Source organism: Amblyomma maculatum, chromosome 1 (genome assembly GCF_055883805.1).
Source record: "Amblyomma maculatum isolate TAMU_Amacu chromosome 1, ASM5588380v1, whole genome shotgun sequence".
Classification (NCBI taxonomy): Eukaryota; Metazoa; Arthropoda; class Arachnida; order Ixodida; family Ixodidae; genus Amblyomma; species Amblyomma maculatum.
Window position 1 is genome coordinate 468,269,821 of NC_139344.1, and position 54,049 is coordinate 468,323,869.

At 47.7% G+C, this 54,049-nt stretch overlaps 1 protein-coding gene, 2 non-coding genes and 3 pseudogenes across 3 annotated transcripts; all 6 read left to right on the plus strand.

The window, feature by feature from the left end:
• The first annotated feature begins 6,493 nt into the window (after nucleotides 1–6,493).
• On the plus strand, nucleotides 6,494–8,041 carry LOC146209911 (uncharacterized; annotated as a pseudogene).
• A 3,280-nt stretch (nucleotides 8,042–11,321) lies between these two features.
• Nucleotides 11,322–11,393, plus strand: TRNAM-CAU (transfer RNA methionine (anticodon CAU)). The gene has a single exon. It is a non-coding gene; the product is annotated as a tRNA-Met (tRNA).
• A 1,017-nt stretch (nucleotides 11,394–12,410) lies between these two features.
• LOC146209913 (uncharacterized) lies at nucleotides 12,411–20,061 on the plus strand. Its single transcript, XM_084581451.1, has 2 exons — nucleotides 12,411–12,891; nucleotides 17,756–20,061. Exons 1-2 carry the CDS (start codon nucleotides 12,411–12,413, stop codon nucleotides 18,898–18,900), a joined length of 1,626 nt encoding a protein of 541 aa, XP_084437577.1. The 3' UTR covers nucleotides 18,901–20,061.
• A 15,225-nt stretch (nucleotides 20,062–35,286) lies between these two features.
• TRNAM-CAU (transfer RNA methionine (anticodon CAU)) lies at nucleotides 35,287–35,358 on the plus strand. The gene has a single exon. It is a non-coding gene; the product is annotated as a tRNA-Met (tRNA).
• Nucleotides 35,359–39,463: 4,105 nt separating this feature from the next.
• On the plus strand, nucleotides 39,464–40,510 carry LOC146209915 (uncharacterized; annotated as a pseudogene).
• A 4,277-nt stretch (nucleotides 40,511–44,787) lies between these two features.
• LOC146209916 (uncharacterized) lies at nucleotides 44,788–45,823 on the plus strand (annotated as a pseudogene).
• The last annotated feature ends 8,226 nt before the right edge of the window (nucleotides 45,824–54,049 follow it).

Below are 54,049 nucleotides of genomic sequence, written 5' to 3' on the forward strand. Positions count from 1 at the left end.
AACCGTTTGTGCGCCGCGGTACATCGGTTAATTAGGAGCGGCCAGGCTGGCCGCTTCCGACCACCCGGGCAAATTGTGCAGATTGTGTGAGCCTTCTGTGGACCTTCTTTCATTTGTACATGCCATGGTCTTCTTTCATTTGTACATAAGATCATCATCGTCCCGCGGCGCCGGCTCCGGCGCGCGCCTGGGTTCGTGTTCGGATTAAAACGCTAGACAAGGCTTCGCTGTCCTTGTCGTCACGACCTCGCCGTCTCGATCAAGCCTTCCTTTACAGTGTCTGTGCAATTTCACAAGAAGAAACTCTTTAGAAACCTCACTGACATCATGCTTCCCCAGCCATTGTACCGTTTGCCATACCGTGGAAGCCCCGGACAAGACGTCCTAAAAAGAGTGAAAAGAATGCCGGTAATATCTTCAGTCAAAACTTTTTGCTTTAAATTGCACACTAACACTCTACCCGTTAAGACATGGCTTCATAGCAAAGGCATTTTCATACCCTGGACTACCAATTGTTTTTTATGCAAAAAAAAAAACCTGAAACAATAGAGCATGTTTTTCTTGACTGCTGGGACCCAATATTTCACTGGGATGTTTATACAGCGCATGCTTAAGAAACAGTTACCACTCGATCCATATGGAATAAGGTTCTTGTTGATAGAAACATCACAGGATATACCATATGATATGATTATGCTTCTGGGCCTGCACTCAATATGGGAAACGAGGATGCAATTTGAACATGCTGATCTTGTCGTGCGTCTTGTTCGTGAGCATTTTGTTGAAAGTGTCGTTTCACTAAGAGAGTGTTACCGAGCACTCCTTGATCCGCCAGAATGGATTACCTTGCTTGATGTTTTGGTGTCGCTGAGAGAATTTTAATCCGTGTTTGTCGAAGCCTGGCTTACGCGTTTTATGCACTGTATTTCTGATTTCACTTTCAAATGTCAAATTCGGCAATAAAGAAGAAAATAGCAGTGGAAGCGTGCTGGGCTCATAACCCAGAGGTCCGTGGATCGAAACCACGCTCTCCTATGTTTTATTTTTTCTTTATTAAGAGCAGTTACGAGTACGTCAACCTGTAGCAGCAGTAATCGCTTTATTTTCTGCACTCAAATATATTTCACTTTAAACGAGATGCTTGTCATGCAGAGTGGCGCAGTGAAAGCGTGCTGGGCCCATAACCCAGAGGTGCGTGGATCGAAACCACGCTCTGTTAAATCTTTTTTTTTCCTTTTGAGGGAATCAGCCAATTGATCCTCAGGCAACTGTAATCGCTTTGTTGTCTGCACTGAAATGCATTTCACTTTAACTGCATGCTTTTCCAGCAGCCCAAGCGGGCGTCGTTTTTACCCATGTCTCTTCGTTGCGTAATTTTCTTTGTGTATAAAATCTAGGTTTAAAAATGGACATAAGATAAAAGCAGAGTGGCGCAATCTCCAAGAATTCGCCACTCTGCTTTTATCTTATGTCCATTTTTAAACCTAGATTTTATACACACAGAAAATTACGCAACAAAGAGACATGGGTAAAAAGGACGCCAGCTCGGGCTGCTGGAAATGCGAAGAGGAACCGGACATTTTCTGTGGTGTAAGATGGGCTACAAAGCCAGAAGTTTATTTGGGAGTCCCATTGGACAAATACGGGGAAAATACGAATTACTGGAATGAAAAAGCGGAAGAAATACGGGAAAGGACGAAAGGATGGATGGGACGTAACCTCTCTATTTTCGCCCGTGCGACTGTATGCTATACCTTTTTGGTGGCAAGAATAATATATTTACGTCAAGTATTGTATTGTGCTCGAAGCAATATACAAAGGTTCCATCGTGTATTTGCGGTCTTCATTTGGTCGTCCAACTGGGAACGAATTAGCAGAGATAATCTCTTTCGGCGAGTTAAAGACGGAGGGTTGTCTCTAATGCATCTATATGTGCGGCAAATGGTTTTAAGGTTTTGTTTCCTACGTGACCAAAAAGATGCATTCCTGAGAACCTTTATGCAAATCATGCTACCCAGTGCAATTCCAGAGTTTATAGTCTCTTCATGCTCTGCTCGGGGATACACTGTGTTACGCTTCCTGCGAGAAGTGGTGTGGTCGTTCAAGTTTTTGCGCGTGAGGTACTCTGTAGAGTGATTAGGGACGGTAGCACCTAAGCGACTGTTCAAGAATCTTATTTCACAATTGTTCCCAGCTCCATTGTACAGAACCTTATACTGTGAAGGCCAAGGGAAAGATGTGCTCAAACGAGTTAAAAGCATGACTGTTGCACCAGGCGTAAAAACATTCTTTTTTAAATTGCATACAGCAGCCCTCCCATTCAAAACATGGATGGAAGAAAAGGGCCTTTTTGTACCTTGGGGCTCATACTGCCTACTATGTAGGAAACGTGAAACAGTTGGGCACGTGTTCCTGGATTGTTGGGATGCAGTGTTTTACTGGGATGTGTTACTAAGGACACCTAAAAAAGACCTGCCATTGACGCCACGTGGAACTCGGCACTTGACAACTATTAATGATGATTTTCAGTATGACCTCATCATGCTATTGGGCCTTCACAGTATTTGGAGGAGTAGGATGGCTTATAGATACTGTGATGTCGATGCACTATCTGTATGTGATTATTTTGTTGAACAAGTTTATAAACTAAAAGAAATTTTGAAGCAGCAAGACGCTGCGGTCGAGGTCTTGAGATTGATGGGCGAACTTGTGGTAATGAAAGTCCATTAGACATGGTTGTCAGCCAAGGGGCATGGCAACCACAACCTTTTACTGATGTATTTGTACCAATTCATGCAATAAAGAAAAAAAAGAATGCAGAGTGGCGCAGTGGATTCTGCTTCCGGCCACGCCGGTGAACGGACGCAGGATGCAGGGCTCCTCAGGAGCGGCTTCAGCGGCCATGTCAGGCCGGGGTAATAACAGGACTGCTGAACAGGAGAATATTTACCAGGTCGTTTTGCCAGCACTGCCAACAGGTCGGTTTGTTTTGAATATCGTTTTTTTTTGCACGCCGATAACAGGGCCCGCCCGTACCGGGCGGAAGATTTCCGGGATGCTTTAGCACAACACTCGCTAATCCCCGATGCTATCGCTACGGGGCGTATCGGATGAGCCACGTCTAGGCCGTCACTCTCAAGGATACTGAAGCCGTCAACAAGATTGTAAGTGTAGGTGAGCTGTCTGTGAAAAACGGTCGCTGCTTGGTGATTGACCCGGCAAACCAGGACGTGCGACTCAAACTTCACTGGCTACTACACAACGTGCCAGACGAAGATGTTCGTTCTGCATTTGCGCCGTACGGAAAGGCGTCGGAAGTTTCCCGGGAGCGCTGGCGTGCTAAAGGTATGCTAGAAAAGGGTTCTACAACTAGACTCGTCAGGCTGAAGCTGAAAGCTGGCATGAAGCTCGACGACCTGCCGCATCAGTTGAATGTTAGCGGAGAGCTCGCGCTCGTCATTGTGCCAGGCAGACCCCCGTTGTGCCTAACTTGCCGCAGTACAGGTCACATCCGCAAATAGTGCCGGGGTTCTCGCTGCGGAACCTGTCGACGGTTCGGGCATGAAGACAGCCAGTGTGCTCGTACCTACGCTAGCATTGCCGGACCTGGGACCAGCGAAGACTCCTCCGAGTTGATAATGGATGAGGTGGATGCGGAGAAGGCTGCTGACATTAGAGGTCAGTCAACGAAACAGGACGCGCCTTCCATGACGGTTTTAACAAAGAATTAGGTGACGGTCTCAAATGAAAATAATGAAACTCGGCATGTCTTGAGCGTTCTATCCCAGGACCATGAAAGCGCGTCAAAGGAAGCGTCAGAAGACGTAATCAAATTTTCTGACGCTGAGGACCATCTCAGTACTGAGCCTTCCTGTACTGATGCCATGGAGGTTGGGCCGGAGACAGCAGCCTTAATTGTCGCGAAACGTCCGCTTGAGGAAAGCATCGAGGAGACTCAGCTGCCAGGCGGTGTTTGTGGTGAGCCGCCGCCGAAAACGTCTGGCGTCCGAGGAACCACGTTAAGACCGAAGCCGAACTTCTCGGCCGACACGCGGCAGACGGCGAAACCGCCTCCGTAGTTTTTGTGGTGTCCTGAACGATTTGTGGGTCGGCTGCCTACCGACCAGCGTCAGGAACCTTCTGCAACCAGGCGGGGCGTGTGTGAAAAAAAAAAAATGAAAGGCGGTGCTTGGACTTCGTTCGAATGCAGCCCGACGTTCTGCTGGGAGGACATTACACGCACACATACGCCGCTGTTCTTCAGAAGCGGAGGCCGCGCAACCATGAAGGTAGGCACCATGCGGGTACGGGCGTCTCTTTCTAATACATGACTCTCAAGCTTAATTCGCCGTTACACGTAGCTACTTTGAATGTCAGAGGGCTGGGAGCGAGAAGGCGACAATGCCAGCTCAGTCGCCTCCTTTTGGATAATGATATTGATATAGCAGCTGTGCAAGAGTCGAAGCTTGAGAGCCAAGAAAGCACTTGACCGTATAGTGCCTTCTTTTCAAGCAAGCTTTTATGTGTATGTATGCCATTCTGTTGGTGTGTCGGGTGGATGCCTTTTATTTATACGTAACACGCTGGGAGTAAGCGTAGAGTCCGTTTTTGCCTGTCCAAGTGGTCGGCTTTTGGTTACTGATTTTACATACTGTAATTTATGCTGGCGTGTTCTGTGTGTTTATGCTCCCAATTCAAAATGCGAACGGGAATTGTTCTTTGAGTCTATTGAATCGTGGTTGAAGGTCGACAAAATCTTGCTTGTACTTGGTGACTACAACTGTGTTTGCGAAGCTGTGGACAGAGGGGCGAAGTGTAAACCTCGAACAGACAGAAGCTCTGAGCTGTTGAATGCACTTGTGCATGAGTATGGCCTTGAGGATGGTGGTAGTGTGTTCTTCACTGGAAACCAGCCAGAATTCACGCACTTTCAGCGAGATAGCCATGCTAGATTGGAGAGGGTGTATGCCTCGGGTGATCTTGTTTCCCTATGTACTGCATATGAGGCGGTGTCTTTCAGTGATCATTGTTTCGTGAGTGCAGTGTTTGGTAGGAAAGGAAAGATATCGCGCTTTAACTGGCATCTATGGAAACTGAATGCCAAACTTCTCGCAAATGAAGAGTTCCTTACGGAAGTTAAGACCGAGTTTGAAAATCGTCTTGCTATGCGACCAGTAAGTTTTGCAGCGGAATGGGACAGCTTAATTTTGGGCATCCACATGGGAAAAAACCGCCCGGACGAATTTGTTTATTTCTGTTAAAACGGGCGGGCTTGGCCTTGCACATCTGTTCTTGCGTCAGGTGGTTTCGCGATTTATATTCCTCCGTGATCAAAAAGATACCTTTCTAAGAACTGTGATGCAAGTGCGGTTGCAGAGGCTGCTCCCTGAATGGATTGTGTCATGTGAAAACATGCCTGGTACTGTGACTGGTTACCTGCGCGAGGCTGTTTTTTCGTGCAAGTTGCTGGAAGTGCGGTTTTCTTTTGATTACCTTTACAACGTTCCCAGAAAAAAAAAGTGTATAAAGATCTCATTGACGTGATGCTGCCGGTGACTTTTTACCGGGCATTACACTATGGAGGTCCAGTGCAGGACGTTTTGAACAGAGTTAAGAAGATGCCCGTGAGGCCATCTGCTAAAACGTTCCTTTTCAAACTTCATTCTAATACGCTCCCTGTAAAAACTTGGCTGAATGATAAAGGTATCTTCGTCCCGTGGACAACAAATTGCCTGTTGTGCAAAACAATGAAAACAATAGAACGCGTTTTCTTACAGTGTTGGGATGCTGTCTTTCTATGGGACGTCCTCCAAAGGACAATTAAAAAGGAACATCCATTATCTCCTTACGGTATAAGATTCCTACCAGTGCAGAACGATGATGCACCTTATGATTTAATTATGCTTCTTGGCCTCCATAGTTTGTGGAAAACACGAATGCAGGTGCGTCATGCATATATAGATACACGATCTGCGCGTGAAAACTTTATTGCAAGTGCTGGATATATACGCGAAACTTTCAGGAGGCAGCAGGATCCGCCACAATGGCATTGTCTCTTTGATGAGTTTTTGCTATTGAAAATATTGTAGCCGCGTACACGTTAGCTCAAGTGTAGTTGACGTATTTTATCATGGGTATTTTTGTTTTTTGTTTCACGGCAATAAAGAAAAAAAAGCAGAGTGGCGCAGGGGAAGCGTGCTGGGCCCATAACCCAGAGGTCCGCGGATCGAAACCACGTTCTGCTATATCTTGAGGAAATCAGCCAATTGATCCTCAGGCAACTGTAATCGCTTTGTTGTCTGCACTGAAATGCATTTCACTTTAACTGCATGCTTTTCCAGCAGCCCGAGCTGGCGTCGTTTTTACCCATGTCTCTTTGTTACGTAATTTTCTGTGTGTATAAAATCTAGGTTTAAAGATGGAAATAAGATAAAAGCAGAGTGGCGCAGAGGGATTCGACTTCCGGCCGCGCTAGCGAGCGGACGTGCTTATCATGTGCTCCAACGGAGCGGTGTCAGCGGCCGTTTCTTGCCGCGGTAACAGGGTTTCTGCTTCATCGAATGATGAGTACCGTTAGTTCTACCTAGTCTGCCTTCAGGGCGTTTGGTTTTGAATACCGTGTTTATGCATGCTGATATGAGAGCCCGGCCCTACCGTGTGGAAGACTTCAGGGATACGCTGGCCCGTTTGAAACTGCACCCCGAGGTTTCGGCCTTGGGGGCGTATCAAATGAATCACGTTTGGGCAGTCACGTTCAAGTGTGCTGAAGGTGCAAAGAGGTTGCTCGAAAATGCCGAAGTACAAGTGAAGAGTCATCGCTGCGTACTCATCGACCCGCCGAATCAAGGCATCCGGTTGAAGTTGCACTGGTTGCTCCCCACCGTACCTGGTGACGACGTACGGGCAGCTTTGCTCGCATACGGAAGACCGACTTAAGTGGTCAAGGAACGCTGGAGGGTCAACGGTGTTTCGAACAAGGGTTCGAAGACACGAACCGTGACGCTGAAACTCAAGGCGGGGGTGACGCCGGAGGACATACCATCAGCTGATAATTGCCGGTGAGCTGGCCCTTGTGATGGTGCCGGGTAGGGCACCACTCTGCCTGCGCTGTCGGAGCACCGGTCATATTCGTCGAGACTGCAAGGTACCGCGCTGCGTGCTGTGTCGTCGTTTCGGCCACGACGAGACGGAGTGCGTGCGCACCTACGCCAGCGTCGCAGGGCCCATTGGGAGTGACGATAACTCGGACCTCCTAATGGACGAGGCTGATGCTGAAGCAACAGCAATGGTAGAGGCTAGTAGCGCTAAGAACGAAAAGGCGTCTGCCGAGCATATATCAGGGAACCCAGTCGCGGAAGAAACTCGAAACCTTGAAGAAGACTCACTTGCGTCCACAGAGGAGCCGAGTACGCCAGCCGTGGTGCAAGAAAAAGACAACACCGTGCTGTCGGGGGAAAGCGTGAGCGAGGTGCAGGAGGCCATGGACACTTCCAAGGAAGGCGCCGCCGTCTCGGCAACTAAGCGCTCGCACGAAGTCGCCGAGCCAGAGGGAGCCTCTCCTGGACTGACCGTCACCGGAGAACCACCTTCAAAGGCAGGTCCCATGCGTCGGCCGACGCTACGCCTACGGCCGAACATCGCTTCCGAGCGGAGGTTGACGGCAACAGTGCCGCCGGCTCCACCTCCGCCGCCGCCTGCTTCGTAGTTGTAAGCGCAGGCACATGCCGTGCGCTGGATCCTGCACCTCGGGACCTGTCGTCCAAGGTAAGCACCGTACTCTCGGTCTATTTTCATGCTATAATGGCACTACCAGATAGGTCCTTGCGACTCGCCACAATCAATGTTCGAGGGCTTACAGCGAGGAGAAGACAACGGCAGTTATATAGGTTGGCAGTGGAACAAGATATAGATATCCTGGTTGTACAGGAAACTAAAATAGAAGGCGACGATGAGACCGAGAGTATGGTGCTTCCTTTCACGTCAGTGTACTACGCGTGTGTTAGTCATGCTGTCGGGAGATCCGCGGGGTGTGCACTCTTTGTTCGGCAACATTTGGGGCTTGATCTCCAGGCAGTGAGGACGGACATGTCGGGAGCACGGTTGTATGCGATTTTGCTTTTGGCTCAGTAGAGTGGCGGGTGATTTGCTTGTATGCTCCTAATGTGCTCGAGGAAAGACGACAGTTTTTTGAGTGTCTCAAAAATTTTATGGGTGTTGACCGAAAACTTGTACTGATGGGCGACTTTAATTGCGTGCTATCGGCGCGTGATAAAGCGAGTGTTACACCGCACAGAGACGCCAGCACGGCAGTATTGAGCAACATAACTGGCGAATTTGGGCTCGAAGACGTGGCGGAATCCCTGGGAAACTAGCTGTGCGTTCGCTTCACGCATTTTCAAGCAGCAAGTCATGCCAGACTAGATAGGGTGTACGCGTCGGCCGAACTGATTACGCTTTGTCGTGAGTACCACGTGAAGTCTGTTTCATTCAGTGATCATTGCCTGGTCAGGTTTGACATTAGACATAAGGCAAAAAAGGAAATCTTCTCATGGGATCTGTGGAAATTGAACGCGAAAATTTTGACTGACGATGCTTTCAAAGAACAGGTGTCAGTTATGCTTGAAAAAATTGAGAACGACACAGCGATAAGCGAGCAGTGGGAAACTTTCAAACAAATAACAAAAATGAAGGCATTGGAACGAGCCAGTGCCATAAAGCATGCGAAGAATAAGTATGAGGCAGATTTGCGGAAAACCTTGCAAATGCTAATAAATGAAGAAAATATAGCCCCCGGCACATTCAAGGCCGACATATGTGAACTCAAGCAAAAGCTGGAGCAGATAGATATCGAACGTTATCACGGGGCGCTTGTTCGAGCAAGAGCAGATAAAGTGATAACCGGTGAGGCGCCAACTAAAATGTCCCTGGCAAGGGAACCCAATGGGCCAGCAAGAACATGATTTCTAAAATTGAGCAGGACGGAGTTATCGTAAAAGGAAAAAACGACATCGAGCATGCTTTCACACTTTTCTATACAGCCTTATTCATGCGTAGCGGGGTCGACTCAAACAGCTTCAAGGCAGAATTCCTGAATTTGATGCCCAGAATTGATGACAACTCAAAAGAGAGGTTAGAGCGCCCGATTACAACCGATGAAATAGAGTTGGCAATTGACGACTTAACACGAGGGAAATCCCCGGGGCCAGATGGATTAAGCGCCGATTTTTACAAAGCTTTTAAGCAGGAAATAGCGCCTATATTGGTTCGAGTTTTAGATGATGCTTACGAACGAAAGCATCCACCGCCTTTTTTCCTGTTCACTCATACAGTTCTGATCCCCAAAACAGATGATCGAGCCGCATTAAGGCAAGTAACTGCCTATCGTCCTATTAGCTTAACCAATGTTGATTATAAGATATACATGAAAGTACTCGCTAAAAGACTTCAAACGGTTATGAAGGATATAGTTGGACCACATCAGACGTGCGGTATCAGAGACCGATCAATATTCACAAACATCCACACGGCGAGATGCATGCTGAATTGCTGCGATGCTCTACACATGGGCGTCGCAATGCTCCAGCTCGATTTGGAGAAAGCGTTCGATCGAGTGCCACACGAAATTCTGTTTACCATTTTCAACTTGTAAACGTTGGAACAGTCATCACAGAGGGTGTCAAAATGGCGTACAGTGGTTGCACGACGCGGCTAATAACAAGTCGGTGGGAGCGCGCATCGAGGTGCAACAATCTGTGCGCCAGGGTTGCCCCCTCTCGCCTCTACTCTTTGATATGTACATAGAACCCCTTTGCCTCAGTGTCATCGGGACTTGTTATATCAAAGGCTTCAAACTACAGCAAGCCGAGGTCAAACTCCTTGCATATGCCGACGACGTTGCGGTTTTCTGCGTTGACTATGAGAGCATTTTGAAAACTGTGGATATTTTGAAGCGTTTCTGTGCTGCCAGTGGTAGTGCTGTCAATTGGGCTAAGTGCCTTGGATTTTTGGCATGTTACTTGGCCAGAGACCCCTTGTACTTTCGCCAACATGCAATGGCTTAGTACACCCGCAAAGTACCTAGGCGCTCCGTTAGAGTTTTACCGCGACAGTGAGCCCTACTGGCGGAATCAAGTTGGGGAAATGCGTGATAGGACGGAAAGGGAGAAAAGTTGGGACTTGTCCATGTTCGCACGCAGCACTGTGTGCAATGTGTTTTTTGTTAGTAAATTGTTGTATGTGCTAAGCTTTCTGCTCTGCTCGCGCGCTAATGTGCAAAAGTTTCACCGCATATTCGCTGTCTTTGTGTGGGGGTCGGTATGGGGGAGGACAAGCCGTACAAACCTCTTCCGTAGTGTTGGTAATGGAGGCCTTGGCTTGTCGCATTTATACCTGCGGCAGGTAGTTAATCGTTTCTGCTTCCTTCGAGACGGGACGGACCCTTTTTTACGCACGGTGTTACAGATGAGATTAAGCAAACTTCTACCCGATTTTGTTGTTTCTACCGAATACGTAACAGCACGCGTTGTTGGTTTTCTCAAGGAGGTCGTGGCGGCCTGTAATTCTTAAGTGCGCGATTCTCACGCGATTATATAGCTGTAGTAAAGCGCAAAAAGTTGTACAAGGACCTTGCAGACGTAGTTTTCCCTGTACTACTGTATCGCACCATGTACAGTGCCAATCCCGGTAGCGACGTTTTAAAGCTCGTAAAGAGAATGCATGTGGCTCCAGGCGCAAAGCCCTTTTTCTTTAGGGTGCACACCGGAACCTTAGAGGTAAAAACCTGGATGGAGGAAAAGGGACTGTACGTTCCCTGGGGTGTGCATTGTTTTTATTGCAGAAAGCCGGAAACTGTTGAGCACGTCTTCTTGGAGTGTTTATGTGGCGTGTTCTTTTGGGACATACTGCAAAGAACACTGAAAAAAGACCTGCCACTAGACCCCCGAGGAATTCGTTTCCTAGCTGTGGAAAAGGATGAAGGCGTCCCTTTCGACGCAGTAATGCTGATGGGATTGCACTGTATATGGAAAGCCTGCATGGCAGCGCGACACGCCGACATTGATGCAAGGTCGGCACACCAGTATTTCTGCGAATCCGTTGCGGCGTTCGTGGCAACCTACAAGAATGTGTACCCGGTGCCCGAATGGGTATCGAGAATTGAGCCACTTATGCACATGAGGAGTTTTTAGGCCCTTTACATCAGTCAAGGTTTGGTTGGAAGTTTTAGCCCATACCGACGCTATGTGCATTCTTCTCCAGTGTTCTTTCATTTTTGTTTCGTAGCGATGTATGTCTAAGCAGGCAATAAAACAAAAGAAAAAAAAAGCAGAGTGGCGCAGTGGAAGCGTGCTGGGCCCATAACCCAGAGGTCCGTGGATCGAAACCACGCTCTGCTATATATTTTTTTTTTCTTTTGAGGAAATCAGTCAATTGATTCTCAGGCAACTGTAATCGCTTTGTTGTCTGCACTGAAATGCATTTCACTTTAACTGCATGCCTTTCCAGCAGCCCGAGCTGGCGTCGTTTTTACCCATGTCTCTTTGTTACGTAATTTTCTGTGTGTATAAAATCTGGGTTTAAAGACGGACATAAGATAAGAGCAGAGTAGCGCAGTGGAGGCGTGCTGGGCCCATAACCCAGAGGCGTTCTACTTCCGGCTACCGTTCGGTGCGGACGCAGGACCATGGGCTCCACCGGAGCGGCGATAGCGGCCCAGGCTGGCCGCGGAAACAGGTCCGACGCAAGTACTGATAGCGAGTATCAGATCGTTTTGCCTCAGCTGCCGACAGGACGTGTTGCGTTAAACACGCTTTTTTTTGACGGAGATGTTAAAGCTAGACCCTTCCGAGTCGAGGATTTCCGCGATGCGCTCGCCGAGACGGACGCGCTCCCCGAAGTTGTCGCCTTGGGGGCGTATCAGGTAAATCACGCATGGGCTGTCACTTTCAAGACCGCTGAAGCCAAAAAGCGCATCTGTGCTTTGAAAGAGCTTAACGTTAAGGGGCTACGATGCATTATTTTCGACCCTCAAGACCAGCAAGTCCGCCTCCGACTTCACTGGATGCTCCACGGTGTCGCTGACGAAGATATTCGGAAGGCTTTCGCCCCATTCGGCAACGTAACCGAAGTCACCCGTGAACGATGGCGCGTCTCGGGCGTAAACGAAAAAGGCTCCACAACATGGTCCGTACTCCTGAAGTTGAAGACAGGTATGAAATTGGATGACCTTCCTCATCAACTGAGGGTAGCAGGCGAGTTGGCCCTCGTCGTAGTGCCCGGAAGGCCTATGCAATGTCTACGTTGCCACGGCTCCGGACACGTGCGACGCGAGTGTAAAGTGACGCGTTGCTCTCGCTGCCGGCGCTTCGGAAGTGGAGTGTGTGCGCACGTACGCGGCGGCAACGGTACCAGCTATGAGAGGGGAGACGCCCGAGGACGTGATGGACGTTGCCGAGGCTGAAGAAGCAGCGAAGGGAACCCAAGACAACATGGGAGGTTCCGCAGTGCCAGATAATGTGGCGACATCGCATGGCACGGAAAAAGAGGTGTGCGTGGACACCAGCACTCAAGAGCCAGCGTCGGCTGTATCGGAGTTGTCTTTGAAAGAGGACGTGTTCAGTCAAGGCGCCGCACAACAGGGACCAGCAATGAGTGTGAGTGCTATCACGGAAGTCGGAGCTCGGCCAACGGGCACCGCTTGTGCGCCAAAGCGTCCGCATGCCGAGGCCGGCAACTGTGCTGACAAAGGGAACCCTAGACACAACGAGGAGCCACCAGCGAAAGCGACACAGAGCCGACGACCACCGTTCAGGCCCAAACCTAATACCTCAGCAGACAGGAAAACCGCTGAGAAGCCTTCCCCGCAGCAAGTCGGGCCCACCACAAGTGATGGCGGTGGGACCTCTGGAACTGTCTAGCGGAACGCTAGACGTGAAAGGTAAGCGCCTTGCTCCCGGTGTCCTCCTTATGCATGGAAATGGCGATGAAACAGGCCGTGAGCGTAGCAACGCTTAACGTCCGTGGGTTGGCAGGGAGACGAAAACAAATCCAAGTACATTGCCTTTTGACAGAGCTAGACATAGACGTGCTAGCGGTTCAAGAAACCAAAGTGGAAGGGGAGGAGGCGACTGGGAGCATGGTGCAGCGTTTCACGTCAAGGTATGATGTGGCTGTTAGTCACGCGGTGGGTTCATCGGCTGGGTGCGTGCTGCTTGTTAGTCGGTTGCCAGGACTGACATTGCAGGCCGTGACCTCATCCGCATGTGGAAGGCTCATTGTCTGCGACGTCGTTTTTCACAATAGCGAATGGCGCGTTCTGTGTGTGTATGCACTCAATACTGTTGAAGAAAGGTTCAACTTCTTCACAAGCATGCAACGATATTTAAGTTCAGAGAGGAAACTTGTGGTGATGGGGGATTTTAACAGCGTGTTAAGCGCTAGAGATAAGACCTCAAACCGTGCCTACAAAGACGCAAGCACTGACTGTTTGTCCAAGATGATTGGTGAATTTTCGCTGGAAGACGTTGCGGAGTGTTTGGATGGTGCGCGCAGTGTGCTTTACACTCATTTCCAGGGATCCAGTCATGCGACGCAAGCACTGACTGTTTGTCCAAGATGATTGGTGAATTTTCGCTGGAAGACGTTGCGGAGTGTTTGGATGGTGCGCGCAGTGTGCTTTACACTCATTTCCAGGGATTCAGTCATGCGCGACTCGATCGGATTTATGTATCGTTGGACGCGATACCAAACTGTCAAAATTATGCCGTTATCGCGATTTCGTTTTCCGATCACTGTCTTGTGAAGTGCAGTATTGGACCTAGAAATCAAAGCAAACATTTTCTCTGGGAACTCTGGAAGTGTGATTCTAAACTCTTAGATGACCAGATTTTACGTGATACTATATTAGAGAAGATAAAAGAAATAGAGAAGCGACCTAACAGTAACATTGGGGAGCAGTGGGAGCTATTTAAACAAGTAATAAAGATAAAAGCGATAGAAAGAGGTAGCTGCATTCGTCGTAATGAAAAGCGAGAAGAGGCAGGACTAAGGTCAACACTAAACATGTTAGTTGCTCAGGAAAGCAAACAGCCGGGGGTGTATAAAGATGACATCAAAAATATTAAAAAGAAATTAGAGTTAATGGATGAGGAACAATATCGTGGAGCGATCATTCGTGCAAGGTTTGAGAGATTGACAGCTGGCGAGGCCCCCACCAAGCGGGCCCTCAGTCTCTGAAAAGCACACGCTCGTCGAAACGAAATACTAGAATTAGAATGGAACTGCAGCCGTATGACGGATAAGGATGACATAGCACGTGCGTTCTATGATTAACATCAGCAGCTATTCGCAATAAGGGACATTGAGTTGGAGAAGTTTAAGGGGGTGTTTGTTTCTTCATTACACCGACTGGACAACTGCACAAAAGAAAGACTAGAGCAGGTAATTTCCGAGCAAGAAGTAGCACGAGCAATACAAAACCTAAACCCAGGGAAGTCGCCTGGGCCTGACGGTTTGAGCGCAAGCTTTCTACAAAGCATTTAAGGAAGAGCTATCCCCGCTGTTGGCAGAAGTTTTAACGAAGGTTTCCACCTTAAAGTGTTGCCGCCTCCGTTCGCCACGTCACACACTGTGTTAATACCTAAAACTAATGAAACGGAGAAATTAAGATTTATGACATCATACAGTCTTATATCAGTAACAAATGTTGATTACAAAATTCTAATGAAAGTTTTTGGGGCCAGGCAGCAGACAGTAATTCAAGAGATAGTCGGCACCCATCAGACTTGTGGCATCAAAGGACGGTCCATAACTACTAATATACATGCTGCGACGTTGTTTGCGCTAGGATCGCGGTTCTCCAGCTCGACTTGGAAAAGGCTTTTGATTGTGTTTTTCATGGTGCTTTGTTTTCTATTTTGGACCATATCAACGTGGGTTCTGTTATCAGAGAGGGCGTGGCCCTGGCGTACCGAAACTGCACCACGAGATTGATTGTCAACAAGGAACTGGGCGATCCAATAAATGTGCAACGCTCGGTGCGCCAGGGCTGCCCCCTCAGCCCTCTTCTGTTCAGTATTTATATAGAAACATTCTGCTTGTCCATGTCCATTTCTTCTTCTTAATTTCCACTAGAATGTCGGTAACTTGAGTTATTTCTCTGGCCCACTCTGCACGCTTTCTATCTCTTAATGTTACCCCTACCATTTTTCGTTCCATAGCCCTCTGGGTTGTCCTGGCGGACAACCCAGGACATGGGCAGGACACGTAGGGCGAAGAGAGGATAACCGATGGTCGCTGAGGGTAACAAACTGGATTCCAAGGGAAGGAAAGCGTAGCAGGGGGCGGCAGAAAGTTAGGTGGGCGGATGAGATTAAGAAGTTCGCAGGGGTCAAGTGGATGCAGCTAGCACAGAACCGGGTTAAGTGGAGAAATATGGGAGAGGCCTTCGCCCTGCAGTGGGTATAACCAGGCTGATGATGATGATGATGATGATGATGATGATGATGATGATGATGATGATGATTCTGCTTGTCTATTATACGAAGCGAATTTGTCCAGGGCTTCCAACTGCATATGTGCGAGGTGAAACTCTTGGCGTACGCAGATGACGTAGAAGTTTTCTGCTTGGACAAAGAAAGTGTACTCAAGGCTGTTGAGATAGTGAAAGAATTCAGTGCGATCTCAGGAAGCCCAGTAAACTGGGGAAAGTGCTTAGGGTTCTGGCATGTGGAGTGGTCATCGACACCCAATGTTTTTGCCAACGTAACCTGGGTCACAACACCGGTGAAGTATTTGGGCGTACCTTTGGAATGCTATGAAGACAGTGATTCATTCTGGCGTGCCCAAGCTCAAGAAATAAGCGAGAAGGTCGACAAGTGGAAAGGGGTGCCGCTATCTATCTTCGCACGAGCTACTGTGTGCAATCTGATTTTTTTGTGGCAAAGTTGTGGTATGTCATGCAGGTACTTCATTGTTCCAGGATAAATGTACAAAGCTTCATCGAGTTTTTTCAGTTTTTATTTGGGCATCCAAATGGGAAAGGTGTAGCCGAGATAACTTATTTCGCCGGGTTCGAGAAGGTGGACTTGGGCTTGCTCATCTATTTGTACGCCAACTAGTTAATCGTTTTATTTTCCTCCGTGACGTCTCAGACCCTTTCTTACGTACTGCGTGCCAAGTAAGGCTCGTGCGGGCAGTGCCCAATTTTGTTGTCTCTACGAGAAGTATTCCAGGGCGAATTTCCAAGTGTTTTCAAGAAATAGTAAGCAGTGTCCGAATTTTAACTGCTTGTTTTTCGGTAGAATACTTGAGTGCAGTCCAAAAGAAGAAACTGTACAATGATATTTGTGACAACCTTTTTCCTCTTCCTATGTACAGAGCCTTGTACAGCGAGAGTCTAGGTCAAGACGTATTAAAACGCGTGACAAGAATGCCCGTTTCTCCGGGGGTGAATACGTTTTTCTTTAAGCTACATACAGGTACATTATCGCTAAAAAGATTTTTCGAAGACAAGGGTTTTTATCTGCCTTGGGGTTCACGATGCCTAATACGTAAACAACCAGAGACAATAGACCATGTTTTTCTGCACTGCTGGGAGGGGGTTTATTTTTGGGACGTATTACAAAGAACACTTAAAAAAGAATTACCTTTAGATCCACACGGAATCAGGTTCCTGCCGACAGATAATGAAGATGATGTACCCCTAGACACCGTAATGTTGCTAGGATTACACAGTCTTTGGCGGTCCCGAATGGCGGGCTTCCACGTTGACCCTGAAGCTCGCCCTGCAAGGCTCTACTTTCGCGAGTGTATGTACACCTTTGTTGAAATGCACAAAGCGATGAATGCAGTCCCAGCATGGGTGGTGAAAGTTGAACCATTGGTAGAGTTGAAAGAATTTTAACTCGACAACGTCAACCCCAATAGGGTCAACGGCTTTTTTTTTTACCTGTGTCATATTTATGTGAACATCACGAGCTGGACTGTTCAGTTCAATTTGTGTGTCAACCTTGGTTATGTGTATGACAGCCGGCAATAAAGAAAAAAAAAGCCCATAACCCAGAGGTCCGTGGATCGAAACCACGCTCTGCTATATCTTTTTTTCTTTTGATTAAATCAGTCAATTGATCCTCAGGCAGCTGTAATCGCTTTGTTGTCTGCACTGAAATGCATTTCACTTGAACTGCATGCTTTTCCAGCAGCCGGAGCTGGCGTCGTTTTTGCTTTTTACCCATGTCTCTTTGTTGCGTAATTTTCTGTGTGTATAAAATCTGGGTTTAAAGGTGGACATAACATAAAAGCAGAGCGGCGCAGTGGAAGCGTGCTGGGCGCATAACCCAGAGGTCCGTGGATCGAATCCACGCTCTGCTATATCTTTTTTTTTTCTTTTGATTAAATCAGTCAATTGACCCTCAGGCAGCTGTAATCGCTTTGTTGTCTGCGCTGAAATGCATTTCACTTTATCTGCATGCTTTTCCAGCAGCCGGAGCTGGCGTCGTTTTTACTTTTTACCCATGTCTCTTTGTCGCGTAATTTTCTGTGTGTATAAAATCTGGGTTTAAAGGTGGACATAAGATATAAGCAGAGTGGCGCAGTGGACAGAGTGGCGCAGTCATTCTACTTCCGGCCACCGAGCGGGACGGTCGCAGAATCATGAGCTCCAGCGGAGCGGCGACAGCGGCTCTTTCCGGCCGCGGAAACAGGAATCTTGATAAGGATGATAAGGACTATGAGTTGATTTTGCCGACGCTGCCTACAGGACGTGTTGTTTTAGACACCGTGTTTTTGCACTGCGACGTGCGCAATAGGCCGTACAAAGTGGAAGATTTTCGCGATGCCCTCGCCATCGTTGGTGCGCTCCCCGATGTTGTGGCGTTGGGGGCGTACCAGATTAACCACGTTTGGGCTGTCATGCTCAGCAGCGCTGAAGCAACGAAGAAGCTGGCTGCGTTGAAACAAGTAGAAGTAAAGGGACGTCGCTGCATCATTATCGACCCAGAGGACCAACAGGTGAAGCTGCGGCTGCACTGGATGTTGCACGGTGTGGCCGACGACGAAATCAGGACGGCCTTTGCTGCTTTCGGTAACGTAACCGAGGTGACCCGGGAGCGGTGGCGCGTCCAAGGCGTCAAAGAGAAGGGGTCAACAACGAGAACAGTCCTCCTGAAACTGAAATCCGGTATTAAGACCGATGACCTACCTCACCAGCTGCGAGTCGCCGGTGAGTTGGCCCTTGTTGTGGTGCCTGGGCGGCCTATGCAGTGCCTGCGCTGCCGTGGTAGCGGTCACGTTAGACGTGAATGCAAGGTGCCCCGGTGTTCGAAATGCAGGCGTTACGGCCACGTCGACAGTGAGTGTGTCCGTACATATGCGGTGGCCACGGGGCTCGCATCGAGGGAAGAGATAGCTGAACACCAGATGGACGTATCAGAGGCGGAAGAAGCGGCGAAAGGAGTCGAGGAAGTAGGCAAGCCGGAAGCGGCGACTGTCTCTTCGGGGACTTCTAGCAGAAACACAAACGTGTCAAGTGAGGCAGAGAGGCAACCTGAAGAAAAAGACTCGGCAGCGGCCTGGGCTGATACTGAGGAGAAGGAAGATAGCTTTTTGACAGCTACGGAACCCGTGATGGTGGCCTCGACGAGCAGCGAGGAGCAACAGCAACAGTGCAATGTTCGTGCGGGCAATGTCTCGGCCAAACGGCCTCACGCCCAGACTGGTGATGGAGAGGACAAAACAACAGCGTCAAGCGTTGAGGAGCCGCCTACGAAAACGGTCCAGGCCCGGCGGTCCTCTCTCAGACCGAAGCCGAACTTTCTGGGGGACAAGCGGGCCAGCGATAAGCCACCGCCGCTGCAAGACCATGCAGCCGCACCGGAGGGCTGCGGCGGAAACAAAGGAGTCTAGCCGGGTGCTAGACGCGAAAGGTGAGCGCAAATGCTCTCGTTCTCTTCACTCTATATTAAAATGGATCCAACCCCAGCTCTGACATTCGGGACGCTTAATGTTAGAGGGTTAGCAACGAAGAAAAAGCAGAGCCAGGTGTTGCGCCTTATAACGGACAGAGACATCGATGTGCTAGCCGTTCAAGAGACCAAAGTCGAGGGAGAGGAAGAGACCGGGAGCATGGTGCAGCGCTTCACGTCGAAGTATTATGCCGTTGTGAGCCATGCAATCGGAACTTCTGCCGGGTGCGTCCTTCTTGTAAAAAAGTTGCCTGGACTTAACGTGCAGACTTATGATTCCGGAGAGACAGGGCGATACGAGATTTGTGATTTCGGTTTTGAGAATATAGAATGGCGGGTTATCTGTGTGTATGCACCTAATGAATTGGAGGATAGGTGTTCCTTTTTTGAGAGCCTGAAATATTACTGCACTAGTGAGAAACAGATAGTGCTCATGGGCGATTTCAATTGTGTTCCGGCGGCTCGCGATAAAAGCAGCACCCGAGCCTTCAGGGACAGAAGTACAGACTTATTGTCACGACTGATAGATGAATATGCATTAGATGATGTGGCGGAGTGTTTAGACGGTGAACGTAGTGTGCAATACACCCACTTTCAAGGTATTAGTCACGCTCGCCTCGACAGGATTTACATGTCACTGGACTTAATACCAAAGTGTCAAAAATACCGAGTTTTACCAGTGGCCTTTTCAGATCACTGTGCAGTGATATGCACTCTAGGCAAAAGGAAGCGAGCCAGTGGATTTTCATGGGAGCTGTGGAAATTAAATTGTAAACTGCTAAAAGACCAAATTTTCATGAGTATGTGACGGAAAAAATTACCAAAATAGTAAATGAGTGTCAAAATGAAATCGGGCTCCAGTGGGTACTAGCCAAAGAAGAATTTAAGATGAAGGCCATTGAGCGGTCTACTTTGCTAAAGCACCAGGAAAGATTACAGGAAAAACAGCTGAGAGATATACTTGAAAAATTGTTGGCGCAGGAATGTAAAACGCCCGGCATAGGTAAGGAAGATATTAAGAAAACAAAGCAAAAGCTTTAACTTATCGAGGAAGACCGATATCGAGGGGCGATAGTGAGGGCGAGAGCGGAAGAATTGGTGGCAGGGGAGACGCCCACTAAGCGGGCTTTAGGAATGGAAAAAGCGCACGCTCTACGCAACGAAATTCAGGAGATCGAAGGAGCGGGTGGGGTAGTGACCGATAGCTATCGCATCCATCATGCTTTCTTTGATTACTATCAGGCGTTGTTCGCACAACATGAAGTTGACGTGCACAGATTTAAAGGCGAGTTTCTCGGCGCTATGCCTAGGCTCGATGAATCCCGAAAGGAAAGCTTGGAGAGGCGAATTAGTGAAAAAGAAGTTGAACGAGCAATAGAGGGCCCGGGAAAGTCTCCTGGCCCAGATGGGTTAAGTGCAGCTTTTTACAAAGAGTTTAAAACGGAATTAACCCCACTTTTGACTTTGCTGTTTAATGAGGCCTATGATCGTAAGGAGTTGCCCCCGTCTTACGGTGCGGCCCATACCGTCCTCATCCCTAAAACAGATGATCCTATAAAACTCAGACAGTACTCATATAGGCCGATCTCACTAACGAACGTCGATTATAAAATATTCATGAAAGTGTTGGCGGCGAGGCTTCAGAGTGTTATTAAAGAAATTGTTGGCCCTCATCAAACTCGTGGCATAAAGAACAGGTCTATTGCTTACAATATTCATAAGGCAAGGTGTGTGCTGGAGTGTAGCGACATCACTGGGGTACCTGTGGCAATTCTCCAGCTAGATCTTGAAAAAGCGTTTGACTGTGTTGCTCATGAGATTTTGTTTTCTATCTTAGATCATATCAATGTAGGTTCTATTATCACTGAGGGTGTGGCCATGACGTACCGACACGGCACTACAAAGTTAATTGTTAATAAATCGGTGGGGGCCCCCATTAACGTGGAATGTTCGGCGCGTCAGGGTTGCCCCCTCAGTCCACTCTTGTTTTGTATGTATGTTGAAACTTTGTGCTTTCACATAATGTAGAATAATGCTGTTCAAGGTTTTCGGCTGCATGAAGCGGAAGTGAAAGTCCTAGCATATGCAGATGATGTAGCAATTTTCTGTGTCACAAAGGATAGCATTAGCAGTGCGGTAGAAGGTGTTAAAAGATTTAGTTTGGTCACGGGAAGCAAGGTGAACTGGGGAAAGTGCGTGGGGTTCTGGCACGGAGAATGGCCGGATACTCCTCACACTTTCGCTAATGTGACCTGGTGTACGACCCCTGTAAAGTACCTTGGAGTCCCGTTGGAATTTTACAGAGATACTGAACAGTATTGGAAGGGGCAGGCACAAGAGACACAAGAAAAAGCAGAAAAGTGGAAAGGTACTCATTTATCCGTGTTTGCAAGAGCCACTGTGTGTAACCTGTTTTTTATTAGTAAACTGTGGTATGTGATGCAAGTGCTCCACTGCTCGCGAATTAACATACAAAAGGTACATCGAATTTTTGCGGTTTTTGTATGGGCCTCTAGCTGGGAAAGGTGCATGCGGACAAACTTGTTCAGACGGGTCAAAGACGGAGGCCTTATTTGTGAGGCAACTGGTAAACAGACTTTTGTTTTTCCGTCATGTTGAAGATCCTGCGCACAGTGTGCCAAGTAAGGCTAGGGCGAGCCTTGCCAGAGTATGTCGTTGCAACAAAATGCATGACAGGAGGCATTTTTGGTTATTTCCGAGAGATAGTAACCAGCGTCAGATTCTTAACCACTCGGTTTTCAAAGGAATATTTGAGCAGCGTAACAAGAAAAACGTTGTACAGAGATGTGTGCGATGTTATCTTTCCGGTGCCGTTGTACAGGGCCTTGTACTGTGGAGGCCCCGGCGGTAATGTGCTGCAAAGGGTTAAAAAAATGAATGTATCGCCGGAAGTCAAGGGTTTTTTCTTTAAAGTGCACACTGGAACATTACCCGTCAAATCTTTTTTGGAAGAAAAAGAGATGTTTCTACCGTGGGGACCAAACTGCTTAATCTGCAAGCAACCGGAGACCATAGACCATGTTTTTTTGCACTGTTGGGAAGGGGTTTATTCTTGGGACGTGCTACAGAGGACCATGACGAAACAGCTCCCGTTGCATTCACACGGAATTAGGTACTTGCCAACAAAAAATGAGGGTGGGATCCCGTTCGACTTAGTCATGCTGGGGTGGGCCTCCACAGTATATGGCGCTCTCGTATGGCCGGGTACTACTGTGACCCCGAAGCGCGTCCAGCGCGTATATATTTTCGAGAGAGCATCTGCAAGTTTGTAGAAATACAGAATGTACGGAATCCTGTCCCTGAGTGGCTCTCAAGGCTAGAGCCTTTGACAACACTCAGAGAATTTTAATGTGACAAAGCATGGTCCTCTCTGGGGGATTTCGCTCCTTGTATAACTGTGTACATATTTTGTTTGTTTTTTTTTTGTCTTTGTTTTGTGAAAGCCGAGGACCGGCAATAAAGAAAAAAAAGCAGAGTGGGGCATTGGCAGCGTGCTGGGCCCATAACCCAGAGGTCTGTGGATCGAAACCACGCTCTGCTATATCTTTTTTTTTCTTTTGAGGAAATCAGTCAATTGATTCTCAGGCAACTGAAATCGCTTTTGTGTATGCACTGAAATGCATTTCACTTTAACTGCATGCTTTTCCAGCAGCCTGAGCTGGCGTCGTTTTCACCCATGTCTCTTTGTTGCGTAATTTTATGTGTGTATAAAATCTGGGTTTAACGATGGACATAAGATAAAAGCAGAGTGGCACAGTGGAGTATCAAAGGGCGATCTATCTTTCAGAACATTCACAAAGCGAGAAGTGCGCTCGAATGCTGCGATGCAACTTACGCCTGTGTTGGGATACTGCAGTTGGACTTGAAGAAAGCTTTTGATTGTGTGGCACATACTATTCTGCTCAGTATATTAGACTATGTTAATGTCGGCTCTGTTATTCGAGAGGGAGTGGCCTTGGCGTACCGTAACTGCTCTACGAGATTAATTGTAAATAAGTCACTGGGGGCCCCCATCAACGTACGACGTTCGGTGCGCCAAGGTTGCCCCCTCGGCCCTCTTTTGTTCGGCGTTTATTTAGAAACATTGTGTTTAAGCATTCTACAAAACAATGACATTGATGGTTTTCGACTGCAGGAGTCAGAAGTCAAATTACTGGCTTACGCAACGACGTTGCGGTTTTTGTGTAAATAAGGAGAGTGTAAAGAGGACAGTAGATGTGGTAAAACATTTTAGCAAAGTCACAGGGAGTGAAGTTAACTGGGGTAAGTGCCTGGGAGTTTGGCACGGAGAATGGCAGCTGACCCCCGACACTTTCGCTAATGTGTCGTGGGTTACAACGCCTGCAAAGTACTTGGGTGTGCCCTTGGAATTTTACAAGGAAAGCGAGCCATACTGGCTAGAGCAGGTCCACGAAACCCGTGAAAAAGCGGAGAAATGGAAAAGCGATCAATTATCAATATTTGCAAGAGCCGCAGTTTGCAGCCTGTTTTTAATTAGTAGTTATGGTATGTAATGCAAGTGTTGCATTGCTCCCATGTAAATGTGCAAAAATTGCATCGAGCTTTTGCGGTGTTTGTTTGGGCCTCGAGATGGGAGAGGTGCAGTCGGACAAATTTGTTCCGGCAGGTGAAGTATGGAGGGCTTGGTCTGGGTCATTTGTTTGCGCGACAGATTGTCAACCGGTTTATGTTTTTTAGGGATGCCAGCGATCCATTCCTCCGCGCAGTGTGTCAACAAAGACTTGGTCGAGCGTTGCCTGATTTCGTAGTTTATACTCAATGTATGCCGTGTTCTCTTTTTGGATTCTTTAGGGAAATTGTTGTGAGCGTGAAATTCTTAAGCGCACGTTTTTCGAAAGAGTATTTAAGTAATGTTAACAGGAGAACATTATACAAGGATGTTTGTGAAGTGGTGTTCCCGGTGCCCTTGTACAGAACTATATACTATGGAGGCACAGGAAGTAATGTATTAAAACGCGTAAAGAAAATGCAAGTTGCTAAGGGAGCTAAAACGTTTTTCTTTATGCTACATACCAGTACTTTGTGTGTAAAATCATTTATGGAGGAAAAGGGTATGTTCTTACCGCGGGGGGCCCAATGTCTCATCTGCAAACAGCCAGAGACAATAGATCACGTGTTTTTGCATAGCTGGGAGGTGGTATATTTGTGGGATGTTCTGCAAAGGACAATAAAAAAACCGTTGCCACTTGATTCCCATGGCATTAGGTATTTGCCTTTGGATAACCATGCTGATATGCCGTTAGACCAGGTTATGTTAATGTGCCTCCACAGTATATGGCGCGCACGAATAGCTGGTTATCACTGCGATCCAGATGCACGGCCAGCCCGCATGTATTTCCGTGAAAGCGTGCAGCGATGGCTCGACGTGCTTAAATTGCAACCATGTGTTCCTGAGTGGCTGTCAAAGCTGGAACCTTTGACGGTGCTCAAGGAATTTTAACATGACAATGCCTGCCCCTCAGTGGGTGTTAGGCAACATGAACTACCTTTGTGTACATATATTATTCCTTTGTTCCTGTTGTTTTGAGTTCCAGTGCGGTGTATTTGTGTCAAAGTCAGGCAGTAAAGAAAAAAAAGAAGAGTGGCGCAGTGGAAGCGTGCTGGGCCCATAACGCAGAGGACCGTGGATCGAAACCACGCTCTGCTATATCTTTCTTTTTCTTTTGAGGAAATCAGTCAATTGATTCTCAGGCAACTGTAATCGCTTTGTTGTATGCACTGAAATGCATTTCACTTTAACTGCATGCTTTTCCAGCAGCCCAAGTTTGGGTCGTTTTCACCCATATCTCTTTGTTGCGTAATTTTATGTGTGTATAAAATCTAGGTTTAAAGATAGACATACCATAAAAGCAGAGTGGCGCATTCCACTTCCGGCCACCGAGCGTGACGGACGTGATTTTCGTGGGCTCCCAAGGAGCGGATTCAGCGGCTCAGCTGGGCCGTGGTATCAGGAACACGGAAAGGTCTGCCAAGGATTATGAACTGGTTCTACCGCATCTGCCTACAGGTTCGAGTTTTTTGCACAGTGTTTTTTTGCACGGCGACATAAAAGCCAGGCCGTACCGGGTGGAGCACTTTCGAGACTCCCTCGCTGGTCTTTCGCTGCTGCCGGAAGTGGTTGCCCTCGGGGCATATCAAATAAATCACGTGTGGGCGGTAACGTTTAAAGGGGAAGAGGAGAAAGCGAAGATTTTGCAAGCCGAAGCTTTTGAAGTGAAGGAGCACCGATGCGTGGTCATTGACCCCTGTAACCAAGGCATCAGGTTGAAACATTTCTGGCTGCTTCACGGCGTGCACGGCGATGATGTGCGAGCGGCGTTGGCTGCTTTTGGAAAAGTGACTGAAATTTCAAGAGACAAGTGGAGAGTGCAAGGGTGTGTCGACAAGGCTTCAACGACTCGAACGGTCACGCTGAAGCAAAAAGTGGGCGTTACCATTGACGACCTGCCGCATCAGCTTCGGGTCGCCGAGGACGTCGCACTCGTCCACGTCCCAGGCAGAGCCCCGCTTTGCCTCCGGTGCCGCGGGAAAGGTCATATACGGCGTGAGTGTCGCGTGCCGCGCGGCGGGCTGTGTCGTCGCTACGGCCATGACGAGTCCCAGTGTGTGCGCACGTATGCCAACGTTGCAGGCCCCGTTCCGAGTGAAGTGGCAGGCGAGCACTTGATGGTCGCAGTGGACGCCGAGGAAGCGAGCAGTGGAATCACTGAGGAGGCAGAACAGAAAGAGCAATCCTCTGAGAAGACCCCTGCCTTCAAAAAACGTTGTGAATCAGATTTGATAGTTCCGTTGTCGAATGTTGCTGGGACCGAGACACCCACGAAAGAAAACGGCAATGCCAGTGCTGCAAGCCCAGCTTCGTCTACGCAACACAGTGAGGAACAGGGAGACACTGAAGCTGAGATGCCAGCTGCTTCTACCTTGCCCTTGAAGCGTGTGCACGAAGACAGTGTCAACGAGGGATCAACGCAAGGAGGAGCGGAAAACGGACAGCCTCCACTGAAGGCGGCCCCCCTTCGCCGGTCGGCCTTCACGCCAAGGCCAAACGTGCCTCCAGACCGGAGAACAGTGTCACCTGTGCCTCCGCCATAGCGGGGGCACCCTTTTCGGTCGAGACGTCACAAGCCCGGTCCATGATCGGGAGCAGCGCTTGGAACGACGGACAGACTCGCCAAAACGGAAGAATTGTCCTCCCATGCAACAGTTCAACCGCAATGCTGTCTCTGCAGAAGAGATGTGAGTGAAATGTTTCGCGATTTATAATTTCTTGAGATGGCGACCAATTTATCCACTAGCTTGCGCGTAGCCACGCTAAATGTGAGAGGGCTGTCAGCGCGTCGGAGACAACAGCAGCTGAACCGCCTTCTGCTCGAAAATGAAATTGATGTGCTAGCAGTTCAAGAGAGCAAAATGGAAAGCGAACAACAGACAGATAAAATGGCTGAAATATATCGTTCTAGATATAGTGTTTGCGTTTGTCATGCGGTTGGAAGATCGGAGGGATGTGTCATTTTCATTCGAAATTGCATAGTGTGTGTACAGTCTGTGTTCTCGTGTGAGAGTGGTCGGCTTTTGATATGTGATTTCAGTTTTTCTGGATTGAACTGGAGAGTGATCTGCGTTTATGCGCCGACTAGAACGTTTGAGCGCGAAAAGATTTTTCACTATATGAAATCCTTCCTAATACATGACAGGCGTGTTCTCCTGCTTGGAGACTTCAACTGTGTCTGTAGACCGGAAGATAGAACAACAGACCGTGTCCTTCTTGACTGGAGTGCTTAGTTACTTATTGACATTGTTAATGAGGCAGAGCTTGAAGATGCTGGCTGTATACTGACGCATGAAGGCCGAGCAAAGTTCACGCCCTTTCAAGGTAGCTGTCATGCAAGGTTGGACCGAATATATGTTCCCATTGATTGTGTGCCCTTGTGCTCGGAATATCAAACACTTCACATGAGCTTTAGTGACCACTCGCTCGTAATGATTATTCTAGGTATGAAAAGTAAGGGAACAAAGTTCAATTGCGAGCAATGGAAATTTAATGAAAAACTGCTGCTGGATGAAGAGTTCACCACTAAAGTGAAAGAATATATTACGCATATGTTAAAAATGACTAATTTTATACAAGCATGGGAGCAGTTTAAGTGCGATATAAAGATAGCTGCTAATAACCGAGCATGCACTCTCCAACGTAAGGAAAGAAAGCAAGAAAAAGAACTTCGTAGCACACTTGAATACATGCTTAGCATGGAGAGCGTTAAGCCTGGCTTGTTCGCCCAAGGTATAAAAAAGATAAAAACCAAACTTGAGGTGATAGACGAAGAGAAATATCGCGGTGCGGTGATAAAAGCAAGCAGCGAAAAATTGTGGCTCGGAGAGACGCCCACGAAAAGGGCACTTAGGGATGAAAAAATGTACGCAGTGTCAAAAGAGATAAAAGAAATCTGCTATCAGAACGTAGTTACCTCGGAGAAAAAAACGATTGAACGGGCGTTTGTAGAATTTTACAGAGAATTGTTTAGCCTGAAAACACCGGACATTGAACGCTTAAGAAAAGACTTTCTGTCGCTGATGCCAAGAGTGGAAGACGAAGTTGCGCAGACACTTGAAGCAAGTATTACTTCCGAGGAAATTGAGGCCGTTATCGGGGAATTAAATTCCAATAAGTCACCCGGACCAGATGGTCTTGGTGCTGCCATATACAAGGCCTTTCCAACTGAAATGGCTGTTTTACTGGAAAGAGTTATTAGTGAATGCTACGAAAAGAACGTACCTCCTCCGTCTTTTCTAATGTCACACGTTGTACTGATCCCGAAAACTGACAAACCAGTTAAGCTTCAGTCTGCAGCGGCTTACCGTCCTATAAGTGTAACGAAAGTTGACTATAAAGTTTACATGAAAGTATTAGGGCGACGACTCCAACGCGTAATTACTTCTCTTGTAGGCCCACATCAGACATGCGGTATAAAAGGAAGGACCATTTTTACTAATATACACGCAGCAAGGAGTGTTCTCGAATGTTGTGACGCGATGCATGACCACGTAGCCGTGATGCAATTAGGCCTCCACAAAGCATTTGATAAAGTGGTGCATGAAATTTTGTTCTCTGTTTTAGAGTATGTCAATGCTGGTTCCGTGATTATAAGTGGCGTGAAAATGGTTTACGAGTGCTGTTCAGCGAGACTGGTAGTGAATAAGCATTTAACCGATCGTATACCTTTCCAGCCGTCAGTAAGGCAGGGCTGTCCTCAGTCTCACCTTTTGTTTGTGCTTTATCTGGAGCCTTTCTGTTTAAGATTGCTTACAAGGTCAAACATACGTGGTTATAGATTTTTTCAAAGTGAAGTACGGGTTTTGGCATACGCGGACGATATTGCAGTTTTTGTACGGACCATGAGAGCGTGCAAGAAGTTGTAAAAGAAGCCATTGCTTTTTGCACTGCAAGTGGAAGTGAAATTAGTTGGGCAAAGTGTTTAGGATTTTGGCATGGAAACTGGCAATACGCGCCTGAACTGTTCTCCAGTATGCAATGGACAATAACGGCAGGCAATTACCTTGGTGTGCCACTAAAGCATTACCGTGAAAGCGAGGAATGTTGGGCCGGGGAAGTTGAGCAAGTGAAAACCCAAACAAACAAATGGGGAGGACATAACTTTTCTATGTTCGCAAGAGCTACCGTTTGCAATATGTTCCTAGTTGCAAAAATGTTTTACATGCTGCAAGTGTTATCTATGTCAAGAATTTCTGTTCAAAAATTGCATAGGGTATTAGCCACGTTTGTGTGGGCTTCAACATGGGAGCGTACCAGTCGATGCAATCTGTTTCAGGCGGTGCATAACGGTGGACTGGGATTGTCACATTTACACTTAAAGCAGATTGTAACCAGGTTCTTTATTTTGCGCGAACAAAGCGATGTTTTTCTTAGAACGGTAATGCAGGTGCGACTGCGTGATTCACTGCCGGAATATGTAGTTCCGACTATGTCTACAGGGACAGTGGCTCTAAGTGCTTTTCTTCGCGAAGTTGTCGCGTCTTTCCAAATAGTGAAGGCGAGATTTTAAAATGAGTATATGTGTACTGTTACGCGAAAACGGCTGTACAAAGATTTATTGGAAACCTTTTTACCTGTGCCTCTTTATCGCGTTGTATATGCTTTGGGTCCGGAGCGGGACGTGTTGAAAAGAGTGAAAAGAATGCCCATCAGATCGTCCGCTAAATCTTTCTTTTTTCAATTGCATACCAGCACACTTCCGGGGAAGCCATGGCTGGAAAGCAAAGGCCTTTTTGTGCCTTGGTCTGCTGTCTGTTTAATTTGCAAAAAGCTGGAATTCATAGAGCATATTTTCCTTTATTGTCACGATGCGGTTTTTTTGTGGGACGTGCTACAGCGTACTATTAAAAAGGACTTTCCAATAACGCCGTTTGGCATACGCTACCTTCCATGCGCCCAGCCAGGAGAAGTGCCCAGTGATTTATTAATGGTCTTGTGTATGCAGAGCATATGGAGAACGCGGATGGATGTTCGCCATGAGCATGTTGTCGTACACCCGGCCCATCAGTATTTTGTTGAAAGTGTAATGTACACGCGTGATGTTTTCGGAGGGCAATCTGAACCCCCGGAATGGCTGCCAGTCTTGGACAAGCTCATGTCACTTAATCCATTCTATCACAAGAAACCTGTCAGAAAGTGACTTGCGTTTTTAATTCCATGCGACTTTTTATCGTTGTTTGTAGTTGCCAAGTCGGTAATAAAGAAAAAAAAAAGCAGAGTGGCGCAGTGGAAGCGTGCTGGGCCCATAACCCAGAGGTCCGCGGATCGAAACCACGCTCTGCTATATCTTTTTTTTTTCTTTTGAGGAAATCAGTCAGTTGATTCTCAGGCAACTGTATTCGCTTTGTTGTCTGCACTGAAATGCATTTCACTTTAACTGCATGCTTTTCCAGCAGCCCGAGCTGGCGTCATTTTTACCCATGTCTCTTTGTTGCGTAATTTTATGTGTGTATAAAATCTGGGTTAAAGATGGTCATAAAATAAAAGCAGAGTGGCGCAGTGGAAGCGTGCGGATTCTACATCCGGGCACCGAAGCGAACGGACGTGTAATCATGTGCTCCGTCGGAGCGGTATCAGCGGCCCAGTCTGGCCGCGGAAACAGGTTTTTGTCTGCCGTCGATGAAGATTACCAGGTCGTACTGCCAACTTTGCCGACAGGAAGAATTGTGTTGAACGCAATTTTTATGCACGCAGACCCAGCGGATAAACCGTATCGCGTCGAGGACTTCAGAGATACTTTGGTTCATCTTGGTGCGCTCACTGAAGTGCTTGCTGTGGGGGCGTATCAGATGAACCATGTCTGGGCCGTTACGCTCAAGAGTGCCGAGGCAACAAGGAAACTAATGGCGGCTACTGATGTAAAGGTGAAGAACCGGCCGTGTCTACTTATTGACCCGAATAACCAGGATGTGCGCCTGAAAATCCACTAGGTTTTGCATGGCGTTAGTGACGACGATGTCCGTGCTGCCTTGCTGCCGTACGGAAGAGTGACTGACGTGTCCAAAGAGCGTTGGAGAGCCTTTGGTGTCGCAGACAAAGTGTCCACTACGAGAACAATGGCCCTCAAGTTGAAAAATGGAATTTCAAAAGAGGACATTCCGCACCAGCTCAAGATAGCAGGTGAGCCCGCACTTCTTGTTGTTCCGGGAAGGGCGCCGCTCTGTTTGAGGTGCAAGGCCACAGGACATATTAGGCGGGATTGTAAAGTGCCGCAATGCAGCCTTTGTCGTCGCTTCGGCCACACAGATGAGCAGTGTGTCAAAACATACGCCAGTGCAACAGGGCCTGCAAGAACCGACGACTTCTCAGAACACCTCATGGACGAGGTGGACGTCGCGGAAGTTAGCGGTGTGGAAGATAGTGCGAGGGCAAAGGACTCAAGGGGAGAACAAACCAGCCCCCTCAACTCGAGGGAAATTCTGAGCGACAAGAAGCCCTGCAACATGAAAAAAGCGCTGCGGGCGAGGCCACCGAAGCAAGTGTTGCTGCTATCGGTGCCAGTGGTAAGTCGACGTCAACGTCTTCAAAGGAACAGGCACCGATGGACACGCGCGAAAGTACAAGTAATAGTGTGACCACGAAACGCACGCGCGACGTAACCGACGCAGCGGGCGCCCCCGACGAGACCGATCAAGAGGAACCGCCCCACAAAGCGGCCCCTCTACGTCGGCCATCTTTCAAGCCAAAGCCCACTATTCCGCCTGACCGGAACCCACCAGGGATGCAGCTTTCGCCATGAAGGAGCCCCGAGTTCGTGGCTGCTCGGGCCGCTTCTGGGGCTCAAGGATTCCCGATGCGGCCCGGAGCGGCGACAAATGCAGCGTCGCTCTGTTTCAACGCCACGAGCATGAACCAGTGATGCCACCTTGGAGCATTGTTTTTCAGTCATGTCAGCCTGTACTGCGCAGTGTGTCCGCTCCTGACCCAAATGTACCAGGTAAGATCGTGCGGCTCGTTTGATTCATTTTCAGCATGACGGTTGAACCAGAAGTAGCTCTACGTGTAGCCTCGCTTAATGTGCGAGGGTTGTCAGCCAGGCGAAAACAGTACCATGTCAGCCGTCTATTGTCAGATAACGATATAGACATAATGGCGGTACAAGAAACGAAAGTGGAGAGCGATGAGCAAACGAGCCGCGTGGTCGAGCCCTTCTCTGCTCGCTATAATATTTGCGTGTGCCATGCGGTTGGTACCTCGGGTGGCTGTGCGCTGTTCTTGCGCAATTCTTTGGGCATTTTAGTAGAAGCAGTAACTGTGAGTGATAATGGCCGTTTCGTTGTATGCGATTTCTCTTTGACGGGTGTACAGTGGCGTGTCATGTGCGTGTATGCGCCTAACAGAGAGGATGATAGGCGTAGTTTCTTTGAGCGAATCGGTGTCTACTTGAAATGTTCAAAGAGCGTCATTCTACTTGGCGATTTCAACTGTGTCTGCTATGCCGAGGACAGGTCAGACAAGAGGTAGGTGCGAGACAGAAGTGCTCTCCTACTAAGCACGTTAATGCAAGAATGCGAAATGGAAGATGTTGTTCATGTTTTGGCTTGCAGCTCTTCACACTTTACGCACTTCCAGCGTGCAAGTCACGCCAGGCTGGATCGTGCCTATGTCTCTTTGGCTCTGCTACCAAGGTGTTCGGATTATAAAGTTAAACATGTTTCTTTCAGCGACCATAGCTTAGTGGCTTTTACTATCGGCACAAAGAAAAAAAACTCGAAATTTTGCTGGGACCTATGGAAGTTTAACGTTAAGCTCCTTGATGATGAAGTTTTTGTAAATGTGGTTAAAATGAAGATACAGCGATTGCTTGAAAGTGAGCCTTCGAAATCTATCGCGGCGTGGGAAATATTCAAGCAAGAAATTAATATAGGCGCTATAGAAAGGAGCACCGTCCTGAGACAAGAAGAAAGGAAGAAAGAAAAAGAACTGCAGTGCGAGTTAAGTTTCGTTTTAAGCTTGGAAAGTCTGCAGCCCGGAAAATATACCGCACAGATCAGAAAACTGAAAGCGCAGTGAGAATGTGCAGATAAAGAAAAATACATGGGAGCAATAGTACGAGCCCGGGCGGAAAGGTTGTTCATGGGTGAAGCGCCGACGAAACGCTCGATAAGTGATGAAAAGCGATACGCGAAACGAAATGAAATAAGACAGATAGGATACGGAGATACGGTTACTAGTGACGGCGAGGAAATAAAAATGGCCTTTTTTGAGCACTATCGCAACCTGATAGGGCGCCAATGGCCAGTGGAAGAAGGTTTCGAACAAGAATTTCTTGCATTAATCCCAGCATTGGACCCAATTGTTACAGCAGGTCTGGAAGCGCCAATAACTGTAAATGAGATTGAAAAAGCTATTGAGGAGCTAAGCCATGGGAAAACACCTGGTCCAGACGGTGTTGGTGCAGCATTGTACAAGATGTTTAAGAGCGAAGTCGCAACCGCCTTGCACCGAGTGATTTTGCAGGCGTATGAAGAAAACTGCATCCCTCCGTCCTTTCGTCAAACACACGTTGTACTGGTTCCAAAAAGTGACGATCCTTTAAAGCTCTTATCTGTAACATCATATCGTCCAATCAGTCTGACTAACGTAGACTACAAAATTTTTATGAAGGTTCTTGCGAGTAGGTTGCAGAAGGTCATTAAGGAAATAGTAGGGCATCATCAGACGTGTGGTATTAAAGGCCGAACAATAAGTGTAAACATTCATGTAGCTAGAAGCATTCTGGAGTGTTGTGACGGTTGGGGTGACCACGTTGCAATGCTCCAGATAGACCTTGAGAAAGCCTTCGACCTTGTTGATCATGGCATACTTTTTCAAATACTAGAACATATTAAAGTTGGATCTATTTATTAGATGGAATAAAAATGGCTTACAACGAATGTTATGCTAAGGTTGTTGTCAAGAAGCAACTAACGAAAAATATTCCAATGATGTCATCAGTTAGACAAGGCTGCCCACTATCGTCCTTGCTATTTGCGATTTACCTCGAACCCTTTTGCCAAAAGATCATTCACTGTGAACGTATACACGGATTCAAACTGATGGCTAGCGAAGTTAAAATTCTGGCGTACGCCGATGACATTGCTGTCTTTTGTCAAGACAAGGAAAGTATTAGTCAAACAGTGCACTTAGCAAAGAAGTTTTGTCAGATGTCGGGTAGTTCAATAAACTGGGACAAATGTATGGGCTTTTGGCATGGCAGTTGGGATTCCACTCCTGAATCCCTCGAAAACATAAAATTCTCGACACTACCAGTGAAATATCTAGGGGTCCCACTTGAACATTACAAAGAGGCAAATGATTATTGGGTGCAAGAGACAGAACGTTCTCGGGAGAAAACACTAGGGTGGGGCGGAAGGGAGCTCTCCATGTTCGCCCGTTCAACTGTGTGTAATTTGTTTATTGTTGCTAAAGTTTGGTATGTTCTTCAAGTGTTGTGCATGTCGCGAGTCAGTATTCAAAAGCTACACAGAGTTTTTGCTGTTTTTTTGTGGGGTTCAGTGTGGGAAAGAACAAGTCGTACCAATCTCTTCCGTCCGGTTAGAGAAGGGGGACTCGGTCTTACTCACTTGTTTCTGAGACAGATTGTGTCTCGCTTTATGTTTCTGCGTACACAGAGCCATCCATTATTGCGCACTGTGATACAGGTGCGTCTCTGGCACGAGTTAACAGGATTTGTTGTGTCTTCTTCTGAATTAAGGCGAACAAGTATCCGTGGGATTTTGCATGAAGTCGTACTGAGTTTCCGAATTTTAAATGTTAGATTTTCCAAAGAATACCTGTCTTCAATAACAAAGAAACAATTGTACAAAGATTTACTAGATGTAATGCTCCCGGTCCCAATGTATCGCACCATATACGGTGCAGGCCCAGGAATGAACGTCCAAAAAGGGTAAAGAAAATGCCCGTGCGCTCGTCAACAAAGACATTTTTTTTCTACTACATAGCGGAACACTGCCGGTTAAACCGTGGCTGGAGGAAAAGGGAATATTTGTCCCTTGGTCAGTGAACTGTATAATCTGTCGAAAGCCTGAAACCGTTCAGCAATTTTTCTTGAATGTTGGGACGCGATATTCCTTTGGGATGTTCTGCAGCGCATGCTCGAAAAGAAGCTTCCAATTTCCCCTCGGGGTATGCGCTTCCTCCCGGCAGCTGATGAAGGGGGGCTACCCCTCGATATGATTATTCTACTGGGCCTGCACAGTCTATGGAAGACCCGTATGGCTGTGAGAAATGCTGATGAACATGTCCGTCCTGCGCGAGAGTACTTTATGGAAAATGTGGTCTACATCAAACAAGTGTTGAAAAGCCGAGGTGATCCACCTGAATGGCTACCGGAAATGGACAAGCTAGTCAACTTGAAGCCCTTTTAAGCGACGTACTGTCCAAGAAGGCTGGACGTCTTTTATTAACCATTGTACTGTGGTAGTGCTACATATGTATGTATGTATGTTGTCCAGGCAATAAAAGAAAAGCAGTGGAAGCGTGCTGGGCCCATAACCCAGATGTCCGTGGATCGAAACCACGCTCTGCTATATCTTTTTTTTTTCTTTTGAGGAAATCAGTCAATTGATTCTCAGGCAACTGTAATCGCTTTGTTGTCTGCACTGAAATGCATTTCACTTTAACTGCATGCTTTTCCAGCAGCCCGAGCTGGCGTCATTTTTACCCATGTCTCTTTGTTGCGTAATTTTATGTGTGTATAAAATCTGGGTTTAAAGATGGTCATAAAATAAAAGCAGAGTGGCGCAGTGGAAGCGTGCTGGGCCCATAACCCAGATGTCCGTGGATCGAAACCACGCTCTGCTATATCTTTTTTTTTCTTTTGAGGAAATCAGTCAATTGATTCTCAGGCAACTGTAATCGCACAAGAATGCTAAATTGGGCGAGTTGGTGCATTCGCATTTTAGGAAAACGTAGCGCAAAGAAGACAAGCACAAAAAAAAGAAGGAAACACACACGAGCGCTTACTCACAATTGATTGTCATTTTTACCCATGTCTCTTTGTTGCGTAATTTTATGTGTGTATAAATTCTGGGTTTAAAGATGGTCATAAAATGAAAGCAGAGTGGCGCAGTGGAAGAGCCACTTCCGGCCACCACTGTGAACGGACGTGCTGTCATGTGCTCCTTCGGAGTGGTGTTAGCGGCTCAGCCGAGCCGCGGAAACAGGTTTGCTGTTGAAGATAACGACACAGGCTACGAAGTTATGCTGTCCCACCTCCCAACAGGTCGTATTGTTTTTAATACCGTATTTTTGCACGGCGACGTTCGAGCGCGGCCTATAGGGTCGAGGACTACAGGGATGCCCTGGCCCGTTTGGAATTGCTACCCGAGGTTGTGGCCTTGGGAGCATTTCAAATGAATCATGTGTGGGCAGTCACGTTTAAGAACACGGAAGCCGTTAAGAAAGTGCTTGCTGCCGGTAGCATGACGGTGAAGGAACACCGGTGTCTCGTGATTGACCCCAACAAGCAAGAGGTTCGCATTAAAGTGCACTGGGTCCTACACAACGTAACTGATGAAGTGCGTGCGGCCTTCTTTCTGTACGGCGAGGTGACCGAGTTGTCGAAGGAGCGCTGGCGTGTGCACGGCGTCACAGAAAAAGGGTCAACGACCCGTGTACTAAGCCTGAAGCTCAAATCCGAAGTGACAGTTGAAGATATACCTCACCAACTGCGAATAGCCGGTGAACCTGCACTTCTGGTTGTAGTTGGGAGGCCCCCGCTCTGCCTCCGCTGCCAAGGGAAAGGCCACATTCACCGCGACTGTCGGGTACCTCGGTGCTCGCGCTGTCGCCGGTTTGGTCACGACGAAAGCGAGTGTGTACCTACGTACGCAAGCAAGACCGGGCCTTGAAGGAACGTCGATATGACTGAGCACTTCATGGACGAGGTGGAGGCTGAGGAAGCATCAAGGGCAGCTGGAGGCAAAGCAGCAACCGTCGAGAAGAGCACGCAGCCTTCAAGTGTTGGGCCTAGCGGCACAAGTCCGGCCGAGGCACCTCCAGTAACGCAACACGTCCCGAGGAAACGACGAGCCAAGAAAAGCAGCCGCCTACTCTGAGAGCCCCTGCTAGCACACTTGACGAACCTCACGTCGAACACCCCCATAATGATGTCTCATTGGAAGAGGCTGCTGTCACAGCCACAAAACGCGCTTACCTCGAAACTGTGAAAGATGACCGACAAACTGATGGAGCACCCGCGGAGGAGCCGCCCACCAAGGCGGTAATGACGCGACTGTCGCCCTACAGGCCAAGACCAAACATTCGACCAGACATACGACCTGCGGTAGAGGCGCCTGAATAGCGCTTCTACAGCTGTAATGCGCTGCCGTCGGTTTCCGGATCAGCGTGCCATGGTGGAGACGATATACCATGGAAGGGAACTGTGAGCTTGACCGTCAAACTTTGGCCATGGACTGTGAAAGTGCGTGTGATCGTTGCGAGGCGGTACGCTTTGTGGAGCTCCAACACGCGGAACCCCCTTCAGCGCCACGGTACCCTGAGGTGAGCACTGCGCGAGCAGTGGGTGTCTTTAAAAATGAACAAAAGATTCAACTGCCACTACGCGTAGCCACGCTGAACGTGCGTGGACTGGCGGCGAGGATGCGCCAGTGTCAGGTCAACCGCCTCTTTTTAGAAAATGAATTCGATATAATCGCATTACAAGAAACTAAGATTGAGAGCGAGGAACACACAGATCGCATGGTTGAAATTTTTCGGTCCCGATACAATGTCTGCGTATGTCACGCGGTTGGAAAGTCCGGAGGTTGCGCGTTATTTTTGAGAAATAATCTTTGAATTGGGAATGAAACCATTGTCACATCTGAAGAGGGTCGTTTACTGATTGTCGATTTCACCCTTTCTGCATGCTCTTGGAGAGTTGTGTGTATGCCCCTAACAATTACAAGGAACGTGTTAGTTTTTTTGAAAAGGTCAAAGTGTTTTTGAACTGCGAGAGAAGCGTCGTTTTGATGGGTGATTTTAACTGTGTTTGCATGCCAGAGTATCGAGTGCCGACCACCCCTGTGCGTGATCAGAGTGCGCAGTATCTTTATGCAATAATTCAAGAACACGACATGGAAGATCTGGGCTGGGTGTTGCTTCAAGGCTCGCAGCCATGTTTTACGCACTTGCAACGCGGTAGCAATGCAAGACTAGATAGAGTATACGCAAGCATAGGATTTGTGACAATGTGTTCCAACCATGAAGTAAAACATGTTTCTTTCAGCGATCACAGCCTTGTTATTGTAAGCTTTGGGAATAAACATAGTAGGACTCGTTTCAACTGGAAACTTTGGAAATTTAATGTTAAACTGCTGGAGGATGAAACCTTCGTTAAACAAATTATAGACTTAAACAAAATGCCTTGCGCCAAATCAGCGAGCTGCGCAGATAAGTGGGAAAATTTTAAGAACACAGTCAAGATGAAAGCGATAGAACGAGGAACTATCCTTCATCAAAGCGAAAAGAAACGAGTCAAAGAATTGGAGTGCAAATTATACTTTGTGACAAGTATGGGAGCAGTAGTGCCCGGTTTGTACATAAAAGAAATCCGAGAAGTCAAAAGCCAGCTAGAAGCTCTGGAGGCAGATAAGTACCGAGCGGCTGTGATAAGGGCGCGCGCCAAAAAGTTGTGGGCTGGTGAAGTGCCGAATAAGCGTGCATTGTGTGATGAAAGAAGATAGGCAGCACAAAATGAAATTCAACAGATCCGCTACAGCAACAGAATAACGACTGACCGCGAAGAAATCGAGCGAGCGTTTGTTGAGCATTACAAAGAACTGATAGGGAATGACAGAAGCGCAAAGGGCAGTCTGTGGGACGACTTTTTGCACCTCATGCCTCGATTAGACGAAGAGAAACGTGCGCGCTTAGAGCAGCCTATTAGCTTAGAGGAAGTTCAGAAGGCTATTGAGGACCTGCCACTTGGGAAAACACCAGGACCTGATCGGTTAGGCGCTGCTTTCTATAAAACATTCAGAGAAGAAGTCAGCCCGCTGCTATACGATATGATTGCGGAAGCATACAATGTAAAACAAATGCCACCTTCCTTCTCTACTGCCCACATTGTGCTTATCCCCAAAACATGTGACCGAGAAAAAATGCTGTCTGTGGGGGCTTATCGCCCGATAACCCTCACAAATGTCGACTATAAGATCTATATGAAGATTCTTGGCAAACGTTTACAGAGTGTCATCACGGACCTAGTTGGACCGCACCAAACGTGCGGAGTGAAAGGGCGTACCATCTGCACAAATGTGCACATCGCTCGAAGTATCCTTGAGTGCTGTGATCTCTTCGGTGGCCGAGTTGCAATGGTACAGCTAGACCTGTCGAAGGCGTTTGATCGCGTGGCGCACGATGTCATGTAAATGTGGGCAGCATAATAAAAGACGGGCTTAAAATGGTTTACAGCAGCTGTACAGTTCAAATAATTGTCAATAAGAACTTGTGTGAACCCATCCCTCTGGGGTCCTCCGTACGGCAGGGATGCCCCCTTTCACCATTGCTTTTTGCACTTTACCTTGAGCCCTTCTGTTTAAGTCTCATTAACAACGACCGAATAAATGGCTTCAGGTTTCAGTCATCTAATGTTAAAATTCTTGCGTATGCGGACGACATTGCTGTATTCTGCAGTGACCGCGAGAGTGTACAAGAAAGTGTTGACGTCGCCAAGCGATTTTGCCAGCAAACTGGGGCTGAGATCAAATGGGAAAAGAGTGTGGGCTTTTGGCACGGAAGCTGGGGAATTACACCACCGTTTTTCGCGAATCTGTAGTGGACAAACCTGCCATTGAACTACTTGGGTGTGCCTCTCGAGCACTATAACAAGGGCGCAGATTACTTTAACGAGACAACGTCAAAAGTGAGCGAAAAAGGAAGGGCATGGCAAGGGCGAGACTTGTCGATGTTTGCGAGAGCAACAGTATGCAACATTTTTTTAATTGCCAAAGTGTGGTATGTTTTGCAGTTTCTGTCTATGTCGCATGTATATGTTCAAAAAATGCATAGGGTATTTGCTGTGTTTATCTGGAATTCAAGTTGGGAGAGGGTCAGAAGCACCAATTTGTTTCGAACAGTTCAAGACGGTGGTCTGGGTCTCGCGCATTTGTTTTTTCGCCAGGTTGTGTCCCGTTTTATGTTTATGAGGGATCAGAAAGACCCCTTCCTACGCTCAATGATGCAGGTGAGTCTGAGCAGGGCTCTTCCTGATTTTATTGTGTCCACGTGAGATTGTCAACTTGTGGCGATAGAGGTTATTTGAAAGAAGTTGTTGACTCGGTGCAATTTCTCAAGGTTCGGTTTTCACAAGAGTATCTCAGCACTGTAAAGAGGAAACAACTGTACAAAGATCTTATAGATGTAATCATGACAGTGCCTGTGTATCGTATAATAAACTCTGGAGGCCTAGGACAAGATGTTCTTAAAAGAATTAAAAGGATGCCAGTTAAACCAAGTACAAAAACGTTCTTTTTCAAACTGTACTCAGGTACCTTGCCGGTTAAGACATGGCTCTCTGACAAAGGCATTTTTGTACCATGGACAACTAACTGCTTGCTGTGCAAAAAGCCAGAAACCGTTGAACATGTGTTCATTGAATGTTGGGACGCGATCTTCTATTGGGATGTCCTGCAACGTACACTAAAAAAGGAACTACCTTTAACACCGACTGGAACCCGCTATTTACCAACAGACACAGATGATACAGGTGTCCCTTACGACATGATTATGCTCCTCGGTCTCCATAGTTTATGGAAAACTCGAATGGCGGTACGCAATGCAGATGTAAACGTCCGAACTACAAAGGAAAACTTTGCGGAAAGTGTATGTTATATACGTGATGTGTACCGAGCGCAGAAAGACCCACCCGCGTGGATGAGTGTGCTTGATGATTTAGTTCAAATCAAGCCTTTTTAACTTGTGACCGGCTGAAGCAGCCGGGGTGCTTTTAACAATGTATCGTGTGTGTCTCAATAAAAAAGATATCAAAAAAAAAAAAAAGTGGCGCAGTGGAAGCGTGCTGGGCCCACAACCCAGAGGTCCGTGGATCGAAACCACGCTCTGCTATATTTTTTTATTTTTCTTTTGAGGAAATCAGTCAATTGATTCTCGGGCAACTGTAATCGCTTTGTTGTCTGCACTGAAATGCATTTCACTTTAACTGCATGCTTTTCCAGCTGCCCGAGCTAGCGTCATTTTTACCCATGTCACTTTGTTGCGTAATTTTATGCGTGTATAAAATCTGGGTTTAAAGATGGTCATAAAATGAAAGCAGAGTGGCGCAGGGATTCTGCTTCCGGCCACGCCAGTGAACGGACGCAGGATGCAGGGCTCCTAAGGAGCGGCTTCAGCGGCCATGTCAGGCCGCGGTAACAGGACTGCTGAACAGGAAAATACTTACCAGGTTGTTTTGCCTGCACTACCAACAGGTCTGTTTGTTTTGAATACCGTTTTTTTGCATGCCGATATCAGGGCCCGCCCGTACCGGGTGGAAGATTTCCGGGATGCTTTAGCGCAACAGTCGCTAATCCCCGACGTTATCGCAATGGGGGCGTATCGAATGAGCCACGTCTGGGCCGTCACTCTCTAAGATACTGAAGCGGTGAACAAGATTGTAAGTGTAGGTGAGCTGTGTGATTGGCCCGGCGAACCAGGACGTGCGACTCAAACTTCACTGGCTGCTACACAACGTGCCAGACGAGGATGTTCGTGCTGCATTTGCGCCGTACGGAAAGGTGTCGGAGGTTTCCCGGGAGCGCTGGCGTGTTAAAGGTATACTAGAAAAGGGCTCCACAACTAGACTCGTCACGCTGAAGCTTAAAGCTGGCTTGAAGATCGACGACCTGCCGCATCAGTTGAATGTTAGCGGCGAGCTGGCGCTAGTGATTGTGCCAGGCAGACCCCCGTTGTGCCTACGCTGCCGGAGTACGGGTCACATCCGCAAAGAGTGCCGGGTTCCTCGCTGCGGAACCTGTCGACGGTTCGGCCATGAAGACAGCCAGTGTGCTCGAACCTACGCTAGTATTGCCGGACCTGGGACCAGCGAAGACTCGTCCGAGTTAATTATGGACGAGGCGGATGCGGAGGAGGCTGCTGACATTAGAGGTCAGTCAACGAAACAGGACGTGCCTTCCATGACGGTTTTAAAGAAGAATAAGGTGACGGTCTCAAATGAAAAGAATGAAACTCTGCATGTCTTGAACGTTCCACCCCAGGTCCATGAAAGCGCGTCAAAGGAAGCGTCAGAAGACGTAATCAAATTTTCTGATGCTGAGGATCATCTCAGTACTGAGCCTTCCTGTACTGATGACATGGAGGTTGGGCCGGAAACAGCAGCCTTAATTGCCGCGAAACGTCCGCACGAGGAAAGCGTCGAGGAGACTCAGCTGCCAGGCGGTGTTTGTGGGGAGCCGCCGCCGAAACCTGCGGGCATCCGAAGAGCAACTTTGCGACCGAAGCCGAACTTCTCGGCCGACACGCGGCAGGCGGGGAAACCGCCTCCGTAGTTTTGTGGTGTCCTGAACGATTTGTGGGTCGGCTGCCTACCGACCACCGTCAGGAACATTCTGCAACCAAGAGGGGCGTGTGTGAAAAAAAAATGAAAGACGGTGCTTGGACTTCGTTTGAATGCAGCCCGATGTTCTGCTGGGAGGACATTACATGCACACATACGCCGCTGTTCTTCAGAAGCGGAGGCCACGCAACCATGAAGATAGCCACCATGCGGGTACGGACTTCTCGTTCTAATACATGGCTCTTAAGCTTAATTCGCCGTTACACGTAGCTACTTTGAATGTCAGAGGGCTGGGAGCGAGAAGGCGACCATGCCAGCTCAGTCGCCTCCTTTTGGATAATGATATAGATATAGCAGCTGTGCAAGAGTCAAAGATTGAGAGCCAAGAAAGCACTAACCGTATGGTGGCTTCTTTTCAAGGAAACTTTTATGTGTGTGTATGCCATTCTGTTGGTGTATCGGGTGGATGCCTTTTATTTCTACGTAACACGCTGGGAGTAAGCGTAGAGTCCGTTTTTGCCTGTCCAAGTGGTCGGCTTTTGGTTACTGATTTTACCTACTGTAATTTATGCTGGCGTGTTGTGTGTGTGTATGCTCCCAATTCAAAATGCGAACGTGAATCGTTTTTTGAGTTTATTGAATTGTGGTTGAAGACTGACAAAATCTTGCTTGTACTTGATGACTACAACTATGTGTGCTCAGCTGTGGACCGAGCGGCGAAGTGTAAACCTCGAACAGTCAGAAGCTCCGAGCTGTTGAATGCACTTGTGCATGAGTATGGCCTTGAGGATGTTGGCAGTGTGTTCTCCACTGGAAACCAGCCAGAGTTCACGCACTTTCAGCGAGACAGCCATGCTAGATTGGACAGGGTGTATGCCTCGGTTGATCTTGTTTCCCTATGTACTGCATATGAGGTCAAACCTGTGTCTTTCAGCGATCTTTGTCTCGTGAGTGCAGTATTTGATCGCAAAGCAAAGAAATCGCGCTTTAACTGGCACCTATGGAAACTGAATGCCAAGCTTCTCGCCGATGAAGAGTTCGTTACGGAAGTTAAGACCGAGTTTGAAAATCATCTTGCTATGCGACCAGTACGTTTTGCAGCGGAATGAGACAGCTTCAAAGAGTGGGTCAAATTGAAATCCATAGAAAAGAGCAGTAAGGTGCGGCGCAAACAGAAAGAGAACTGAATGAACAACTCCAGTTTTTTTTTAGCATGGAAAGTTCTTTGCCAGGGCATTTCGCCACTAAAATACGAGAGATAAAAAGTGAGTTGGAAACAATCGACAGTGAAAGATACACAGCGGCTGTTATACGTGCAAGGGCTGAAAAACATTGGGCTGGAGAAGTACCGACAAAATGAGCGCTAGCAGACGAGAAAAGATACGCCTGCCAGAAAGAAATAAGGAGTATGAGATATGCCGGCCATATCACTGAAGACGCTAAAGATATTCAGCGTGCGGTAACAGAGCACTTCGAAGAACTGCATAGCGCTAAGCTTGAGACTGTAGGCGGCTTTCGAACAGATTTGCTAAGACTGATGCCTGCACTGGATGACGAAAGTAAAGCGCGCCTAGAAACACCGATAACGTTGCTGGAGATACTATCTGCAATAGATGACCTGACACCTTTGAAGGCCCCTGGGCCGGATGGTGTAAGCGCCGCATTCTTTAAAACTTTTCAGCAGTATGCGGCTCAGTTTATGCTCTGTGTAATCACTGAAGCTTATGAACGTAATACTGTTCCATTGTCTTTCTCTACATCGAACATTGTTCTAATACCCAAGACAGATGATCCGGAGAAACGACTGTTGGTGTGGTCATATCGACCGATAAGCCTCACCAATGTTGATTATAAGGTTTACATGAAGGTTTTAGCAAAAAGACTGCAAAGCGTAATAAAAACATTGGTTGGGCCTCCTCAAACGTGCGGCATCAAGGGTCGATCCATTGCCACGAATATACATGTCGCAAGAACCCTATTAGAATGTGTTGATGCACTCGGTGGTCAGATAGCCATGATGCAATTAGATTTGGCTGAAGCCTTTGACCGTGTTTCTCAAGAAATTCTTTTTTCCATTTTGGAGCATTCTAACCTTGGTGACATCATAGTGGAGGGTGTTAAAATGGCTTATGCGAACAGCACGACCCGTATTATTGTGAATGGTGAACTGACTGACAGCATCGCAGTACGGTCATCAGTAAGGCAGGGCTGCCCGCTCTCACCCCTTCTTTTTGCACTGTATTTAGAGCCACTTTGCTTTGCTATCATTGATAGCGATCGCATTTTAGGATTCAAGCTGCAATCAGCACACGTGAAAATGCTAGCATACGCTGATTACATTGCAGTCTTTTGTGCAACTAGAAAGAGCATCTGTGAAGTCACGGGTGTCGTCCAAACTTTTTTTGATCAAACCGGATGCAAGATCAATTGGGAGAAAAGCTCTGGGTTTTGGCACGGTGATTGGGACGTGACACCTGATTTCTTCTGTAAGCTGCGATGGTCTGCTCTCCCAACACGATATCTAGGCGTGCCTTTTGAATGTTATCAAGATCCCAACGTGCACTGGATGGAAGAAACATCCAGAGAGAAAGAAAAAGCGGATGCGTGGCAAGGAAGGCAACTGTTAATGTTTTCGCGCGCTTCTATTTGCAATGTTTTTCTTATTTCGAGGCTGTGGTACCTCATAAATGTGTTGTGTATCTCACGAACCTCAATTCATAAAATGCACCGTGTTTTTGCTGTTTTTATTTGGGCATCCTCATGGGAAAAAACCGCCCGGACGAACTTGTTTATTTCTGTTAAAAAGGGCGGGCTTGGCCTTGCACATCTGTTCTTGCGTCAGGTGGTTTCGCGATTTATATTCCTCCGTGATCAAAAAGATACCTTTCTAAGAACTGTGATGCAAGTGCGATTGCAGAGGCTGCTCCCTGAGTGGATTGTGTCATGTGAAAACATGCCTGGTACTGCGACTGGCTACCTGCGCGAGGTTGTTTTTTCGTGCAAGTTGCTGGAAGTGCGGTTTTCTTTTGATTACCTTTACAATGCTCCCAGAAAAAAAACTGTATAAAGATCTCATTGACGTGATGCTGCCGGTGCCTTTTTACCGGGCATTACACTGTGGAGGCCCAGGGCAGGACATTTTCAAAAGAGTTAAAATGATGCCCGTTAGGCCATCTGCTAAAACGTTTCTTTTCAAACTTCACTCTAATACGCTCCCTGTTAAAACCTGGCTGAATGAAAAAGGTATCTTCGTTCCATGGACAACAAATTGCCTGTTGTGCAAAAAACCGGAGACAATTGAACACGTCTTCTTAGAGTGTTGGGATGCTGTCTTTCTATGGGACGTCCTCCAAAGGACAATTAAAAAGGAACTTCCATTAACCCCTTACGGTATAAGATTCCTACCAGTGCAGAACGATGATGCACCTTATGATTTAATTATGCTTCTTGGCCTCCATAGTTTGTGGAAAGCACGAATGCAGGTGCGTCATGCAGATATAGATACACGATCTGCGCGTGAAAACTTTACTGAAAGTGCTGTGTATATACGCGAAACTTTCAGGATGCATCAGGATCCGCCCCAATGGCATACTCTTTTTGATGAGTTGGTGCACTTGAAAAGATTTTAGCCGCGTATGCGTTAGCTCAAGTGTAGTTGACGTTTTTTATCATGTGTATTTTTGTTTTGTGTTTCACGGCAATAAAGAAAAAAAAAAGCAGAGTGGCGCAGTGGAAGCGTGCTGGGCCCATAACTCAGAGGTCCTTGGATCGAAACCACGCTCTGCTATATCTTTTTTTTTTCTTTTGAGGAAATCAGTCAATATATTCTCAGACAACTGTAATCACTTTGTTGTCTGCACTGAAATGCATTTCACTTTAACTGCATGCTTTTCCAGCAGCCCGAGCTGGCGTCATTTTTACCCATGTCTCTTTGTTGCGCAATTTTCTGTGTGTATAACATCTGGGTTTAAAGATGGACCTAAGATAAAAGTAGAGTGGCGCGAGCACCACTTCTCGCAAGTACCCTCTTACCGTACAGATTGCTGCATCTGCGCTTTTCCATGGAGTATTTGTGCAATGTTAAGCGGAAAAAATTGTATGCGGACCTAGTGGACACAATGCTTCCTGTACCGATATACCGTTTGTCGCACTGTCCAGGCCCAGGAGATGATGTACTGAGGAGAGTTAAGAAGATGTCAATATCACCACCAGTCTAATCATTTTTCTTTAAATTCCACCCTAGCACGTTATCAGTCAAAACATGGATGCACGCTAAAGGCCTGTTCGTCCCTTGGTCAACAAACTGTTTCTTGTGTAACAGACCAGAGACGATAGAACACGTGTTTTTGGACTTTTGGGATGCCATTTTTTTCTGGGATGTGCTTCAGAGAACTTTAAAAAAAGAGCTACCTCTAGATGCATATGGCATACGATTTTTACCTTTTCCTAATGCAGAGGAGTTTCCCTTTGATACAATAATGCTCCTGGGCCTCCACAGCTTGTGGAAAACCAGAATGCAGTTTAACAATGCAGATATACAAGTCAATCCTGTACGAGAACATTTCATACACAGTGTTGTGCGGTTCAGGGAAGTGCATATGACACGCCCCGAGCAGCCACAATGGATTCATGTGCTTGATAGTTCTGTAAAACTGAAAACGTTTTAACCCGCCGTGTCACGCGAAAGTGTGCTGGCACGTTTTATTGTTCATCGTCTTGTTTTGACTGTCCAAGTCGGCAATAAAGAAAAAAAAAAAGCAGAGTGGCGCAGTGTCATTCTACTTCCGGCCACCGTAGTGAACGGTCGCAGAATCATGTGCTCCAGCGGAGCGGCGATAGCGGCCCTTTCCAGCCGCGGAAGCAGGCTCGACGACATGGATGATAGCGAGTATCAGATGATTCTGCCAACTTTGCCCACCGGACGCGTTGTTTTTAACACGCTTTTTTTGCACGGCGATGTGCGAGTCAGGCCATACAGGGTCGAGGATTTCCGCGACGCCCTTGCCAACGCTGGTGCGCTCCCCGGCGTTGTGGCGTTGGGGGCGTATCAGATCAACCATGTTTGGGCGGTCACGTTAAGCAGCACAGAAGCAACGAAGAAATTGGTGGCTTTCAAGGAACTCGAAGTTAAGGGACGCCGTTGCCTCATAATTGATCCCGAAGACCAACAGGTGAAGTTGCGACTTCACTGGATGTTGCACGGTGTGGCAGACGACGACATCCGGGCGGCTTTTGCTGCTTTTGGGAATGTGACCGAGGTGACCCGGGAGAGGTAGAGAGTTCAAGGCGTCAAGGAGAAGGGGTCCACCACGAGGACTGTGCTCCTGAAATTGAAACCCGGCATTAAGGTCGACGACTTACCTCACCAGCTGTGAGTTGCTGGAGAGCTAGCCCTTGTCGTGGTGCCTTTGCGAGAGATGCAGTGCCTGCGCTGCCACGGTACCGGTCACGTTCGACGAGAATGTAAGGTACCGCGTTGTCCAAAGTGTAGACGCTACGGACATGACGAAGCTGCCTGTGTGCTTTCGTACGCTTCGGCCGCGGGACATGGAACTACGGAACGGTCGGCGGAGCTCACCATGGACGTAGTCGAGGCGGAGGAGGCGGCGAAAGGTGCCGGAGAAGTGCGAACGCAGACACGGGAGACAGATTCGTCGGTGGACTCGGCAGAAAGCAGCAATGCTGCGAGAGATGTGGGGAGAGCAGACTCTACACCTGAGCTCCCTAGCAATGAGGAAGGCACGTCTCTTAAGCCGGCAAACGGTATGGAACAGGATAATAGGGAGGAGCACTCGGACACCAGCGGTGTACGTAAGCCAGGCGTACCAGCCCCAGCCAAGCGATCCCACACACAGTCCGAACCCGAAGGTAACCAGGCGTCAGCCCCCAGCGTCGACGAGCCACCAGCAAAAACGGGGAAATCCCGGCGGTCCACGCTACGTCTGCGGCCAAACATTTCATCAGAGAGACGGGCAGCGGATTAAGTGCCCCCGCTGCCGGGTCAGCCGAGCGCACCGGACGGGGATGTATCCAAAGACGGCGTCTAGCAACGCGCTGGACGGGAAAGGTAAGCACCATGCTTTCGGTCTCTTCACCCTTGATGAAAATGGCGCCTGAAACGACCTTAAGAGTAGCCACGTTAAATGTCAGGGGATTGGCAGGCGAAAAGAAGCAGAGCCAGGTGCACCGGCTCTTAACTGACCACGATATTGACGTGCTTGCCGTGCAAGAAACTAAGGTTGATGGGGAGGAAGAGACTGGGAGCATGGTGCGACGTTTCACGGCTAGATTTTACGCCATTGTTAGCCAATCAGTTGGGACATCGGCCGGGTGTGTATTGTTTGTCAAAAAGCTGCCTGGTCTGGTCGTAAAGGGCTACTTCTCATGCTCTTTTGGACGGTGTGTAGTGGCTGATTGTGTATACAGCGGTGTTGAGTGGCGCATTATTTGTGTGTACGCTCCTAACTGTGTGGAGGAAAGAACAGTGTTTTTCGAGAATGTTATGCAGCAGTTAAGTACGGAAAGGCAGGTAGTATTGCTGGGCGATTTTAACTGAGTACTGAATGCTCGAGACAAAACCAGCACACGCGGATTCAGAGACAAGAGCACTGAAATGTTATGCCAGTTAACAAGCGAATGGAATATGGAGGATGTGGCTGATTGCTTGGAAGGACCGCGTGCCGTTCAGTACACGCACTTCCAAGGTTCTAGCCAAGCGCGTCTGGACAGAATTTACGTGTCGCTGGATTTGATTCCTTTATGCAATGAATACCGAGTTGTGCCTATGACATTCACGGATCAGTGTTTGGTGGAATGCTTATTCGGACCCAAAAAACGAAGCAATGCATTTAGCTGAGAGTTATGGAAATTGAACAATAAATTGCTTAAGGATGATGCCTTTAGACGCGTGGTATTGAATGAATTGATTAAAGTGAGGCCAGGGACTTTGCTCGAAATCTGGAAACAGTGGGAGTTGTGCAAGGAACAGATTAAATTTAAAGCCATTGACAGATCCAGTTGCCTGCTGTACGAGAAGAAAAATTTGGAGGACACTTAAGCTTCGCCTTCAAGAGTGGAACGCGATAGCGTTATTGCACCTCGTCGAGAAAACTTATCAACTTATTAGAGAGTTTTAGAATAGGGGGCCCCAAGCTTTGGGGCCCCCAAGGAGCTTGGGGCGTCGAAATGCGCATGCGCAGATCGTAAGGTGCGCTTGGGGTCTTGGGTTAACGCTAGGGGCGGCCCCTATTTTTCGGAAATAGCGTTCGCCCCAAGCCGCCGTTGGGTCACTTGGGTTACGGCAACATGGCGGCGTTCGGCCAAGCGGCGGGCGCTCACCTCGGCACACATTCGTCGTCACCGCTCCATGGTGTCACGCGTTCATGAAAAACGAAAGGCCAACGAAGCTTATACTATGTCTCATGATTCCCGCACAACCAAATTTTAGCGATAAATCGCATATATTTTCAGATTGCTTCCGGATTTACCGAGCAGCTAGGCTTAGCGAGTTCGCCTCCTTTGGTTGCCATGGGGACCAGACGGCGGAAAGCGCGGAAGGTTCAAATGAGGTTTCCTGGTCTCGGCCTGGATTGACAATTGGCCGATTTCGTTTTTTCTGACGAAAACGGTTCATATAACTGGTAGTGTTAAGATAGTTTTTTGCATAGTAATAGTACTTTTTGATGAATAAGATGGCGTTGTTGGCTTTTATATATTCAGATTCTTTTCCTTGGCTACCGTCGTGGCGCTGCAATCGACGAACGCAAGCCCGGCTCCGCTGCGTCGGGAAAACCCCTATTCTAAAACTCGCCGCTAGGCCAGTACGGTGCGCTGCCGCGCGCTATTTCCTTGGCGGCCCCAAGCCTTGGGTCCCCCTATTCTAAAACTCCCTATTAAACGCAAGGGCATTGGGGCATCCTCGCACCGGTACCCGCGCGGCCCGAAGGGCAGAAGCGGGTGAGCGAGGATAGTGATCTAAAGAAAGGAAAGACGCTTGATTGTATAACCCGTGAGGGTGCACGGCGAAACCTCAGGGGCGAGTGGCGCGCCACGTGTCGGGGCAGCACCGCACATTGCGAGGAGGGGTTCTTCTGTGTTTGCCGCAAGATGGCTCTTCATGTGCGCAGAGCGCAGAAGAAATGTAGCGGAAACGTACTTCGCTACTCGTGTAACTGCGACTTCTGTAAGTAACATGCTCATAATTACCTATATACACCGCAGTATAACGTTCTACAGCACGTTTCTAAGGCAACACCGCATTCACTAGTAGCGCTTTTGTACCGCTTTCAAGGATCGAACTCGTGGCTGAGTGGTAGCGTCTCCGTCTCACACTCCGGAGACCCTGGTTCGATTCCCACCCTGCCCATCTTGGAAGTTGCTCTTTATTTATGAAGTGCATGCCGGGATTTATCGCTCACGGCCAACGCCGCCAACGACACCGGCTTTTCCGCGACACGAGCTCCTTAACGCTACCGCGTTAAAATTACAGAAACTCAGCTGAAGGCTTTGCTCGCAAAACTACACGAACAGGAATGTAAGGCACCCGGCAGATGGATAGAGGATATTTGAAAAATAAAAGAACAGATTAACCTGATAGAAGAACACAGATACCGAGGAGCGTTAGTGCGTGCAAGAACGGAGAATTGGGCCATGGGCGAGACGCCATCGAAAAGGGCACTGGGAATTGAAAAGGCTCATGCCGAGAAAAACTGCATTGATAAGATCGAATGGGGCGGCGTGCTATCGTCGGAGGACTATCATATCAGGCGTGGTTTCTTCCAATATTATCAGGAACTGTTCAGCAAAAATGTGGTCGACATGAAAGCTTTCAAACAAAAGTTTCTTGCAGCTATGCCGCGACTAGACGAGGATAAGAAGGAAAGATTGGAGATGCCAATCACAGAAATCGAGGTAGAAAAAGAGATAGATGGTTTAAATATGGGAAAGTCGCCTGGGCCAGACGGCCTAAGTGCGGCTTTTTATAAAGAATTTAAGAACTAAGTAGTTCCAATATTGACAGCGCTCTTCCATGAAGCCTATGCAATAAATAGATTGCCGCAATCTTTCGGACTATCTCATACTATTATTATTCCCAAGACAAATGACGAGGAAAACCTGAAGCAAGTCACAGCATATAGGGCAATTGCTTAGACAAACGTAGATTACAAAATATTGATGAAAGTGTTAGCTAGAAGATTGCAGTCAGTTATTACAAATATTGTTGGTCCTCACCAAACGTGTGGTATAAAGGGGAGGTCAATTATGACAAATATACACACGGCAAGATCGGTGCTCGACTGTATAGTGAACTAATGGATAAATGTGTAGCCATCCTCCAACTCTACCTCGAAAAGGCTTTCGACTGTGTAGCCCACGAAATATTGCTGTGTATTCTGGATCACGTGAAACTACGTTCAGTAATCAGAGAGGGCGTGGCCATGGCGTACCGTGGATGAACTACTACATTAATCATTAACAAGAGTCTGGGGGCCCCCATTCAGGTACAACGCTCGGTACGCCAGGGCTGCCCCCTCAGCCCACTTTTGTTTGCCATTTACATAGAGACACTATGTGTGAACGTTATCCAAGACGAGGCAGTTAAAGGTTTTAAGTTGCAGGCAGTTGAAATCAAGTTGCTCGCATACGCGGATGACCTAGCGGTCTGTGCTGTGGATCAGCATAGTATACGCGAGGCAGTGCTGTGTGTCGACAGTTTCAGGAAGGCAACCGGAAGCAAAGTGAACTGGTCAAAGTGTCAGGGATTTTGGCATGCCAATTGGAGATCGACCCCAAAGCTTTTTGCAAATGTGCCCTGGGTAACAATCCCCCCAAAATACTTAGGAGTTCCATTAAACAGCTACAGGCACAGTGATGCATACTGGAAAGCAAAACTGACCGAAATACAGGAAAAAGCAGATAGATGGAAGGGGGCATATTTATCAATTTTTGCAAGAGCGACGGTGTGCAATGTGTTCTTTTTAAGCAAACTCTGGTACGTCATGCAAGTGTTGCACTGTTCCCGGGTAAATGTACAGAAGATACATGATATTCTACCTGTGTTTGTTTGGTCATCGAGCTGGGAACGGTGCAAGCGGACGAACTTGTTTCGAAGTGTGAAAGACGGTGGTTTCGGGCTGGGACATCTATTTCTCCGCCAGCTTGTCAACAGGTTTTTCTTCTTCCGAGATGTTAGTGACCCTTTCTTAAGAACTGTGTGCCAACTAAGATTGAACCGTGCTTTGCCTGATTTTGTTTTGGGTACCAAGATTTTACCAGGGAGAATCTTCGGTTATTTTAGAGAAGTGGCTGAGAGCGTGAAATTTCTTACAGCGCGTTTTTCGACAGAATTCTTAAGTGAAGTGAAGCGGAAAAAGCTATACGGTGATCTGTGTGATGTTGTTTTTCCAGTGCCAGTGTACAGAGCCATGTACAATGGAGGCAACGGTGGGGACGTTTTGAAAATAGTTAAAAGAATGCAAGTGAACCCAGGAATAAAAACTTTCTTCTTGAAATCACATACAGAAACACTACCAGTTAAAAAGTTCTTAGAGGGGAAAGGTTTATTTTTACCATGGGGTACGCATTGCCTAATATGCAAAGCGCCCGAAACAGTTGATCATGTATTTCTTCACTGTTGGGAGGGGGTGTATCTTTGGGATGTTTTACAAAGAACCATTAAAAAAGAGTTTCCGCTTCATCCGTACGGCATCAGATTTTTGGCCATTCAAAATGAGGATGGTTTCCCGTTGGACCAAGTAATGCTCAGGGGCCTCCATAGTATATGGCGCTCCAGGATGGCGGGTTATTACTGCGACCCTGACGCGCGACCGGCCCGCATGTACTTTAAGGAGAATGTGCACAGATTCGGGCAAGTGGTGAAATCACAATCATGTAACCCCGATTGGCTACCCAGGATGGAAAATTTGAGCCTGCTCAAAGAATTTTAAACAAGACAAAGCCTGTCAAGCAGCTCTGGCAGGTTGCTGGTGTCAAGATTGAATGAAGTTTTCTTTTTTTTGTGTTTGTGCAGTGTTTGTCAAAGTATGGCAATAAAAAAAGAAAAAGAGTGGCGCAGTGGAAGCGTACTGGGCCCATAACCCAGAGATCCGTTGATCGAAACCACGCTCTGCTATATCTTTTTTTTTTTTGCTTTTGAGGAAATCAGTCAATTAATTCTCAGGCAACTGTAATCGCTTTGTTGTCTGCACTGAAATGCATTTCACTTTAACTGCATGATTTTCCAGCAGCCCGAGCTGGCGTCGTTTTTACCCATGTCTCTTTGTTGCGTAATTTTATGTGTGTATAAAATCTGGGTTTAAAAATGGACACAAGATAAACGCAGAGTGGCGCAGTGGAAGCGTGCTGGGCCCATAACCCAGGGTCATTCTACTTCCGGCCACCGGCGTGTACGGACGCAGAACCATGAGCTGCGGCGGAGCGGCGATTGCGGCCCAGGCTGGCCGCGGTAACAGGCTTGACGAAAACGATGATAAGGAATATCAGATCATTTGGCCGCATCTGCCCACCGGACGTGTTGTTTTCAACACAGTTTTTTTGCACGGCGACGTACGAGTGCGACCCTTCAGGGTTGAAGATTTCCGTGACGCCCTGGCCAAGATTGGTACGCTCCCAGACGTGGTGGCCTTGGGGGCTTACCAAATAAACCATGTCTGGGCGGTGACATTGAGCAGCACTCAAGCAACCAAGCGGCTGCTAGGCTTCAAGGAGCTTCAAGTGGAAGGTCGACTGTGTATCATCATCGACCCGGAGGATCAACAGGTGACGCTACAGCTCCACTGGATGTTGCATGGCGTGGCGGATGAGGATATCCGAACTGCTTTTGCGGCTTTCGGTGAGGTGACCGATGTGGCCCGTGAGCGGTGGCGAGTCCAGGGCGTTCACGAAAAGGGCTCAACAACGAGAACCGCGCTACTGAAGTTGAAGCCCGGGATGAAGATAGACGACCTGCCTCACCAGATA

Coding starts and splice junctions, on each gene's coding strand:
- LOC146209913 (XM_084581451.1), top strand. CDS start 12,411: ATGAGAGGGGAGACGCCCGAGGACGTGATGGACGTTGCCGAGGCTGAA. Junction 12,892..17,755: donor GCCCACCACAAGTGATGGCG/GTGGGACCTCTG, acceptor CGCTGCCTACAG/GACGTGTTGTTTTAGACACC.